Source organism: Vicia villosa, linkage group LG1 (genome assembly GCF_029867415.1).
Source record: "Vicia villosa cultivar HV-30 ecotype Madison, WI linkage group LG1, Vvil1.0, whole genome shotgun sequence".
Classification (NCBI taxonomy): Eukaryota; Viridiplantae; Streptophyta; class Magnoliopsida; order Fabales; family Fabaceae; genus Vicia; species Vicia villosa.
In genome coordinates, this window is record NC_081180.1 from 30745807 (window position 1) to 30817895 (window position 72089).

The 72089-nt window shown below is 36.4% G+C and overlaps 5 protein-coding genes across 5 annotated transcripts; 3 read left to right on the plus strand and 2 right to left on the minus strand.

Annotated features, from left to right (window-relative positions):
- Positions 1-21824: 21824 nt before the first annotated feature.
- On the minus strand, positions 21825-23648 carry LOC131605352 (uncharacterized). Its single transcript, XM_058877737.1, has 3 exons — positions 22741-23648; positions 21991-22629; positions 21825-21846 (listed from the first exon to the last, which is right to left on the minus strand). The coding sequence occupies exons 1-3, from the start codon at positions 23646-23648 to the stop codon at positions 21825-21827; spliced, it is 1569 nt and encodes a 522-aa protein (XP_058733720.1).
- A 6340-nt stretch (positions 23649-29988) lies between these two features.
- Positions 29989-33017, plus strand: LOC131605427 (uncharacterized). The gene is made up of 3 exons (XM_058877808.1): positions 29989-30116; positions 30164-31454; positions 31575-33017. Exons 1-3 carry the CDS (start codon positions 29989-29991, stop codon positions 33015-33017), a joined length of 2862 nt encoding a protein of 953 aa, XP_058733791.1.
- Positions 33018-37395: 4378 nt separating this feature from the next.
- Positions 37396-38934, plus strand: LOC131603769 (F-box/kelch-repeat protein At3g23880-like). Its single transcript, XM_058876198.1, has one exon. It carries the CDS (start codon positions 37477-37479, stop codon positions 38662-38664), a length of 1188 nt encoding a protein of 395 aa, XP_058732181.1. The 5' UTR covers positions 37396-37476; the 3' UTR covers positions 38665-38934.
- A 6319-nt stretch (positions 38935-45253) lies between these two features.
- On the minus strand, positions 45254-49992 carry LOC131605499 (uncharacterized). The gene is made up of 3 exons (XM_058877873.1): positions 49085-49992; positions 48335-48973; positions 45254-45269 (listed from the first exon to the last, which is right to left on the minus strand). The coding sequence occupies exons 1-3, from the start codon at positions 49990-49992 to the stop codon at positions 45254-45256; spliced, it is 1563 nt and encodes a 520-aa protein (XP_058733856.1).
- A 3297-nt stretch (positions 49993-53289) lies between these two features.
- LOC131605575 (F-box/kelch-repeat protein At3g23880-like) lies at positions 53290-54477 on the plus strand. The gene has a single exon (XM_058877938.1). The coding sequence runs from the start codon at positions 53290-53292 to the stop codon at positions 54475-54477; it is 1188 nt and encodes a 395-aa protein (XP_058733921.1).
- Positions 54478-72089: the final 17612 nt, after the last annotated feature.

A 72089-nucleotide genomic window follows, 5' to 3' on the forward strand; every position in this document is an offset into this window, starting at 1 on the left:
TATCAAAGGGCTTTATGAATAGTTTGTAATGAATAGCTGGTTTAATTAGTAGGTTAGAAAATTATCCTTTTGTAGTGTAAATTTTTTAGATGAAAGGATAAATTAGGTAGATTGGTCAATTGAATAATAATGGGTAGATAGTAGAACAAATAAAAATAAAGTTCTCTCTCCGTTTTTTATTATAAGTCGTTTTAGACTTTTCACACAGATTAAGAAAAATAATAATTGTTGTATGAAAACGAGGAATTATGAAGATTTTTACAAAATTATCCTTCATTAATGACATGTGGAAGATAAATTTATATAATTGAAAGGAGAAAGAATAACAAATATGTAACAACCCAAATTACACTAGAGAGATATTGACATATGAGTGGTAGAGGTCACTAAGCTATGCAACAAGAGGTGCAAATGACATAGATGGAATATACTCCCTCCGTCCCAAATTATAAGAGAAAAAAACAAAATCACGCTTATTAAGAAAAGTAAAAACACACTCATTTGACTTATAGTTTTCTTGAAATAAAGTGCTTTGGAAAATTTAAAAAAAATTCTAATTGGTTGTTGGTTATGGAAATGATGAGAGAGAATATAAATTAAATGCAATTTGCATTTAATTTTATCTTGAAAGAAATGAAAGATGATTTTTTCTCTTATATTTTGGGACAAGAAAAATGCATTTTTTTCTCTTATATTTTGGGACGGAGGGAGTATATTATAAGCATAACTAATAAGTTTAGTTAGAAGTGGACTAAATGGCAAGATGGTAAATACCATTTAGTTAAAGGGGTTTGTTGGTCCAAAAGGTAAGTATATCATCAAGAAAGGGCTTGTTAGACTTGTAGAAATCAGAATTTAGAGAAAGAAGAAAGAAAGGGGTGGAAACGTGAAAGGAAGAAGGAAGAGGAAGTGTGGACTCAAGCTCCACCAAAAGCATGCATGTGCAATTGGTAGAAGATTTTGAGGATTTTGGCTTCAAGAATCAAGCTTGGTTTGGTAATCAACATCATCTCCATTCTCAATCTACCAAATCATAATCTCCATCACCATTTTCACCAAGTTCAGAATTTGTTCTTGAGGTGAGTTCCATAGTTAGAACTTGGGTAAGAATTGGGGTTTTGTGATCAATTGCATGTTTGGGAACAAGGGTTAGAATGATCAATTGTTGTTGCATGCTTTATTAATGATGGAGTATGTGTTCTTGAAGTGATAATACATGTATTAATTGCTTTTACATGTTAGGGTTTGGATTGGAATGGATTAGAAAGTGTTAGAACTGATCTTATGTAGTAAAAATGTCATTTTTGGCTCTGGTTCAGTGAGCAATCGATTGCACACAAGTGCAAATCGATTGCACTGTGAAAAATTGGCATTCTGCGCTTCTGGTTCAGCAAGCAATCGATTGCACACTGGTGCAAATCGATTGCACCTGACAGAAAATTATTCCTTTATTGTTTCGACCATAACTTGAGTTCTACAACTCGAAACGAAGCCCGGTCGGAAGCCTTGGAAAGGTCTTTTAATGATCTTTATGCATATGCTTAGATATAATGCTTTTAATTGATTTAAAAGTTATGGCAAATGGATTTTTAGTTACATGATATTGGATTAACATTAATGGAATTAAGAAATGTATGTTTAATTCCCCGAGTGCGGTTCCGTTCCATGTCGGGAATCAGAAGCCTCTTTGTTATGAGACTAATGTGTGTCCATGTACGTTCTAAATAATTATATGGTCTGATTATGTTTCATATATTCCATGATTGAAACGTATTTAACTCACTTGTGACGAGTATGTACAAATGACATGATATTTATACGATGGACTTTGTCTAATATTATGTGCATATAATACAATGTAAATTGTTTTCCCGTCGTTCCGGTTGGACGTTCAGATGCTTGATTTTGTGAACTTGATTTGGTTGAATATGCGTGAATCGGAGTATAACCGTACTACTAGGATAGTAAACCCTGTTTACCCACTATGTGGATGCCCATTGGTAGCCGTGTGGCGTTTGTGATATGTATTATATACCATGGATGATTTGGCTTTTATGCCTGTTGTATATACGTGTCTATATCCGTATATTTTGCGTTACCTGAGCTACTATTGCGGTGGAAGCAAGTGAGGGTCTTTAATGGCGTTTCCCACTTGGTAACTCACCTGCGTGATTAGTATGGTAAGTGGGTGATGCCATATAGGCAATCACTGAATTACTTGCCTCTAGTAACGTCAATTAGACAATGTTACTAGGCTTTCCCCGGTGGGCTTGTACGTCGAAAAGGACATATTGCACCTGTTTACTCACCTGCGTACAGAGGATGAATACCATTGCAGTGGAAGCAAGACCGGGGTCTTTAATGGCGTTTCCCACTTGGTAACTCACTGGCGTGCTTGGTGATGAGGTTGTAAATGCCACGTAGGTAATGGTACAACTTAATTCATCTCGGGTGGAATTCCATATAGGAATGACCCGAATTCATCGTGCGGTGTGCTTGTGCAAGTCTTTCGACATATATGTACTTGGATACTCACCGAGGGTACGTGGCAGAGGTAGCCTAGTCAGATGGGTATAACTCCTTGATTCCTCACATAAGGATGTGAGTTTGCATATTGTGAATTGTTGTCTTATTGAACGCCTCCTTGGATAGTTAAGGGACTTCCAATGGTGGTGTATCCTTGTTTGTACTTGTACCTGACCGTGAGGAAACCTGGATTCTCGGTGAATCTGTTTGTTTGCATGCACCTTGTAGAACCGACCGAACCCGTAAGATAGGGGAACTCACTGAGATTTAGTAATCTCACCCCATTCCAATTATTATTTTTCAGGAACAGGTTAGAAGTAGATGGATTGCTTGATGGACTGCCTTGAAGACCGTGGACAAGTAATTGGCAGGAAGACCTAGTCAGACATTATTTTTCCGCTGTGCATTGTTGAAGACAAGCCAATCATATACGTTTTCAGTTGGATATTTGAATTGTATATGATTTTAATTTCTTTTCTTTATCGCTTATGTATGTTTCTTGTACCATTTATAGCATCACCGCATATTATTCTAGACATATATGTACGGGGTGTTACAGTTGGTATCAGAGCAGGTCGATTCTTGTCCCTGCCATGAGACATCACTAGCAATTCTCTTCTCCCTCACATGTGTGTTGCTCGCCCGATTCTTACTATCGTAGTATCCATTCATTGAGCTTGGCCAGCTCAGTGACTGTATATGCGATAGATGAGATCGTGGTGGAGCCACCACGAGGACGCGTAAGATCCAAAGTGACTTGAGCTGAAGTAGTTGACGACCTTGTCATGGTAGAGATCTAAGTCGTCGGGATTTTCTGAGATCCGATGGGGCGAAGTGAGACCTCATCTGGATCCAGATAGTATTGGAGTAAATTTCGTGAAGAACTTGAGTAGGATTATAATAAGGAATTCTAAGATGGAGTGAAGTCAGGGGCTATTAGAAAGTTGTTGTCCGATCGCGATGCTAGTGGCAAATATGTTTTGAGAACCTGTCAGATGTAAGACTTTTGGGAATTTTAGCAAAGTAGTCTAAATCTCCTGGTTACTATAATGTGGGCAGTACTTGGATGAACGTGATGTTTCACTCCAAGTCATTTCGGTAAGCCGAAAGTTGTGTGTGAATTACCCAATAAAGAATCGTTGGAAGAGTAAAGATGTCAGTCTCTAATTGGGAAAAAGTTGGATACTCGATTAGGGGAAGAGCTACTATACTCCCGTTTTTGCTAACCTGTGAATGAGTTCTAGAACTACGCTAGGCGACAGTTGAAGCAAGTGAAACCGAGATGTGTTGTAGCTAAGGTTCGTACTAGTTATGATTCGTCTAACCCCGAGAGATACCACAGAACTGCGCTTGGTATTGGGTATTTAGATGAATGGAAACTAGTGTCATTCCGAAGTATTCGTAGGATGATTGAAGTCGTATTGACTGTTTGAACCTTGGTATTCCTATGCGAAGAGCTATTCATAGAATTTCTTATGCATGCACTGTGCAAGTGGGTACGCGCATGACATAACAATTCGAACCGAAATCTTATCCATTATGATCTAGCTTACTGTTCCTAGTAAGTGAACCCTGAGCGCGAAGCACTCCTAGGTTTTAGCTTTCTAAGGAGTGTGGTTGGAAGGCTTTGAATAGCGATGACCTTAACAGATTCCTGTCCAAACATTGTTAACCGTGACTATAGGATATGAGTGAAAATCGTTATACGTTGTAGAGTAGGTTGCATGACTACATGGCTTCGGAGTGGGACCACCATGATTAGTACTACCAGACAGGTATAACGCCACAGTATTGCTATCGTACACGAGATCTGACAGATGTAGGACAGTGTTGACCCAGAGCTTAAGGCAAGTTTCTGATTGGTATTCGTAAGACGCAAACTCGAATTCTCTTAAGGTAGGCGTTACGAGGACCCATGTGTCGTACTAGGTAGTATTTAACTATCAGGCAATAGTAGGACATACCAAGTTGTAGTACTATGCTTATGGGGGTGCTAAGTGGTCGTAACTGCGTGGATGATGTTAGATGATCCCTTGTAGATGTTTCTTGTTTCGTAAAGTGGCGAGGGTGCATGAATTCCAATGGTGGGACTTATGTGAAGTAGTTATCTCTTGGCCGACGTATTGTTTGGATAGCATCTACCATTGGTGAGCAGTGTTGGAATGGATAGAGTGTATTCTGAGTTAGCCAACATGTGATGAGTCTAGGAGAGTACCTATAGACTCTCAGAGGCAACCATTGTCAGTATCAATAAGCAGAAGCGTGGAGTATGATTTATTGTATCATGGTCAAACTCAAGACATAAGAAACGTTGAATTTGGGAGCGCGATTGAGATAGTTTGTTGGAGAGCAGCTTCAGAAACAGTGAAGCACGACTATGAGGCAGTGTTGATCTGAAACTCGAGGTGGGATCCCGATTTGGCACTCGTGAGACACGGACCCGAAACTCTCATGAGGTTGGTGAGATAAGGATTCATATGTTGCACTCAATGATTCAGGGTTATGCGAGCGGGTGACCATGAGATGGATTGGATTCTAAATCTACGCCTATGAGGATACCTTGGGTAGTCTTGGTCACGTGAGAAATTTAGGTTCCGGCATCGTGGATGTTTTAAATCTGTCAGATTGGTAAACCTTTGTGCGTGAGTGTCCGAGATATGAGATGTGTGTGAATAGAGTATCCTGGACAACACAATGTGTGGTTATTATATAACCTTGGTGAACAATGTTGGAGTGGATAAAGCGTATTTTTGGATTAGCTCAATGTGGGATGTACCTAGAGGAGTATTAGTAGGTCCTCAGTAACGTAGAAATGCCGAACTTGGAAAAGTAGAGGCACATTAGTTTTGGGAGTGTCGTGGAATTTCGAAGGGAGATGTCCAAGGCACAGAGTATGATCTCTTGTTTTGTAACTACACCTTAGCAGTTAGAAATGTTGCATTAGGGAACAAAACCGAAGAAGTCATCTTTGTGTCAGATTCAGAGAAGAAAGGCATTGGAGGACTACGTGATTGAAGTACGACTAAGAAAGGATTATTACATTAGTCAAGTCGCGTGGGTTATTATAAGTATTATCACACCAACGGTATGAAGTCGCATGTTAAGGAAGAGTTATCGTGGCAGCTCTAAGATGTGGAAGTCGGTAAGATAAGGCAAACTTGTACTCAGAGAAAGCATTTGGATTTAGGAGTTCTTGAACTGAAACATGTGGACCAAGTTGTTTTCAAGTGGACTTAATCCAGAATGATGGAAAAGTTAGTGACTTGATTTTGGGGATTACTCAACCTCAGAGAGTAGTGGGAGATGAGTGTGTTAAAGGTTCTGGCACGTGTTGTATTTGGACAAATGCCGAGAAGGAACTGTTTCTACTGAAAGACTAAGTATGGTGTAGTAATGGAACTAAGTGAACCATGGACGAAGTGTGTTTCGGAGGATTCCAAGGAGTGTGTGACTGGTAGATATCAGAGTAGCGCAACGGATAGGCAGAATCAGATAAGTATGTAGAGGGTATGGATGGACTACCTGAAAGATTTCTTGTTGGAATAGAGATATCTTCCTAACAGAACTCCCTGGAGCGATGTTTCGTTTGTTCCTGTCTCTCAGTGATCCGCTAGAATCTTGAGAGGTAATGTTGGTGGACTAGTTTAGAGGAGGCTTCATGATTCACGTTTGATCAATATCCCCTGATAGACAGTCGAGTTTGTGAGTATAGTGACCATTGGAATGAGGAAGTCAAGTAAAGGATGCTTCTTAACAAAGACTCGTCGTGGATACGTCTTGTGCACTTGTGAGCGAGTGTGAACACTTGGATGATGATTGCAGGACCGCTGTAAGAGTTCATTCCTTTGTCTGGAGGACTTTGTGTGAAGTTATTGGATACCAAGGATTTTATTGCAGAATTATACATCTGCAGGTAGTAGTGGCAGATATTTTGTCTAAGGATGAAACAAGGATTGAAGTAAGAGTTTTGTTGTATGAAGACGTTAGGCTTGGAATAAGCCAATGTGAGCATCTGGGAATCAGAATTTCGGACTGAGGAATTTAACAGGCATCTGCATGACACCTTATGGATTCGTTTGGAAGTAAATCTAAAATGTCGTCATTAATAGGAGACGTCACAACAGAAATGTATGGATTAGAGATAATGAATGAAACTAAGGGAAGGATGTGGTAAGTTTGTGGCTTATGTTGAGTAGGGTTGAGCTTGGCAGACATTTCAGATGGGAATTGTATGACCAGAGTAGATTTCCCGAAATATTTAAGCTATGAAGATTCCGTGCGAAGAAGTAAGGCTATGAACCTCGGAGGGATCATTCCCAGGTATGTAAAGGTAGAGTATTAGAAGAGTTGTGTTGTGTAAAGTCTAAGATCCCAGTCAAGAATGTTCGTACGCAAGTGTAGGTGGGTGTGTTTCTTTGAAGGAACAACTTTTAACGAAGTCATGAGGTTTATCCGGAGACGGGATGTAAGGAACATTTATCCCCTCATTGGAAGAAGATGTTAGAAGCTTGTTTTCCTAATGATTGGAAAGAATTCGAGGACGAATTCTATTTTTAAGGGGGGGAGAATGTAACAACCCAAATTACACTAGAGAGATATTGACATATGAGTGGTAGAGGTCACTAAGCTATGCAACAAGAGGTGCAAATGACATAGATGAAATATATATTATAAGCATAACTAATAAGTTTAGTTAGAAGTGGACTAAATGGCAAGATGGTAAATACCATTTAGTTAAAGGGGCTTGTTGGTCCAAAAGGTAAGTATATCATCAAGAAAGGGCTTGTTAGACTTGTAGAAATCAGAATTTAGAGAAAGAAGAAAGAAAGGGGTGGAAACGTGAAACGAAGAAGGAAGAGGAAGTGTGGACTCAAGCTCCACCAAAAGCATGCATGTGCAATTGGTAGAAGATTTTGAGGATTTTGGCTTCAAGAATCAAGCTTGGTTTGGTAATCAACATCATCTCCATTCTCAATCTACCAAATCATAATCTCCATCACCATTTTCACCAAGTTCAGAATTTGTTCTTGAGGTGAGTTCCATAGTTAGAACTTGGGTAAGAATTGGGGTTTTGTGATCAATTGCATGTTTGGGAACAAGGGTTAGGATGATCAATTGTTGTTGCATGCTTTATTAATGATGGAGTATGTGTTCTTGAAGTGATAATACATGTATTAATTGCTTTTACATGTTAGGGTTCGGATTGGAATGGATTAGAAAGTGTTAGAACTGATCTTATGTAGTAAAAATGTCATTTTTGGCTCTGGTTCAGTGAGAAATCGATTGCACACAAGTGCAAATCGATTGCACTGTGAAAAATTGGCATTCTGCGCTTCTGGTTCAGCAAGCAATCGATTGCACACTGGTGCAAATCGATTGCACCTGACAGAAAATTATTCCTTTATTGTTTCGACCATAACTTGAGTTCTACAACTCGAAACGAAGCCCGGTCGGAAGCGTTGGAAAGGTCTTTTAATGATCTTTATGAATATGCTTAGATATAATGCTTTTAATTGATTTAAAAGTTATGGCAAATGGATTTTTAGTTACATGATATTGGATTAACATTAATGGAATTAAGAAATGTATGTTTAATTCCCCGAGTGCGGTTCCGTTCCATGTCGGGAATCAGAAGCCTCTTTGTTATGAGACTAATGTGTGTCCATGTACGTTCTAAATAATTATATGGTCCGATTATGTTTCATATATTCCATGATCGAAACGTATTTAACTCACATGTGACGAGTATGTACAAATGACATGATATTTATACGATGGACTTTGTCTAATATTATGTGCATATAATACAATGTAAATTGTTTTCCCGTCGTTCCGGTTGGACGTTCAGATGCTTGATTTTGTGAACTTGATTTGGTTGAATATGCGTGAATCGGAGTATAACCGTACTACTAGGATAGTAAACCCTATTTACCCACTATGTGGATGCCCATTGGTAGCCGTGTGGCGTTTGTGATATGTATTATATACCATGGATGATTTGGCTTTTATGCCTGCTGTATATACGTGTCTATATCCGTATATTTTGCGTTACCTGAGCTACTATTGCGGTGGAAGCAAGTGAGGGTCTTTAATGGCGTTTCCCACTTGGTAACTCACCTGCGTGATTAGTATGGTAAGTGGGTGATGCCATATAGGCAATCACTGAATTACTTGCCTCTAGTAACGTCAATTAGACAATGTTACTAGGCTTTCCCCGGTGGGCTTGTACGTCGAAAAGGACATATTGCACCTGTTTACTCACCTGCGTACAGAGGATGAATACCATTGCAGTGGAAGCAAGACCGGGGTCTTTAATGGCGTTTCCCACTTGGTAACTCACTGGCGTGCTTGGTGATGAGGTTGTAAATGCCACGTAGGTAATGGTACAACTTAATTCATCTCGGGTGGAATTCCATATAGGAATGACCCGAATTCATCGTGCGGTGTGCTTGTGCAAGTCTTTCGACATATATGTACTTGGATACTCACCGAGGGTACGTGGCAGAGGTAGCCTAGTCAGATGGGTATAACTCCTTGATTCCTCACATAAGGATGTGAGTTTGCATATTGTGAATTGTTGTCTTATTGAACGCCTCCTTGGATAGTTAAGGGACTTCCAATGGTGGTGTATCCTTGTTTGTACTTGTACCTGATGTCATACCCTAAAATTTGCCCGAACAGATCTGTATCTTTTAATTCATCAAGGGTCAAAATTAAGAGCCATGGGGTTTGACATTCCTATTGTCAAACCCGCCCTCTTATAAAATGTCCTGAGAAATAAATGAGGTACGATTAACAAGTGTTTTCGAGGGTTTCATCAATTGTTAATATTATTTTCCTTTTACTAACATTTGCGTTTTTTGGATTATTATTAGTAATTTTTATTACTTCTAACTATTAGTATTTAATATTGTTAATTTTATTATTAATATTAATATTAATATTAGGTGATTTTATTATTAATATTGTTTAGGGTTATTATAGAATTTGTAAATATTATTATTATTAGGATTCTTTTTTAGTTTTTTTTAATTATTAAGCTAATTGGGCACTAGGCCCATTAGTGGTAGAAAACCCTAGTTTTTACTAATATAAATAAAAACTTTTTTCAGTGAACAAGGGGAGGCCAATTTCTAAACACAAATTTTTCCATTCACCTACAAGCACGCCCGAAAATACACATGCTAACACACTGAAAAACACCTATGGGCTTCTACCTTCTTTTTCGGCAAAACCGATCCATACCCACCAGCTTCATCACTAACCATGCTGATCTTTTTCTTTTTATCCAATAATTAATAAATAGTCCTAAAAGTAATAATATTCATGTTTTACTAACCTGGTGTTTACTAATTCTTTTGTCATGTATGAATTTTACTATTTTATTTCATCTGATAGCTTTTTAATTATTCTAACCTTGCAATTCAACAATAGTTTTTTCTCCATTTTCTGTTTATATTAGTAAGAACAGGTTGAAAAAGAACAACAAAGAAAAAGGCGTTGCTGGGTTTGCCCACGTGAACACAATCAACCGCCGGAATCACAGCCACTCTCCGATACGCCGCAAAGCCATCACGCCAATATGAACAACACCGCCGTAAGAACATCCAACACTCATCCACAAGGTCATCGACCTCTCACAACCGACCCATATCGTAAACAGAGCAACGCGACGTACGATACTCCAACAACTCACAGCCGCAACGAGCAATCGAACCTTCGACGATCCATTCCACAACTCAAATCATTTTCAGAACAGTGGAAGAAATCAAGGAGAGGAAGCGATCAAGTATCTCAAAGTGCTGTTGGAATTCGCCGATTCGATCTGAAGCCCTCGCATTCTGTAAGGTATCACCTCTTCTCTTTTGTTTGTTGTGCGATTGTGTGTTATGCTTATGATTATGTTATGTTATAAAAATGAAAAAGAGAAGGTGTAAGATAAGAAAGAAAAGATGTGTTGTTGTTGTCCGCTGTATCATCCTGAGAGAGAAAAACAATTCTCTTCGTATGCCATCATAAATATGTGTTTTTGTTTTATTTTTTTTCTCTTAATTTTTACATGCCACATGTCACAATTTTAGTGGCACATAAGTTAATTTGAAAATCCAAAAAAAGAGTGATTAAAATTATTTCACATGGTTCATGAAAGGGTGGTGCGCTACTCCCTATATACAACTTATTTTTATTTTGTTTTTTTATTTTAATAATTGTTTCTTAGAAATAATATTATTTAATTAATTTATTTAATTAGGATTAAAATAATATAATTAGAATAAGGCTATAATTAAGATTTAGAATTATTTAAGGTTATCTCCCGATTATTTCGATTATGTCGATTTAATTCATTTCAATTTTTTTTTAATTGTTAAAAATCACAAAAAACCTATAAAGGTTATAAATATTAGAGTTTGCCCCAATCCCATTGCCATTTGGCAAAAGTATTAATTCAACTAATTCTCTCCTCGACCCGACTAAATCTATTAGTCGCATTAGACGAGAGATGAAAAATACATAAAATTAAAACACACTTAATTTGCTGCCCGCGACGATCAATCTATCGGTCTGAGTAACCAGCAATGCCTATTAATCTGTTAGCTATACTGATCAAATCTATTGATCACCGCATCTAACAGTGCCATAGCAAATCAGGGTTGTACGCCCAAATCTAAAACACACTAAACCACGACACTACGGATTTTCATCCTTTTCAATCAGGCAATTCAAAATGCCTTTCAAATCACAACTCTCAAAACTATGATAGGCCATTCAAAAAGCCTCAAACACCTCCATATCAAATTCTAAGGCGTACAACCCTGTGCCCGAACTACGTTGACTCTGATTCTCCATAAGGAGATACGTAGGCACTTGGCAACAAGGCGAGTCCCCTTCCCTAAAATCTCAATTTTCCCCTATTCAATTCTTTAGCTATTAAACCTCAGTATTTTAGCCATAAACCTTTACCTTAGATTCAAAGCCAATAGGAAAGGGTTGAGGGTGCCTAACACCTTCCCTCAACCTGATTATAATAACTTACCCCGAATCTCTAAACTGCGTAGGGTTTCCTATTCGCCCTTCAGAATAGGTGGCGACTCTAAAAGTCTAATTTTTAGGGCAGGTTGCTACAGCTGGCGACTCTGCTGGGGATAGTGATAACAAAATTGTAAATTATTATGCTCCTATAGGTTTGGCAGGGTTTAGGATTTTTGGCAAACTTTTTTAGGTTTTGGCGAACTTTTTAGGGTTTGGCTAATTCGCCAAGATTAGGGTTTGGATTAGGATTTAGGTTTTCATTTTTTTTATTTAAATATTTAATTTTTTTAATTATTTATTTATTTACAATTCCTGTTCACAATCATTATTTACAACAATTTAAATGAATATTTGTCTACGTTAATATTTATTGTTGTACGGCGTTTTTGGAGCTACAAATGGCGGATTTGGGGATCAGGTTCTTATAAATATTTAAATTTTATTTTATTTATTTATTTACGGTTTTTATTTACAGTAATTATTTATAGTAATTTAAATAAATGTTTATTTAAATGATTATTTGTTTTACTGTAAATTTTGGGGATATATAAATTGTTGTTAAACTTAAGCGTGGGAATTATAATAATGACCAGAGGGGAATTACATCGCCTACGAGTCTTATTATAATTCCACTCAGAGTGGGTTGAATATCCGGAAAGGTCTGATACGAGGCTTGACCTTGTTGAGGGCTGGACTTGGTATTTGGCTGATCTCTCTGGGAACCTACCCCTAAAACTCGAACCTCATGGATAAAATGAGTTGTTCTAAAATCCAAAGAGACAGAAAGTCTCGGCGGCTACGAACGACCCCATGAGACCTTCTAGAACATACCAATGGGAAGGGTAGGCACCCTAAGCCGCTACGTCGAACCTATGAACCTAGGGCTTATGTGCTTACATGCTTATTATATATGTGCAATTTATATACTGCGAATGCCTTGAATTTTAATTTTTGCAGGTATCCCTACGCGTTTCCTGGCCTGCAGGGACTCTATTTCCAAGACCATGTCCTTCCCACGAAGGGCATCTACATTTATGAACGTTGATTGGCCTCACGATGGCCATGAGACCTAGTGACTGTCATGAACGGTCACTCTACGCTTGTATCTACACACTCCCTAACCTGTGGGGAGTTTCCTTTTATATCTTTGTATTTTATAACTACGTGTCCTTCCCACGAAGGACATCTTCGTTTACGCACGTCGATTGGCCTCTCGATGGCCATGCGATCCAGTGACTACTTTGAACAGTCACCATGTGCTTACATATACGCGTTCCCTAGCCTGTAGGGATTATATTTCTAAAAACGCATCCTTCATACGAATGACACCTTTGTTAGCATACGTCAATTGGCCTCTCGATGGCCATGCGGTTCGGTGATCATCTTAAACGGTCACCCAGTGCTTACTCCTACGTATTCCCTAGCCTATAGGGATTTTCTTTTACATCCATGTGTTTTCACAACGACGCGTCCTTCCCCGAAGGACAACTTCATTAGCATGCGTTTGATTGGCCTCTCGATGGCTATGAGATCTAGTGACTATCCTGAACGGTCACTCCATGCTTGTTTCCACGCACCCTCTAACTTGTAGGGTTTCGATTTCCATCTATATATCTTTCATCCCTAGCCTGTAGGAACTTCACTTCATCCAATATCGTCCTTATATAGGTTGTGTTCCGCATAGAGAACCTCCCCACTAAGGACAACTTCACTGGTACACGTTGATTGGCCTCTCAATAGCCATGAGACTTGGTGACTGTCTTGAACGGTCACCAACCGCTACCTTCTGCATACTCCCTAATTTAAGGGATTTCCACTGGCGTGTCGTAACATCTATCTTGCCAGGATTTTGCTAGGGTCTAATGTCGCCTCTAAGGCTATCCCTCGGAGTATACGTCACACGTCTGCATTGCATACACGGAGTTATAATACAAGGAGTCTCGCATATCCATGCATTTGCATTGTCATACATTTGCATTTACATTTACATCTTCGCCCGCACCCATACTTACCATGCTAGCCGATTTCTCGAGACCCGTAAAGAAGACAATCAAAGGATCATAAACTATGGAGAAAGGAGGATAAAATATCGGGAATGATCTTAGTCTTGCTAAGGGAATAAGGATGCCTTTCACTATGCCAGCCGCATGTCCATGCCCTATCGTAACAGGATCATAAATACCGTAAAGGTTGTCATCGAGCAAGGATTAGTTCAACAAAGAAGTTCCCTCATAGATACACTCAAGATGTATCTAGCCATAAAGGGGTTCATCTTAGAACATATCAAACTTACAATGACGCTCTACGATGACCTGGGGACAAGGGTTTGTCCAACTAGGGCAATATTCTGAACAAAGAGGCATAACTACGATGGAGGGAATGCGACATAGGTTAATTCCTCACTAAGGGGCAAAAAAGGTCATAGGTGTTCCCTATCAATTTACAAACTCTGGAGGTTGCCAATGGTGTGATACTATCCTTAGGAAAAGCAAAAGAGGTTCAGTCAAAGGAAACTCGTGAAGTTCCGATACGACGAAAACCCACCGCTAATAGTTCATTCCCGACAGGTTTGACGTGCCCAAGGAGAATTCGAGGTTACCCTTTTACTTCTACAAGTCTAAGAACTAAGGAGTGAAACAAAGGTCAACGGACTTACAAAGGAGATTGTCCCTAGAACCAATAGGTGTTTACCATGTCAAAATTTCAACCCATACGATTGCTAAGTGTCGCTCAGGATAAAAGTTGTACCTTCGGATTAGCAACTCTAATAAGATGACCATGCAGGTTTTGGAGTCGATTCATTCGCTCACTACTACGACTTTCTAGTCGCACACTTCTATTTTTAGAATTATTAACAAACTTGAGGGAGAATGACGAATACAAATGACTAAGTCCAGCTAAACATATGCTTTCAAGGTAAGACCGAGCCGAGGATGTACAGGCATTGCTTCAATTCCTAAACAGTGGAGATATAAGGATGTTAATCCCTCGTTACCCCCGTCGAGCCAGGAGTTGGAGTTTGTTTATACTTTTCAAATAAACCTTGATTTTAACCAGGGGCAGGGTAGATTTCGATTAATTCAATGGTGTATTTTGGTTGTCAAGAGAATCAGTCAATCCAAGCAAGGATTCAAGCACAAGGGTCAAACAAAGGATCAAGCAAAGCAAAGGTTCAAGCACATCTTCTTCCTCGCATTCATCTAAGATTGAGGAAGCAATGGAGGTAACATTTACAACATATTTCTTCCTCAATACATCATTCAAGATCGAGGAAGTATCAAAATCGAAGGTTACAAATCAAAGTCAACATGGCAGTCATAATATTCAAAATCCAAAGATCAAAAGGAGCATTTAAAAAAAAAAAGAGGAAAACGCCCGCTAAGTCAAAATGAAAATTTCATAAAAGAAAACGAAAATGACTTAGGCAAAAATTAGGGCATCCCGATGAACCAAACTCAAAGAAATTGGTTCATGCAAAAATAAGGGGAAAACAAAGGAGAAATACAAAGGATAATCTTGGGACTGCTAAATCATCGAAGCTTCTCATAAACGCTTGGATCTTTACAACATTTTTTATCAGTGCTTGGATCTCTACTAGGGCTTCTGCTCAACATCAAAACCAAAGCGGTTCTCTTGCAAACAAAGCACATCCATTGGATTAAGCGAACTTTTAGGATTCGGAGAACATCAAGGAGAAAGGGGTGGGATAAATAAACTTTGAGCCTTATATCCATGGTTTCTTAAAACTGTGAACCAGGCCAAGTTACAACATTCAAAAGTCCTAATTGAGGCAAGGTTAACCATGAAAGCATATTAAGCAAGAGTTGTTATACTGACTCCTAAAGTTTGTTAAAACTATTTCTAACCACTACGCTTCTTCAAGCATTCACCCTGTCCTAATTCATAACGGACTTCGATTTCAAAACATGCATACACATCGCATTGGAGTTACTTCTCAAAGGGTACAACGCCATCTACGAATATACACTTAGCATCGAGGAAATCTCGAAATTGGTTTAATAAAAGGTGATCATTTATAATAAAGACCTTGGAGTAGGGGGAACCACATCTAAAGGGTTCTCCTAAACAGGGGCAAAATTTCAAAGATCACAGGGGCATGCAATCAAACATCCTATTCACTAGGGGCATTCTTCCTAAGGTTCAATCAACCTGGGGCACATCTCGAAGAAATAACAATCAGGGGCATGTCAAACAGGGGAAGAATTCAAATACAAAGGATAGAACACTAGGGATAGTCCTCCATATCCTGGAGATCAAGGGCACACCCTTCAACCTAAACGCGTGAGTACATTGGTACGACAAGGTTATTCCTCGGGGCATTCCCTTCATGGCTTGGAGATCATGGGGATCCTTTCTCCACTAAACATCGGGGTATTGGGTATCAAACCCATAAGGTATGGAGAATCTCCAAAGGTTAAAGGTGTGGAGAACCTCCAAAGGTTAAAGGCGTGGAGTATTTCACAAAATCAAACTGGGGCAAGGCGCACGACAAAAGGGAAAGGCGTTCTCGCACTTTACAACATCCGACAAATCTTTCTCCTAACTACGATCTTCAAAAACAGGTATCGGGGAATCGCGCTAGCATCACACCACCTTATCAAACAATCCTACAACTCCAGCGAGCTATATACGCTTTGGTTATTAATAACCTACCATTGGAGCATCATACAAATACATACAAATCATGCATTACATACATTGGTTGATGCATTACACCATAACTTTTTACGTAGTCTTCTTTAAGACAGATCTCACGATCCTTTCTAGGAGTTTCCTCAAGCAGTCTTATTCAAGACGAATTGTCATCCTTTTCAGGAATCTCTTCAGGTAGTCTTTTTCAAGACATTCTTTTCTAAAAACCTTTCTAGGTAGTCTTCTCTAAGACAGTCATCGTCATTTCCAAGAACCTTTTCAGGTAATCTTCTTCAAAACATTTCTTTTTCTAAGTTCATTTTCATGTAGTCTTCTTCAGGACATTCCTTTTCTAAGCACCTTTTGAGGTAGACTTCTTCGAGACATTCTTGTCCTAAGTACCTTTTGAGGTAGTCTCCTTCAAGACATTCTTTCTCTAACTACCTTTTAAGGTAGTCCTCTTCGAGACATTCTTGTTCTAAGTACCTTTTCAGGTAGTCTTTTTCAAAATGATTTGGCATCCTTTTCAGTCTTCTTTAAGACATTCTACGAACCTTTTTGGGTGGTCTTTTTAAAGACATTCCTCATTTCTTTGCTAAGAACCTTTTTAGATAGTCTTCTTTAAGACAAATATTCATATTTGTCTCGGAAAACCTTTTCAGGTAGTCTTATAGAAGACATTGCTTCAATCCACACATTACATCAATAAACATATGCATAAGCATAAGCATTATCCCATACATCCAAACATCCAATTTAAAACTCTGGTGCTAAGCTACATTGTCCACCTGCTTCCCGGTAACCTTACCGATGCTATTCTTCCCAATCACCTGATTGATGTTTCCGGTAACCTTACCGATGCCAGTAACCTTACTGAATGTTTATTCTCCAATCACCTGATTGACGCTTTCTGGTAACCTTACCGATGATAGCAACCGTGCTGTTCATTTCACTCATAAAACATATACATACGCATTAGCATATACATATCATATGGGGCATTCACACATTACATATCACAAAGGTCCAATTTTCATTAGCATTTCAAATCCTTACAAAGTCCAGTTCTCGTCCTGGCAAATCATTGCAAAGTCAGTTCTCGTCTGACCGTTACATTAAATCCAGTTCCCGTCTGGTAGTCAGTTCCCGTCTGACTGTTACATTAAATCCAGTTCCCGTCTGGTAGTCAGTTCCTGTCTGACCGTTACATTAAATCCAGTTCCCGTCTGGTAGTCAGTTCCCGTCTGACTGTTACATTAAATCCAGTTCCCGTCTGGTAGTCAGTTCCTGTCTGACTGTTACGTTAAATCCAGTTCTCGCCTGGTAGTCAGTTCCCGTCTGACTGTTAAATCATAATCCAGTTCCCGTCTGATAGTCAGTTCCCGTCGGACTGTTACATCATAATCCAAATCCCATTTCAAATCCAATTTCAATCTCAAACTAAATCGTAACCCTCGCGTTACGTCTTATCACGGCAGTGATAATGGCAATTTCAAACTAAATCGTAACCCTCGCGTTACGTCTTATCACGGCAGTGATAATGGCAATTTCAAACCAAATCGTAACCCTCGCGTTACGTCTTATCACGACAGTGATAATGGCAATTTCAAACCAAATCGTAACCCTCGCGTTACGTCTTATCACGGCAGTGATAATGGCAATTTCAAACCAAATCGTAACCCTCGCGTTACGTCTTATCACGGCAGTGATAATGGCAATTTCAAACTAAATCGTAACCCTCGCGTTACGTCTTATCACGGCAGTGATAATGGCAATTTCAAACCAAATCGTAACCTTCGCGTTACGTCTTATCACGGCAGTGATAATGGCAATTTCAATTTCAAACTAAATCGTAACCCTCGCGTTACGTCTTATCACGGCAGTGATAATGGCAATTTCAAACCAAATCGTAACCCTCGCGTTACGTCTTATCACGGCAGTGATAATGGCAATTTCAAACCAAATCGTAACCTTCGCGTTACGTCTTATCACGGCAGTGATAATGGCAATTTCAATTTCAAACTAAATCGTAACCCTCGCGTTACGTCTTATCACGTTAGTCCCTTGGCAGTGATAATGGCACCTTCAATTTCAACCTAAATCGTAACCATCGCGTTACGTCTTATCATGTTAGTCCGCTAGCAGTGATATGGCACCAAGCTCTTTGGTACGTTAGTAGCCAAGTATCAATTCAATTTCAATTCAAATCGTGACTTATTGCGTTAGTCCCTGAGCAGCAATAAGTCACGTCTTATCACATTAGTCCCCTGGAAGCGATACGAAGCTACGTCTCTTTGCAAATAGGGATTTATTTTCCCTGATCACAAGGCGTTCTTTTTCTACGTACCTTTTCAGGCAGTCTTCTTTAAGACGTATTCCATCCTTTCTAGGAGCTTTTCCAAGCAAACAGGGTTTTACAAAGGATTTTACAACAAAGATTTTCAAAAGGTTTCTCAATTGGGTTTATCACCTTAGTCCCTCGGCAGTGATATTCTCCAAAACATCATCAATAACAGTCAAAGGTGTTATCTTTCTTTTCAGAGCTACTAACATACTTTAACTGACAATCATGCATCATTCAACTAACATACCTCATTCATACATATTGCATATACATACACCGCTCTCATTTATTTTGAGAAGCTCACTGCATCATACATCGCATGCATCATAACATTGCATAAAATTCAGGTTGCCTTTCTAGGCCGTGCTACAATCGAAACACAGTGAATCCTTTTGAAAGCATCTGCTTCGCATTCGAAAGAGAGGGGTATTTACCTCGGGTGGCATCTGTAAGCCCATCTCCCATGGAATTTCTCCCCAACAAAGGCAAATTTCAGGGCATTTCAGTGTTCAATCATCTTCTACCTTTAGATTACGATGGGCAGACGTGCCTATCCGACTCTTCAGGTTTAAGAAGATTGAACAGGGGCAGCTGTCATACCCTAAAATTTGCCCGAACAGATCTGTATCTTTTAATTCATCAAGGGTCAAAATTAAGAGCCATGGGGTTTGACATTCCTATTGTCAAACCCGCCCTCTTATAAAATGTCCTGAGAAATAAATGAGGTACGATTAACAAGTGTTTTCGAGGGTTTCATCAATTGTTAATATTATTTTCCTTTTACTAACATTTGCGTTTTTTGGATTATTATTAGTAATTTTTATTACTTCTAACTATTAGTATTTAATATTGTTAATTTTATTATTAATATTAATATTAATATTAGGTGATTTTATTATTAATATTGTTTAGGGTTATTATAGAATTTGTAAATATTATTATTATTAGGATTCTTTTTTAGTTTTTTTTAATTATTAAGCTAATTGGGCACTAGGCCCATTAGTGGTAGAAAACCCTAGTTTTTACTAATATAAATAAAAACTTTTTTCAGTGAACAAGGGGAGGCCAATTTCTAAACACAAATTTTTCCATTCACCTACAAGCACGCCCGAAAATACACATGCTAACACACTGAAAAACACCTATGGGCTTCTACCTTCTTTTTCGGCAAAACCGATCCATACCCACCAGCTTCATCACTAACCATGCTGATCTTTTTCTTTTTATCCAATAATTAATAAATAGTCCTAAAAGTAATAATATTCATGTTTTACTAACCTGGTGTTTACTAATTCTTTTGTCATGTATGAATTTTACTATTTTATTTCATCTGATAGCTTTTTAATTATTCTAACCTTGCAATTCAACAATAGTTTTTTCTCCATTTTCTGTTTATATTAGTAAGAACAGGTTGAAAAAGAACAACAAAGAAAAAGGCGTTGCTGGGTTTGCCCACGTGAACACAATCAACCGCCGGAATCACAGCCACTCTCCGATACGCCGCAAAGCCATCACGCCAATATGAACAACACCGCCGTAAGAACATCCAACACTCATCCACAAGGTCATCGACCTCTCACAACCGACCCATATCGTAAACAGAGCAACGCGACGTACGATACTCCAACAACTCACAGCCGCAACGAGCAATCGAACCTTCGACGATCCATTCCACAACTCAAATCATTTTCAGAACAGTGGAAGAAATCAAGGAGAGGAAGCGATCAAGTATCTCAAAGTGCTGTTGGAATTCGCCGATTCGATCTGAAGCCCTCGCATTCTGTAAGGTATCACCTCTTCTCTTTTGTTTGTTGTGCGATTGTGTGTTATGCTTATGATTATGTTATGTTATAAAAATGAAAAAGAGAAGGTGTAAGATAAGAAAGAAAAGATGTGTTGTTGTTGTCCGCTGTATCATCCTGAGAGAGAAAAACAATTCTCTTCGTATGCCATCATAAATATGTGTTTTTGTTTTATTTTTTTTCTCTTAATTTTTACATGCCACATGTCACAATTTTAGTGGCACATAAGTTAATTTGAAAATCCAAAAAAAGAGTGATTAAAATTATTTCACATGGTTCATGAAAGGGTGGTGCGCTACTCCCTATATACAACTTATTTTTATTTTGTTTTTTTATTTTAATAATTGTTTCTTAGAAATAATATTATTTAATTAATTTATTTAATTAGGATTAAAATAATATAATTAGAATAAGGCTATAATTAAGATTTAGAATTATTTAAGGTTATCTCCCGATTATTTCGATTATGTCGATTTAATTCATTTCAATTTTTTTTTAATTGTTAAAAATCACAAAAAACCTATAAAGGTTATAAATATTAGAGTTTGCCCCAATCCCATTGCCATTTGGCAAAAGTATTAATTCAACTAATTCTCTCCTCGACCCGACTAAATCTATTAGTCGCATTAGACGAGAGATGAAAAATACATAAAATTAAAACACACTTAATTTGCTGCCCGCGACGATCAATCTATCGGTCTGAGTAACCAGCAATGCCTATTAATCTGTTAGCTATACTGATCAAATCTATTGATCACCGCATCTAACAGTGCCATAGCAAATCAGGGTTGTACGCCCAAATCTAAAACACACTAAACCACGACACTACGGATTTTCATCCTTTTCAATCAGGCAATTCAAAATGCCTTTCAAATCACAACTCTCAAAACTATGATAGGCCATTCAAAAAGCCTCAAACACCTCCATATCAAATTCTAAGGCGTACAACCCTGTGCCCGAACTACGTTGACTCTGATTCTCCATAAGGAGATACGTAGGCACTTGGCAACAAGGCGAGTCCCCTTCCCTAAAATCTCAATTTTCCCCTATTCAATTCTTTAGCTATTAAACCTCAGTATTTTAGCCATAAACCTTTACCTTAGATTCAAAGCCAATAGGAAAGGGTTGAGGGTGCCTAACACCTTCCCTCAACCTGATTATAATAACTTACCCCGAATCTCTAAACTGCGTAGGGTTTCCTATTCGCCCTTCAGAATAGGTGGCGACTCTAAAAGTTTTATTTTTAGGGCAGGTTGCTACACCTGACCGTGAGGAAACCTGGATTCTCGGTGAATCTGTTTGTTTGCATGCACCTTGTAGAACCGAGCGAACCCGTAAGATAGGGGAACTCACTGAGATTTAGTAATCTCACCCCATTCCAATTATTATTTTTCAGGAACAGGTTAGAAGTAGATGGATTGCTTGATGGACTGCCTTGAAGACCGTGGACAAGTAATTGGCAGGAAGACCTAGTCAGACATTATTTTTCCGCTGTGCATTGTTGAAGACAAGCCAATCATATACGTTTTCAGTTGGATATTTGAATTGTATATGATTTTAATTTCTTTTCTTTATCGCTTATGTATGTTTCTTGTACCATTTATAGCATCACCGCATATTATTCTAGACATATACTTTAACATAAACTTCAAAATGAAAGCAAATTTAAAGCTCTCCATTTTTTCTATCAAACCCGCCGCTTGGGATGGTCCACGTCCATCTTCATCAACAATACTAAGCACCTCTAACACGGAGGACCACATCTGATCCAAACGAATCAAGGTAGTATAATGTGAACCCCATCTAGTATCTCCGGGTCTAGCAAGACTAGATGATTGGTGCAAGCCCTTTCCTTGAGATATCTCACCACTCTCAAGTCTATTCAAAATTTCTCGGTGTTGTGCCTCCTTCAAAGCATCATTTCTCTTGCAAGATGCACTTGTTGTGGTTACAATCAAGGAGATGTACTCAAAGAAATCATGAATAGATGAGCAACTACTAGCAACGGACACAACCACCAATTGCAAACGGTGAGCATAACAATGGACATAGAAAGCATAAGGGTTTTCATCTAGAATCTTTCTTTGTAAACCATTAAACTCACCTCTCATATTTGAAGCCCCATCATATCCTTGCCCTCGTATCCTTGAAATAGATAACGTGTGGCGATCGAGAATACCATAAAGAGCATCCTTTAGTGCCTCAGATGTAGTATATTTGACATGATGTAGAGCAATAAATCGTTCCACAACTTTCCCTTTGTCGTTCAAGAACCTAGAAAGATAAATAAAAATTCAAATGTATTCATCTATGTTATATTTGAATGAAATAAAAAGTTTAAGTTAATAATTGTAATAGTTTCAATAACAAGCTCATTGTACTAACCTCAACATCACCGCCATTTGTTCTTTGACAGATATATCACGTGACTCATCAATAAGCACAGAGAATTGTCTATCACCAAGCTCTTCCATAATCACCTTGGTGACTTCATGTGCACAACACATTGCAAGCTCCTTTTGAATGTCACCGGAAGTCATTGTGCAATTTTTTGGACCACGATCAAAAGCATCTCTTACTTTTTCATCATTAGATTTTACCCAATCCACCATCTCTCTAAAATTTCCCTTGTTTAGAGAAGTAGAGCTTTCATCATGGCCACGGAAAGCAATGCCTTGTGCTATGAGATATCTAGTACAATCTAAAGAACAAGTCAAACGGATCTTATACAATTCTTCTGATTCCCTAGTTGCTCTAGCAAAGATACTTGTCACACTTTGTCTTTGATTATTATAATCATCATAGTGCTTCATACATGAGTTGTGCTTACTATCATGACTACCAATATGATCTTTAAAGGCTTTATATGCATGCTTCCAATCTTTAAATCCGTCTTTGTTGAAGACTTCATAACCAAAGTGTTCGGCCCTCCCGGGAGGCTTAAAGAGAAAGCAATAGAAACAATAAGTTGCATCCTTTGACTCACTGTATTCAATCCATGTATAACTCTTATACCAAGCTTTACAAAATGCTCTTGAAGACTTCCCAAATTGAGTACGAGGAAATCTTGCTAAATCTGGTTGCGTTGGACCCTTCAATATATATGCCCTCCTCACTTGGTCTTGAATATCAGGAGCATACTCGTGAATTTGTTTCCTACATCCTGGATCACGCACAATCTCATTTGGATTAAACTCGTTGGCCACATTATGGGGTGTTTCTTCTACTTCGGTTTCCGATTGCTTAACATTCACTTTCTCAATACTTGTTCTAGGAACCAAAAACCTCCTCATCTCTGAAATTTAATGATTCAGTGAAAAGAATTTTTAGATAAATAATTTGTAACACACAAATAGACAAGACCGACTAATTAAATAAAATAAATAGATCTTTACAAAAAAATTACAAGAGAATTTTACTATTATGAATGACCTATTAAATTAACCAAAACCTTTGAAAGAATTAAAATATAAGTATTAGATTCTAAAAAAGAATTAAACTATTTTACTATGATATAAAAAATATATAATAAGTTAATAATAATTTAAAATTGTCTTATGAGTTCAATGAACAAACAATTTAAAAATAATAAAAATTTAAACTTATAATTCATTTGCAATACATCTAAAGAACATCCTATACTGCAATTGCAATTATAATTTGCGGTACGGTGTAACTATCTAAAGAACCTATATTGCAATTGCACAATCTCCTGTGCGTAACTATCTAAAGAACCTATATTGCAATTGCCAATTGGAACAATCTACTGCGTGTAAGTCTAACTATCTAAAGAACAAAAATTTAATAAAGTATGAATAACCTATATAATATATATAATATAATAATAGAATTATTATAATAAGAAAAAAATAACAGAAAGACATTACTTGTTCTTGTTCCTGCTAGTTGCTGCAAACCAACGTGCTCCTACTTGCTGTTTGAATTGAAAGTTGAAACGGTGAAGTGACAGTAGAGGGGGAGAAAGAAATATGAATAGTCACATAAAGAGAGGAGCAGACTGTACGGAATAGTTTTTTTTTTAATTTTTATTCTAAGTCATAAATAATTGATTGGGTTGGATCTGTTTGGCCCATTGGGTATTCATATGTTTTAATTTTTACACCCTTATTTTTACTAATTTTGCCCTTGGTTCCATTTAAAAATTGGTTATTAAATTAGAGAACATACAAAGAAAATAGGGGTTGAGCCCGGGCACGTGCCGGGCTCGCCGGGCTATAGAACCGCCCCTGTCTATGTGATAATAAGGAGATTAATTTCACTTACAACGATGCTGATATTGAAGACACAGTAAGCGAAATTGTTCCATGGCTTTGGGGTTACTATAAACTGCAAAATATAGGCATGGAGGTGAGTGGGACGATTTCATCACAGTTTCCAAATCGGCCATTGCAGAAGAATCTTGCTTGGTATCAAGAATATGGAAATTGGAGAAGAATCTTGCTTGGAATCAAGAATGTGGAAGTTGTGTTGTGTGCTGATGTTAGGATGATGTTTAACGATTACTAGTTGTTTTATATCAAATCAACTACCCATTAGCGCGCGGGAGTAGTATATATTTTGCACTTATATTGCAATTAGTCATGTATTTGTGAAAAATAAATTAATTAATTACTGCTGTCATTTATTAATATATATAGAAATTTTAGACATGAACTTTTATCCGTCTTCAATTTTAATTTATTTTTAGTAAGGAATATTGTCAATCTTATGAAATGTTTAAATTACTTCCATTATTATCTATTCTCAACCTCATATACAAATATGATATCCTTTTATGTGGAAATCCGAGTAATCATGTGTTGTTCTGTTTAGGCATAAAAAATGATTTGTGATAGTGAGATGAGATTTTAAATCGGCAGACCAAGTTTGCGATGCGGTGAGTTAGCACTGTAACGTTCAAGTTAGTGAGAGAATAACAAATAATATGAGAGTGAGAATGAATGTTAATATCGAAAATTATGTGCTTTCTTCCTTATATAATGTGAACGATTAAAACCTTCTTTATGATAAGAGACACATTTTACAGGTGACCGTTAGATTTAATCAGACGATGATCGACACGTCTAAAGGGTAGAATAATCTACCCATGGTGGAAGGAGGGACCATCTACTCAATGCGCTATTTGCTTAGTGTCGCTCTTGGGCCTTTTCTATGGGCCTTGCTAACGGCCCCAAAACAGTAGCCCCAAAGCCCTTGTCTCTTGCTTGTAGAATGAGGTTTTGCTGCATACACTCAGAGGCCTACTGTTGTAGGAGCGAGTGAAGAGTCTTGATGGAACATCACATTCGTTGAGAATATGCATATTAAATATCTTTCATGTAATGGGAAGCTTTTTGTAGGAAGGTTTTCATGTATGTCCTTGTACTAGTCAGTAATGATGTCTCTTTATCTTAGGATACTCGAGTTCCTCAAACAATTCATACAGACATCTTTCCCATTGATTGCGTGCATATACATAGTTTTTTAAAGTATTGTGATTCCCCTTTTTCATCATGTGCAAACTATGGAAACTCTTTCTCTTTTGCATCATCAACTTCTCTCTTTCTTGTGAGCTCCTTGCACTTATTTTCTGATTAGGTTCATATGTGATCTTTTTTTCTGTGGTACTTATGACACGTAGGTGACCAAATGTATTTCCTTAAGATAATATTTGTATTTTCCTAAGATCTAAATAAATATTTATTTTAAGCTGAGAGGTATCACCATCATATAAAGGTCAGATCTTCGACACACGCTTTAGTTATTTCCTGGATTTAGAAAATACTAAGTCTTTAGGTTTATGAGTTGTGTCGAAATGGTTCATGAGTTGTGTCAAAATGATTTATAAGTTATGTTGAAATGATTTATAAGTTGTGTCAGGTTTATGAGTTGTGTCGAAAAGGTTTATAGGTCGTGTCAAAAATATTTATAAGTTGTGTCAAAATGGTTTATAAGTTGTGTCAAAATGATTTATAAGTTGTTTCGAAATGGTTTATGAATTGTGATGATGATATGACGTTGATGAGTATGTTGAGTATGAATGGTGTACTATGCATGTACGAGTTAATATTTCAGTTGAGAGGAACTATTTAACACTTGAGTTGCATTGATATTATATTTTTGATATACATATCTGATAGTCGTTGTATGGTTATCCATATTGGGGATTACGAGAGTTTATTAACACATTATGTTTAGATCTGAGAGGGATCTTAACGCACCGTATTGACGAGTATGATCATGCATCATTTGAGTTGTGTCAAGAAGCGTGTTCGCTAGTTTATAGAGGGAACTAGTGGCTTGTTCCAAGCTCAAAGAGGGGGGGGGGGGTCATGGGCTATAGAGCATGCATGTCTTGCTACAACGGCTAGTCGAGAATAATGGATATGGCATTATAGGCTTGGACATCTCAACTTTAGAGATCTTAATGCCTTGCAAAATAACGGAATGGTAATGGGGCTACCATTGATCAATATACCAACTGAAATTTGCTAAAAATATGTAAGGAAATCAACATAAGGGTAAATTCAGCAAGGATGCAAGTTGTAGAACCAAACATCACCTTGATTTGGTGTATTCTGATGTATATGGACCGATGCAAGTTGATTCTATTGGGTTCAATAGATATTTTGTCACATTCATCGATGATCATAGTAGAAATCTATGGACATACCTAACTAAGAGAAAGGATGAGGTATTCGAAGTGTTTAAGAAGTTCAAGTCCATGGTTGAGAGGCAAAGCAGTCACAAGCTCAAAGTGCTCAAAATGGATGTAGGAGGCGAATATGTCTCAAATGACTTTGGGAGGTTTTATGATCAAGAAGGGATAATACATGTGTCATACCCTAAATTTACCCGCTTTATTTTTATAAATTCAAAATTATTTCAAAACTTGGATTTTATAAATTCTTTGGTTTATTCACTGACATCTTGGATTTTATAAATATTTGTTTTCAAATCTATTTAAAAATATAATAGTTTACTTTTAAATTATTTATATTTTAACAAAAATAACAAATGCTTGTTCACTCTTTTATACTTTAAATTTTCTTTTTTGGCGTTTTAACCTAATTTCCAACTTTATAAATAACACTCTATTTTCAAGGTTGAGGGACATCTACAACATCAACAATTATCAACTTTTCGCACATTTTTTATCAAACACTTCTACATTTCTTTTCAAAACCTTATTTTTGCCAATAGTTTTTATATGAAGCCTCCCTAATTTTAATTTGCTTGTTTTTCAACCAAATAATGATGCTCTGATGGTGTTTTTTTAACTAAGAATTTCATACTTATTTTCCCACACAATACACGTCACATAATTAGATATCTTAGTTAACTTTTTTAGTCACCTTATAGTAACAGATGAAATATGTGGAGAGGAATCGTTCCAACGTACTCTCGCGGGGAGGCTTTGGACAAATAGTAGCTTTAACTCAAGGGCTTTCTTGAGTACTATGGTAGGAGCGTGGAAGCTGAAAAACCCAGTAGACACTCAAGAGCTGAGCAAGAACCTTTTCCTCTTTCGGTTTTCATCGAAAAGAGATCTGGAGAACGTCTTGCGTAATGGGCCATGGAGTTTTGATAGAAACATTCTCGTTCTGTCGCGCATTTCACGCGAAGAGCAACCTTCAGAGTTAAAAATGCATTATGGTGTTTTTTGGGTGAGAATCTACGAACTTCCACTCATGCTCCGCTCGGAGGCAATGGCGAGGAAGTTAGGCGCAATTTTGGGAGGTTACGTAGAAATAGATCCGAAGGATGCGAACCGCAACGAGATATTTCTCAGAGTGAAAGTTTCGATTGATCTCAAACAACCATTGAAGAGAGGTACTGTAGTTCGTTTCAAAGAGAAGCAACTGAGGGTGCATTTCAAGTATGAAAGGCTCCCAATTTTCTGCTTCGTATGCGGGAGGCTAGGACATCAAATGAAAGACTGTGAAGCGGTGGTGGACCTTAGTGAGGAGGGATTCGAAGATCTAGAGGAACAAGATCTGTCTTTTGGGCCGTGGTTGCGGGCTTCACCACTACCCAGGTCTCAAGAAGAACAGATTAAGAGAGAATCAACATTTAGCTCTTGTTCGAAGAGCCTCTTCAATATCTCGTCAGGACAAAGCAAGTGTGAAACAAAAGGTAAAGAGAAGGAAGGGGAAGTGGAAGTTGAGCAAAGTGGGGCTGGAGGGAGTGGCAAGGAAGGGTTGGAAATGATTCAAAACAAGAAGAAAGCGGGAACAGCAAATACCCTGGAGATTGAGGCAGTGGCGGAATCGCTAGGGGCTATGGATCTATCTAACAGGGGTGGAGAGAAAGGCGGTCCCAAGAAGGGAGCAGAGGGCAGGAAGAAAAAATGGACAAGGAAACCATACGTGAGGAAAGCGGATAGAGGCCAAGGGGAGAAACTAGGACTGGACATGGGGAAGAGACAACTTATTGATGTTATGATAGTGGATGGCACGGTGGAGGAGGGAGGAAGTGGAGAAAAAAAAAGGAGAAACAATATTGAAGTGGAGGATAATCAAAATATGCAACCAGGGGGGGTGTTGGAAATCCAACACCGCCCAACCCAATGAAAATCTTAAGCTGGAATTGCAGGGGGTTGGGGAGTCCCCGTGCAATTCGAGCCTTGTTAAGGCTCACCCGGTTAGAAAATCCCAATGTGTTCTTTATTATGGAATCTAGACTTAAGGAGGAGGAGGTTCTACAGTTACAATTTAAAAGCGGTTTTGTGGGGTCTCATGTAGTGGCTTGTCAAGGGGTAGGGAAGGATCGGGCGGGGGGACTGGTGCTGTTTTGGAAGGAGTGTGTGCAGTTAAACATCATAACCTTCTCTCTTAACCATATTAGAGGAGAGGTTACGGATGATGAGGACAATTCTTCCTAGAGCTTTCTTGGTGTTTACGGTTTTCCGGAGGAGTCTAATAAAGTTCAGACTTGGAGGTTAATTGAGAAGGAGGTTAGGAGCAGTGGTGAGAAATTGGTGTGTGTCGGGGATCTCAATGACATTCTGTTTGATCATGAGAAACAAGGGGGAATGGAAGGTCGTTATCGCAACTCTCTAGGGGCAGGCAGGCTTTAAATAACTGCGGGCTGTCGGATTTGGGTTTTGAGGGGCATCCGTTTACTTGGACAAATGGTAGACAGAGGAGTGACAACTTCCAATGCCGGCTGGATAGAAGTATTGCTTCTTTGAGTTTCGTTAACAGATTTTCTCCTATAAGAGTTAGCCACCTTTCGCGCCATGGATCGGATCATGCGGTTCTCAGAATTTTATTGGAAGATAATTCTAGGGGTGAGAAAGAGCACAGGGGTTATGTCTTAAGATTTGAGGAAGTGTGGAGTAGAGATCCGAGATGTGGGGAGTTTGTTGCAAAACTCTGGAACAGCCAGAACTTACAAGGGCAGAATAAGTTTCTTGCGATGCAGTCTCTTAGTGACATGTTTAAAGAATACAGGGCTGGCTCTATAGGCAAGGAACTAAGGAGATGTGAAGAGCTTCTTGCGCAGGGGGGGTGCTGGGATGTTGATGCGGAGGGTTATAAGGCTCAACAGTCCTTGGAGAAACAGAGGAACAATTTATTGCACATGGAGGAATTATTTGGAGACAAAGAAGTAGGGCATTATGGTTGAAACATGGGGACAAGAATACAAAATTCTTTCATGGCAAGGCGAATCAAAGGCGACAAAACAATTCGATCCGGAAACTTAAAGATGAGAATGGCTATTGGTGGAGAGGTTTCGAGCACTGTGAAAGAAATCTGGTAAGCTACTTTTTAGAGATCTTTTCCTCTTCGTCTCCTCCCAACAGCGAGGAGTTTTGTTCGGTGGTGCGTGGCAAACTCAATTCTGAGAATGTGTTGTGGTGCTCTGAGAGATTCAGCAAGGAGGAAGTCAAGGCGGCTCTGGATCAAATGAATCCCCTCAAAGCTCCGGGCCCCGGCGGTTTGCCAGCTCTTTTCTATCAGAAATACTGGAACATTGTGGGGAGTGATGTTAGCAACCTTGTTCTGGATATTCTGAATGCCAACAAAAGCCCAGCTTTGATCAACAGTACTCAGATTGTGTTAATTCCCAAGTGCAAGAGACCGTCGGGCCCTAAAGATTTTAGGCCGATCAGCCTGTGCAATGTGGTTATGAAACTCGTAACTAAGGTTATTGCCAATAGACTCAAATGTATTCTGCCTGAAATTGTGGACGAGGAACAAAGTGCCTTCGTAAAAGGGCGGCTCATCACGGACAATGTGCTTGTGGCCATGGAGTGCTTCCATTGGATGAAGAAAAAGAAGAAAGGAAAGAAGGGGGTTATGGCGTTGAAACTCGATATGTCAAAAGCTTATGACCGGGTGGAGTGGAGTTTTGTCATACAGGTCCTCGTTTCTATGGGATTCCCAGATCATTTGGTCAATCTGATTAAGAGCTGCATTTCGACGGTGTCCTATAAAGTGCTTATAAATGGACAACCGAGTATGAGTTTTCTGCCGGAGAGGGGGCTCCGTCAAGGGGACCCTCTGTCTCCTTATCTGTTCATTTTATGCACCAACGTCCTATCAGGGTGGCTGAAGCGCGAAGTGCAGGGCAAGAAGATTCATGGTATCAAGGTTGCTCGTACAGCTCCGATTATTTCTCACTTGTTTTTTGCAGATGACTGCTTGCTGTTTGCTAGGGCAAATACTAGTGAGGCTGCGAAGGTTTTGTCAATCCTTGTTGATTATGAAGCGGCGTCGGGGCAGGTTGTGAATTTGGATAAGTCAGAGGTTTCTTTCAGCCGTAACATCAAGGAAGAAGATAAGGCGGCGATTCAGACTAGACTGAATATGAATTCAGTTGGAGGGCATGGTAAGTATCTGGGGATTCCGGTAGTGCTAGGAAGATCCAAGAGGGAGGTTTTTTCACTTGTCGTCGAGCGAGTTTGGAAGAAAATGAAGGGGTGGAAGGAGAGATTCTTGTCTAGGGCGGGAAAGGAGGTTCTGATCAAGGCTGTCGCGCAGGCTATTCCATCTTACATCATGAGTTGTTATAAACTCCCGGAGAATGTGTGTAACGAACTCGAGTCGATGTTGGCCAATTTTTGGTGGGGTTCCAAAGAAGGGAAAAGGAAGGTTCACTAGCTGAATTGGGGAAAGCTATCTCGGGCTAAGGAGGAAGGAGGTTTGAGCTTTAGAGGGATTAGGGAGTTTAATGTCAGCCTTTTGGGTAAGCATTACTGGAGGTTGCTGAAGGGGGAGGAGTCTCTGGTGGGGAGAGTTTTCAAGAGCAGATATTTTCCTAATTGTTCTCTTGCGGACAGTTCGGTTGGCTTCTGCCCAAGTTATGCCTGGAGAAGCATTATTAGTGCTAGAGAATTGGTTCAACGCGGTACGCGGTGGAGGATAGGGAATGGTGACAGTGTGAAGGTGTTGAGTGATAATTGGTTGCCTAACTCTTCGGGTTTTCGGGTGTTGGGGAATGCTAGAGGGGTGGATCAGCACACTAAGGTTGGGGATTTTATAGACAGGGATCTTGGCTGCTGGGATAGGGATCTTGTTTACAGCAGTTTCGATCCGGACGTTGCTCTTCAGATCATAAGTATTCCTCTTGCTCAAAGGGAAACACAGGATAAACAGATTTGGCACTTCGATAAGTCGGGGGATTTCACCGTTAAGTCGGCTTATCATTGTTGTACCAAGAGGAATTGGGCTGCGAAACTGGGTTCGTCTAGTAGTCTGCACAGTAGGCTTTGGAAAGAAACTTGGAAGGCGCCGGTTCATTCAAGGACCCGGAATTTCATTTGGAGATTGGCCAAGGATATTTTACCTGTTAAGACAAATCTCTCTAAAAAAGGTATTTCCCTTGACACCTCTTGCTCTTTGTGTAATTCAGCTCCTGAGACAGCTCATCACGTTTTCATGGAGTGCCCGTTCGCGAAACAAGTTTTTTTCTCTTCATCCCTGGGCTACCGTGTTCCTGAGAATACCGATACTTGTGTGTGGATTGAATCGATTCTGAAGTGTGGTGATGTGCTCAGTTCACAAATCTTATGTACCTCGTTACAGAAAATATGGCAGGCCAGGAACGTTTTATTGTACGAGCGCAAGACTTCTTCTCCGGTGAAAATATATAGGGATGCTTTTGATAGCGTGATGGAGTTTAACCGCGAGAACCTGGTGGCTGGCGAAAAAGCGAGGCTGAAGGTGCAGCAGCCTTTCCCTAGTGAACCTGATAAGCTGACAGTGGTGCAGTGTGATGCGGGTGTCTTTCCGGATAATACTGTAGCCTTTGGGTGTGTCTTTAAGGATAGAGATTTGGAGTGCCAGTTTGCTGCCAGCAGGAAAGAGGTCATGGCTGTTCCGCCGGACTTAGCTGAGGTTCTTGCGTTGCGGTGGAGCTTGAACTTAGCGTTATCTCTTGGATTTGATTTTGTGCTCTTGCAGTCGGATGCCCAAACGGTGGTGGACTGTGTCAATTCCTCCGTGGAGAATGCGGTCATCGAGCCAATAGCGGCGGATTGTAGGATGCTTCTTAGTAGGTTCAAATTAGGTTCTGTTATGTTTATTAGTAGAACTCTTAATTTAGATTCCCACAACATTGTTGGTTTGGGTCATGCTTTTGGTTCCAGGACCTGGATTGGAGGGTTACCTGATAGGAACCCTGTTGTAATGCTTCCTCTTTCTTCTGCTGTTTAATATAAAGCAAGTTTCATATAAAAAAAAAAATAGTAACAGATTGCTTAGAGACATTCACATAGCTATTCTTCCACTCTCCAAATTTCTTACATATCAAAAAAAACTTTTTTTTTTTAAATCTCTATCACCAACGTACATAATTCCTTATATTTTACACCAAAAGCCAACAAAGTTTTCATCGTCTTTAGTCACACATATTGATGTGGTTAAATATAAAAAAATTATAAATTTAGATATATTACAAAAAAATTAAATTAGTATATTTATAATGAAAATTGTTCATAAATATATAAATATAAAAGATTAACAAATATAAAAGTGAAAGAGAAGCTTGAGAAGAGGTGATAGTGTTTAAAAAATTGAACTGTATCGATTAACTAAATCACGAATGGGAAGGGGTCATCGGTCTGATATTATTGCTGGCCATAATCGACAAAAACTAGTGAAATCCAGTTAATCGATAATTTTGAAAAATCAATAAGAGTCAGCCATAACCGACAAAAACTAGTGAAAACTAGTGAACCGACAATTTTGAAAAATCGACGGATAAGCTATAAAATTAAAATATAAGTAGAGTTTGTTCATACGTTATTTGAAACAACTTTTTCTCCTTGAAGTTAAATTTATTAGACAATGCACTTATTTTGTTATTTAGTTTATAGTTTATGCAAATTATAAATTAAATATATTAAAAAAATTAAATTAATACATTTATAATGAAAATTGTTTATAAACATAAAAGATTAACAAGTATAAAAATGAGAGAGAAGTTTAAGAGGAGGTGAGAGTGTGTCAAAAATTGAACTGTATCGACTAATTAAATCAGGAATTGGAATGGGTCATCAGTCTGATTTTATTGTTGGCCATAACCGACAAAAACTAGTGAAAACCAGTGAACCGGCAATATTGGAAAATCGACGGATAAGCTATAAAATTAAAATTTAAGTAGAGTTTGTTTATAACTTATTTGGAACAACTTTTCCTCCTTGAAGTTAAATTTATTAGACAATGTACTTATTTTGTTATTTAGTTTATGTTCAAATTAGAATTTGTTCAAAATTATTTTGATTTGTATTTTGTATTATTTTGGTATGTCTGATGATTATGTCTAGAATTTGAATTTAAAGAATGAATTTATAGAGTTATGATATTTTAAAATTTTAAGATTTGTTAGGTGTCGTGATTTTTGTAGATATTGAGTTATCTAGTTTGATTGATTTAATAACTATATAGTTTTGCTATACAGACTGATTTATTCAATTTATTCAATTGAATTATTCGTTTTAATATGATTTAATCATGAAGATCAACCAGTATTCTAATAATTCAACATTAAAAACTATTGTACGACTTGCATCTCACAAAACATTTCATCAAGTATTGTGAAACAAGCAAGGCATGTCTGTCACGAAGTCTCCTTTACCATGAAACAAGCAACTTCCACTAGTACAAAAATATTAATTTACACCCGTTTTTAATTAAATTTACATCCATTTTTTATAAATAAAAATCGGGTGTATCTTCACTTGGTGAGAAATATCTAACGAATTTACACCCGTTTAAAAACGGGTGTAAATAAATGCTATGTTACACCATTTTTTTAGAAAAAATGGGTGTAAATACATTCTACGTTACACCCTTTTTAAATAAAAATTGGGTGTAAATACGTTCTACGTTACACTCTATTTAAATAAAAATTCGGTGTAAAAACATTCTTAATTAAACTCTATTTTATTAAAAATCAATTGTATATATGTTCTTAGTTACTCCCTATTGTAATAAAAATCAGGTATAAATATGATCTTAATTACACCTTATTTTAATAAAAATTGGGTGTAAATCTGTTCTTAGTTACACATTTAATTTTTTAAATATAATTTACACCTTTTATGTAATATCCCGATTATCCGACAGTGGTATTTTCATTTAAAATTTGTTAAATGATAATCAGAGGGAACAATTAGCCTTACCACTTACTACATTCTTGTTATATTAAATCCATGACCCAAAGGAATTAGTTGGAATAAGAAGGAGATGGTTGGAATGGAACCAAATGACATATTGGTAAATATGAAATAATTGAAAGACAAAGTGGTACTTTCACCCAAGAAGCTTAGTTATGTGTTTAGTTCCTCTAACCTTGCATTTCCATCATATTATCATGGAAGAATAAAAATTTGGGGGAGAGAAGTGGAGAGGAGGCGTGAGAGAGAGAGAGAGAGGAAGGGAGGAAAAAGGAGAAAGTCCATTTTGAACTCAATCTCCATCATCTCATCTTGCATGCTACAAGAACAACTTCAATCCCTTGATTCATCATTTTCTAATTCTGTTATGGGCAGCTTCTTCCATCATCAAGTCAAAATCTTCTTAACTATCTTCATCAAGTTCAGTTTTTTAGGTGAGTTCCATAGATAGGAACTTGGGTAGGAATTGGGAGAACTTTCATGATGTGGGGGGTTTAGATTAAGATTAATCCCTTGCATGTTTGACTAATTAAAGAAAATTGTGTTCAATAATGTTATTGTACGTGTTTGATTGTAAACTTGTTGATTTTGTGTTGCATGTGATTGTGAAGTATGAACTTCTATTGATCATTAATTCATGAACATGCTTATTGAACCATATGATTGTATGCATTATATGAACTTGAAAATTGTGTTGATTGTATTTCATGTTGAGTTTCTATGTTATTTTACTTGTAAATTCATGTTAATAATGATCATGCCATGCTTGGGGTAAGTTTGGATGCAAATGGAATGAATTGGAACTGGTATAATGCAAGAAAAATGGTATTTTTGGCTCTGGTTCAATGAGCAATCGATTGCACTACAGTGTAAATCGATTGCATTGCTCAAAATGTGTGATTTTTGCTTCTGGTTTAGTGAGCAATCGATTGCACCATAGTGTAAATCGATTGCACCTGACAGAAATTTACCCTTTTACTATTTTGACCATAATTGGAGTTCTGTAAATGAGAATTAGGCGTCGTAGAAGGCATTGGAAAGCTAATGGAAAAGGCTATGAGATGCCTAAGCTTCCATAACTTTAAAAAACTCTTAAGTTTTAAAAATAATCTATGTGTATATTCTTGTATCTTGATTAATAAAGATAAAGACTTAGAAAGATGAACCGTAGGAAGCCTAGGTAAGAGTAATGGTTGGAAGTTGTCCGCTTTTCCCTTTTCCCTTTAAGCGGTTACTTCCAAGATTCTACAATATAATGGTGTAGTAAGTATGGGACGAGGGGTTAGAGAACAGACAAAAGGATAGTAATTGCTCATTGATCCTATTGATCTGGGAGTGAGGCATGTTACACATATATGTTGGCTACTTCTTGCGAGGTGATTCCAAGGATGCCTCAGTGCCATATATATGCAGGTTATTTCTCGGGCATGAGTCTCGGGAATGGATTGTGCTTTGTAGTTCAGGAGCTATTCTTCAAGGATGAACTCTCGAAGATGTGGACCACCACCTTTCCTTTGTCTCCTCCCATTACGGGTGAACATCGTTTACGACTCAGGCCCTGGGATATTAGAGGAGTTGAATTGTAGTGGCGATTCAATGTCAATTCCACGGTTCTCTATAGTACATATGAGTTACTTACCATGTAGATTTAAACTGTATGATTTGGGTCTTGTTTTCTGAGAGCAGATGGGTAGGTAAACCCGGAAGACCATACCTTGAGGGTAGCTCCCGACAGAAGGTTGGAAGGTAAATCCAAAAGACCTATTCAGGAGGAAACATATACCTAATATCTGAATGTGTGATGTGAAATTAGAGTATCCAATTGGGTGGCTATTGGACACTCAATCGTGGTGTTGCGAGTTGATAAGTTTTCCTATACTAGATAGTGAGGAAACCTTAGGATCAATGAGGGATCCGTAGAAGATGCATGTGCCCTGTAGAGCCGAGAGGACCCATAAGATAGGGGAACTCACAGAGATTTAGTAATCTCACTCTATTCATCTTATTATTTTTCAAGTACCGTGCAAGATCGAGTTTTGCTAGATGCTTGGATCAAGAGCTTACGATCGGATGTCGTGAAGATCGTACCTGATATTTTCTTTCGCTCTGGATTATTACTATTGTGTAGACATACCTGACATTTATTGAAGACAAGTGGAACGAATTGTAGTGAAAAAATAATGGAACACGACCGGAAGTGAATAAGAAGAAGAATGGGAAGATGACCTGGAGTGATGATGAGAAGAATGAAATAATTAAAGAAGAAAACGTTTGTGCAATTAGGGTTATGAACTTCACATAAATACCAAAAATAATTAAATAAAAAAATCCATGTCACAGAAAAAACCCATTTGGATCTCCTCGCAGCATATTTAACCCTAACTTATAAGTAGCAATATAGATGGATCGTTTTTCTCAGTAAAATGAGAGCACTTTATATATAAACACAACTTTGCCGGTGGCTGCGTAGGGTTCAACTCAAATAGAATAAAGCTATGCCGCTTCGGCTTCTGAGTCAGACCAACTTAGCATCTTCGGCAGTTGTCCTTCCCGACGAGCTGATGGCGGAAATAGTGTCCTGGCTGTCCGTGAAACATCTTATACAATTGAGGTGCGTCAACAAGTTTTTCCAAACTCTCATCTCTGATCCTTACTTTGTTCAAATGCATCTCATGAAATCAACACGAACACCTAATCTCGCACATATCTGGCTAGACAGCTGGGAAGATGATGATTCCCATTTCGTTAGTCAATCCATTCCTCCTTTTAACTCCCTTCACAATCATCCTTCCTATCGATTGATCGATTTTGTCAGTGTAGACCGAGTTGTTGGTTCATGCAATGGATTGATATGCTTGATTAGTAGTTCATATCTTTCTCAAGATGAATGGCTTTGTTTCTGGAACCCTGCAACGGAAACAAAATCAGAAAATTTTAGACTATTTTCCGATCTTTATTCTCTACGCCAAGATTTTAAGTTCTCTTTTGGTTATGATATTTCGAATGAAACTTATAAGGTGGTAGGGTTCATGGTGGAGATAGAGCTGGGTGGTAATCTAAAAAATGTGGTGAAAGTTTTCAGCTTGGGGGATAATTCATGGAGAGATATTCAATGTTTACCTGTGATTCCACTTTATTGGTTTGATGGTTGTAACAACAAAGATGTGTATTTGAATGGTACTATTAATTGGCTGTCCAATTGCAATCATGATTTTTATTTGATGGGTGTTATTGAAAATTATGTAATTCTTTCGCTAGATCTCTCTACCGAATCGTACACTCAGATGATGTTGCCTCGTGGTTTTGACAAGGGACCGAAAGTTCAGGCAAATATTGCGGTTTTGATGAATTTTCTTTGTTTCTGTCGTGATTTTGAGAGAAACCATTTTGTTATATGGCAGATGAAAGATTTTGGAGTTCAAGAGTCTTGGGTTCAGTTATTTAAAATTAGTTATCAGAATTTCTATTCAATCAACGGTAATTTATTTGATATTCAGCGGTTGGAATTGTTGCCGATACACCTTTCTGAGAATGGTTATACTTTGATATTGGCAAATATGCACAAGGCACCAGCATTTATCTGTGACTGCAGAGACGATACAATAGAGCGAATAAGGATTACTAATATGAATCAGTGGTTGTGGGCTAAGGATCACATTGAAAGTTTGGTTCCGACTCGTTGAAAGTGAGTTTTTATTCATGTTTGTTTTGTGCTTATTACAAGATAGAAAATGATGTTTTCTAAAAGTAACTTGTAGTTAGATTTCTGATATATATCAGTAAGTTCCTGTGAGTAGTTTCAGATGACTATTAGTGATTGAGTATTGACTAGTATTTCTAACTTAATGAGAAGAACATAATGAATTTTAAGAGTGACTAGTGTAAAATAATGAGAAGAACATAATGAATTTTAATTTTATGATCTTATATGAATCTCACATAGCACACAAACATTTGCAGATATTACCTGAGCATGATTTTTCAATCAATTAGAATGTGCTATGTGCCATCTCTGCTCTTGTTTTTGGAGCAAATCACTAAAATAGTCCATTACTATTTTGTAGGGTACTAGAGAATATGAGTCTTTTAATTTGATCTTGACTATTGTCGTCTTGCAAAATTTGGTGCTTGGCCAATTAACTATATGAGATCAATTGATTAATTGTTTGCTTGATTGATGTATTTATATCTTTTTGCTGAGTTGTGTGTCCCATAAAACTTTTGATCAATTGATTAATTGTTTGCTAGCAGTTGGACTCTAACCAAAAAACTTTTCTTTTTCTTGCTCTTTTTGATGAATAACACATTGTAATTGTTGAATTGATCTTCGGAAAAATCTATGGTAAAGTCATTAAAATGACTTTTTTGAAGAAGACATATTCTTTTTTTACTTGTCACCACCGGTTTAGTCCGGTTCGGGGGTGAGTTCTGGTATGAAGTGGTTCTATTCTAACCAATCAGAATTATGCTTTAAGCTCTAAAATCCCACATAGGACTATATCATTTATGTCTCTTATTGTAGTAACTTTTTAAGAACACAAACCTTAAACCCAAATAATTTTTTGCTCTTGCAATCTATCGTAGAGAATTCTTCATGACAAACACTCTTGCAAACCTTAAAGTGGAGGATATTTTCAAGCGCTTCATGATGTTTCATTATTAGTTTTTAATATTCATAATACTTTTGGAAGTTAATTATGTTTTACACATATCACTAATGGCAGTGTCTTGAGTATAGATAGTCATAAAATGGACGGTGGAGATTTGATTAAGGACAGTGATAAATATCCTCAATTTTAACGCTGAATTATCCCCTCCGATTTTAGGAAAGGTGCAAAATCTTTTTTTTTTAACGTTACATTATTTACACAGAATATTAAAACACAATATTGCAACAAATTCAAATTCTTAGCTGTGAGGAGTTATCTATTCCAAACATTGAAAAATATTATATGGAGTGAATGCATCCAACTTCTAAAGGAGATATTTGTTTCAACCACTAGAAAATATTTTTATGCACTTGCAATCCATGATAAAGTACTTTTCAAGCTTCTTAAAGGAAATGATAAGCATCTATCCCAAAGAATGATGCGTACGAGTTAGGATTAGGGTAAAATTTATTTAAAGAGTTCTTTATAGTAAAATATGACTTTCTTATCCCTTGGTTATTATGATAACCGACAAGTTATATCATTTAATTTACAAATAAAAAATATAATAAAAAGAGAGGTTCCGCTTTTGTTTTAATTTTCCCCTCGATTATGCAAAAATCTGAGGTAATATGTTGTAAAAAGAGAGGTTACAATTTTGTTTTCCCATCAGTTATGCGAAAATTGGAGATAATATGTTGTTTTAAAAAGTATTTAAAACATGGCGCCAATTTATTGGAATCATATAACTTGAATATCAATGATCATTTATATACATGTCGTAAAATCTCTTTTGGGGTTTCAATGAGGCTTTTGAGCTATTTAAACGTCCCATTTCCAACTTTTAGTGTCTTCAAACCTTGTTTCAAAGTTTTTTAATATTTTCAACGTCTCATTTCAAACTCTCTATGTTTGTTTCCTTGTTTTGAGATCTTTTTTATTCAAAAATAGAAATAATATTTTGTTCGTTATCAATGAAAAGTTTGTTGATTTTAATAATTTCGATCGTTTTGAACTAAGGAAAATTGTTAACAAACAAAAGTTAAATGATTACTTTCACATTCTACATGGCCCCATGTACACTAATCTCATAAAAGAGTTATAGATAAATGCGTCATTGTGCCAACTTGTCCGGTCCTATGGCAATGGTTATCATCTCTTCATTACTTCATCAGTGATTGCTATGATAATTAACTCTTAAGAAACAAATAGTTCTGTTAAACATCATCAATTAAACAATATCTACTAAACTCGCCTTCACTGAATTTATGCCAACCAAGATAAGCCCACCAGTCCTGCTTCTCTAAGAGAGAAATAACTGGAAACGCTTACTTGGTATGACAAACATCTCTCGTACTTCCTCACCTACAATGTCAGAGTTAATGTTCCTCTTACCATTTTAAACTTCTTGAAGTAATGATAAGCATTTCTAGGGAGGAAACAAATTTCCTTATACCATATGAAAGAGTTCTTTATGAACTTTTCTCTAAGTTAGGGTTAGTTAGGAATAATGTTGGAAGTTGATTGGACTAAGAAGTTTGAATACGTGGAATAGTTTTCTCTATTGTCTTGTTTTTTTATTATTAATGAAATATTTCTTTTTTCTATTATTGCCAATTCTTATTTATTTATAACAAAGATTTTGAGAATCACTAATTAACAAAGAAATACATGGATCTGGAAAAGATGCCAAGTGAAAAATCGTTGAATTTTTTTAAATGCGGTAACGGAGATTTGAAACGAGATACCTTATAGCTATATTACCTCGGTTCTCCAAAAAACCGAGAGAATAGGTTTATCACTCACTTATAGCTTTGTTACCACGGTTTTTTTATGACACAACGAGGTAAAATATTGTTTATTTTATTAAAAAAAATCAAACATGGCATCCCAAGACATGTACCATCAGTTTTTAGCATGTTCTAGATGAAAGTTTTGTCATAAAAAGTGTTGTTCGATGTAGTGTAAGTGGATCATAAGGCACTTGAAGGGTACAACTGATCATGATATCATATTTAACATGGAGCAAGATGTTCCATCAGTTGTGGGATATGTGGAATTTAGACTATACAAGTGATATGGACGATATGAGTTCTACAATATGATATGTCTTTACTCTTGCGGGGGTCTATATGTTGGAAATCATCAATACAATCCATGGTAACTAAGTATACAACTAAGGCAGAATACATGGCAGTAGCTAAAGCTGCCAAGGAAGCATTGTGGCTTACAAGGTTAGTGAAATAGTAGGAATTTTTTTGCAAGTTGAAGTTCAGTTGCATAGTGATAGTCAGAGTGATATTTATTTGATGAGAAATCAGGTGTATCATGTTAGGACCAAGTATATTAATGTGAGGTTCCACAATATCAAGGAGTTGTTGGCGTCCAGACAGATATTATTTTAGAATTTATAGACTTTAGAGAATGCAACTGATATGTTGACCAAGCCAGTCACTAGTGACAAGTTCAAACATTGTTTAGACTTGTCACATGTTTCTCAATGTTAAGCAGGAGGTGTACCTCCTCTGTTTCTAGGATGAATTCTTATACAGGAAATCTTCATAGATGTTTGATATTTGGCAAAGTGGAGATTATTGAGTATGACTCCAATTGTTGAAATAATTATGTATTGTTGAGATAACTATAGGTTATTGAGAGTATAACTCATATTTATGAGATGATTATGTATATGGGTGTTCATTGGTTCGGGTAAATCCGAACCAAACCGAAATCTAAACTAAACCATGGTGTTTGATTTTGGCATTCTTTAGTTTGGGAAAAAACCGAACCAATAAAATCCAATGTTAATTATTTCGGATAATGGATTTTCAAACTTCTACCCGTAAACCCGTCTACATAGGGGTGTAATCGGATCGGTTTAGACCGGTTTTTGGTCAAAAAAAGGTCTGAATCAATGATATTTATATCGGTTTAGTTTGGTTTGGTTTGTTATAGTTTTTAATATTTTTCAAAAATTAAACCGAACAAAACTAACCGACTTGGTTCGGTTTGGTTTAGTTTGATTGATTGGTTTATAATATTTTTTTCAAACATTATATTCATCAGCATATTTCTCAAATACTGTGTTTTTTTTGTGTATTTATGCTATTGTTTTTAAAATGATATATTTCATGTAATTTATTTCATGCTCTATATTTCAAACAAATTACAAGTTGCTCTTAATCTATATGAAACAGCGGCTTGATTTCCATTGCATCATAAAATAAATTCACTATGAAATGTAAAAGTTAACACTTGGCATCAAAATATTTAAAAGAGATTTGAAAGCTTAAGAAATAGAACACAATAAAATAAAAATCAAGTAACATGTTTCACACCTAAAACACACATCAAAACTATTTTGTAATAAGACTAAAATGAATTTTGTTAAAGAAGAAGAAACAACAAATGTTTAAAAACTGAAAATTAACGAAGAGAAGTTGGACATGACGAAGGAGACCATAACATATCATAATGACTATAGTTAGATTACCAATAGTGGCATACAGCGAAAGTAGCAATTCAGTGAAAACAAGTTTTACGTGACTTATGGTTTATACTTTCTATGTTTTAGAGTTTGGTTCTAGACGTGTGTTCTGTTAAAATGACGAAAGTGTAAACAAAGATGGAGAATGGTAGGATAGATAATTTTTTTTTGGCTTAATGATAGGTGGAATAAAAGATTTAGAACGTAATTATTTCCATTACTTCAGTTCATTGATTTGACGGTTCCTAAAAACTAAAATTGAGAACCAAACCAAACTACATCTGTTTTTATTGATTTGGTTTGGTTTTAGAACTGAACAAAAAATAATCGGTTTTACTTCGGGTTTGTGTGATTTGGATTGTCGGTTTAGTTGGATTTTTTTTATCCGCTTACACCCATATATCTACCCGAACCAACCATATTAATTCATATAATTTATATCATCATTATTATAGATGCTAGTATAAGATATTCAACTTTAAGAAAAAAATAAAATGATGAACGATTCGAGTGTTAAGATTGTGAATTAAGAACTTACATAAACATCACAATCCACCACACATTGAATTACCTTCAATTTGATCATTATCACCAAGTGTTTGTATATTTGTTTCTATCACTCTTACTGCATTGCAAACATTGTCCATCATACAAGAAGTTAATCTGATTTTCAATAAGAACAACGCTTTGATTCTGCAACGTATACTCTTATCACTTACCTCAAGTCTTTGACTGGTTTTTAAACACATATATAATCGTTTCGATAGTGGTTCGGAATAGACGCGAGTCGATTCAGAATCACTTCCGCTGAAAAGTCGTTTAACTCCGTAAAACTGTGAACGATCTATTCACCCCCCCTCTAGATCCCAAGGCCAGCGTCTAACAAAATCGGTATGAGAACACCACTAATTATGAATAGAAATAATTGTTTGTCGAGAGAAATTAAGGACTATGGTTTTAAATAAACTTCGAGTAACATATATAGGGTAATGATATATAGCACGAGAGTAGAGTTAGTTGAAATCACACGAATGAGTTACAACATATTGTTTCTGTTTCAACAATAAAAAGTTAGAATAGAATCTCTTATGTTTTTCTGCCAACAAACACTTTTATTGGTTGGGCAATAATTCGTTAACACTATAAGTAAATTAATTCATTAGATATATATAGTTGCATCATTGGCCGAGATGTCTGAAAAAAACTTTTGTGTATTTTTCTCTGCCCTGACGCGCTATCATTATAAGTTAAAGATATATGAATGATTAAAAGAAATATTTTGATTGAGAGATAATATTTTGTTTAAAACTAGAGACTCGTGTTGTTGCACGGGTACATGTTTATTTGATGTAGTATATTTTAAATGATATGAAAGTCAATGTTAAATGCCACTATGAGCAATTTTATTAATTATTATGTAAATTAATTAGATATGAAAAAATTATAAATTTTGATAGAATATTTACATCATAATATTATAAGAAATATAAGTGTAAAATTTAAAATATAAATAAAAAATAAAAATTATTTACTTAGTTGTAAGTTGAACAATAATCATACAGATTTAAGTGTATTTGAAAATAGTAATTTTGTCTTTAAATAAAGGTAATAATTTGATAGTGACCCGTAACATAAAAAGTTAGTTGTGAGAATGATTATATACTAATATTCAATGAGATAACATACAATTTTAAAAGCACCTATATCATTATATCATTAGAAATATTTGAATTTTATTATAACCACTTCTATGGGCACGTACACATAATTGATAGTGATATACAAACATAGTAAAACTTTATACAGTTGTAGTGCTTGAAAATCATACTATTCTTAATTTTAAATATATATATATATATATATATATATATATATATATATATATATATATATATATATATATATATATATATATATATATATACTTAAATCTAACTGTTAGTGTCCCGTGTTATTTCACAAAGTATTTCAATAACATTTGTAAAATAAAGGAAAGATTATTTAAATATTATATATAAATAGGTGAAAATAAATTTAAATATGATTAATAAATTTAATAACATTTTAAATCTCATATATAAAAAAATTATGAAATATTGGTGTTCTCTATAAAAATGAGAATAAATATGAAGAGATTCAAAAATTAAGAAAACTGAAAAATGAAGAATACAAATAGTTAAAAACTGTATTATTAAAATAGATGAGCAAAACTTTAATATTTTAAAAGTAAGAGTTAAAAATATATTTCAACATAATTAATATAAACGTATATAATCACAACTCTTTTTAATTGATTTAAAAATAAAAAGATAGGAAGGTTGACATAAGGGAGAGAAAGAAAGTTGAAAATTAAAATGGTTTTAAATAAACCAGTCAATGAAATGAGAACACATGGCAGTAGAGAAGTGGGAAAGGTAAAATATTGTAGTTTATCAAAGGGCTTTATGAATAGTTTGTAATGAATAGCTGGTTTAATTAGTAGGTTAGAAAATTATCCTTTTGTAGTGTAAATTTTTTAGATGAAAGGATAAATTAGGTAGATTGGTCAATTGAATAATAATGGGTAGATAGTAGAACAAATAAAAACAAAGTTCTCTCTCCGTTTTTTATTATAAGTCGTTTTAGACTTTTCACACAGATTAAGAAAAATAATAATTGTTGTATGAAAACGAGGAATTATGAAGATTTTTACAAAATTATCCTTCATTAATGACATGTGGAAGATAAATTTATATAATTGAAAGGAGAAAGAATAACAAATATGTAACAACCCAAATTACACTAGAGAGATATTGACATATGAGTGGTAGAGGTCACTAAGCTATGCAACAAGAGGTGCAAATGACATAGATGGAATATATATTATAAGCATAACTAATAAGTTTAGTTAGAAGTGGACTAAATGGCAAGATGGTAAATACCATTTAGTTAAAGGGGTTTGTTGGTCCAAAAGGTAAGTATATCATCAAGAAAGGGCTTGTTAGACTTGTAGAAATCAGAATTTAGAGAAAGAAGAAAGAAAGGGGTGGAAACGTGAAAGGAAGAAGGAAGAGGAAGTGTGGACTCAAGCTCCACCAAAAGCATGCATGTGCAATTGGTAGAAGATTTTGAGGATTTTGGCTTCAAGAATCAAGCTTGGTTTGGTAATCAACATCATCTCCATTCTCAATCTACCAAATCATAATCTCCATCACCATTTTCACCAAGTTCAGAATTTGTTCTTGAGGTGAGTTCCATAGTTAGAACTTGGGTAAGAATTGGGGTTTTGTGATCAATTGCATGTTTGGGAACAAGGGTTAGAATGATCAATTGTTGTTGCATGCTTTATTAATGATGGAGTATGTGTTCTTGAAGTGATAATACATGTATTAATTGCTTTTACATGTTAGGGTTCGGATTGGAATGGATTAGAAAGTGTTAGAACTGATCTTATGTAGTAAAAATGTCATTTTTGGCTCTGGTTCAGTGAGAAATTGATTGCACACAAGTGCAAATCGATTGCACTGTGAAAAATTGGCATTCTGCGCTTCTGGTTCAGCAAGCAATCGATTGCACACTGGTGCAAATCGATTGCACCTGACAGAAAATTATTCCTTTATTGTTTCGACCATAACTTGAGTTCTACAACTCGAAACGAAGCCCGGTCGGAAGCGTTGGAAAGGTCTTTTAATGATCTTTATGAATATGCTCAGATATAATGCTTTTAATTGATTTAAAAGTTATGGCAAATGGATTTTTAGTTACATGATATTGGATTAACATTAATGGAATTAAGAAATGTATGTTTAATTCCCCGAGTGCGGTTCCGTTCCATGTCGGGAATCAGAAGCCTCTTTGTTATGAGACTAATGTGTGTCCATGTACGTTCTAAATAATTATATGGTCTGATTATGTTTCATATATTCCATGATCGAAACGTATTTAACTCACATGTGACGAGTATGTACAAATGACATGATATTTATACGATGGACTTTGTCTAATATTATGTGCATATAATACAATGTAAATTGTTTTCCCGTCGTTCCGGTTGGACGTTCGGATGCTTGATTTTGTGAACTTGATTTGGTTGAATATGCGTGAATCGGAGTATAACCGTACTACTAGGATAGTAAACCCTGTTTACCCACTATGTGGATGCCCATTGGTAGCCGTGTGGCGTTTGTGATATGTATTATATACCATGGATGATTTGGCTTTTATGCCTGTTGTATATACGTGTCTATATCCGTATATTTTGCGTTACCTGAGCTACTATTGCGGTGGAAGCAAGTGAGGGTCTTTAATGGCGTTTCCCACTTGGTAACTCACCTGCGTGATTAGTATGGTAAGTGGGTGATGCCATATAGGCAATCACTGAATTACTTGCCTCTAGTAACGTCAATTAGACAATGTTACTAGGCTTTCGCCCGGTGGGCTTGTACGTCGAAAAGGACATATTGCACCTGTTTACTCACCTGCGTACAGAGGATGAATACCATTGCAGTGGAAGCAAGACCGGGGTCTTTAATGGCGTTTCCCACTTGGTAACTCACTGGCGTGCTTGGTGATGAGGTTGTAAATGCCACGTAGGTAATGGTACAACTTAATTCATCTCGGGTGGAATTCCATATAGGAATGACCCGAATTCATCGTGCGGTGTGCTTGTGCAAGTCTTTCGACATATATGTACTTGGATACTCACCGAGGGTACGTGGCAGAGGTAGCCTAGTCAGATGGGTATAACTCCTTGATTCCTCATATAAGGATGTGAGTTTGCATATTGTGAATTGTTGTCTTATTGAACGCCTCCTTGGATAGTTAAGGGACTTCCAATGGTGGTGTATCCTTGTTTGTACTTGTACCTGACCGTGAGGAAACTTGGATTCTCGGTGAATCTGTTTGTTTGCATGCACCTTGTAGAACCGAGCGAACCCGTAAGATAGGGGAACTCACTGAGATTTAGTAATCTCACCCCATTCCAATTATTATTTTTCAGGAACAGGTTAGAAGTAGATGGATTGCTTGATGGACTGCCTTGAAGACCGTGGACAAGTAATTGGCAGGAAGACCTAGTCAGACATTATTTTTCCGCTGTGCATTGTTGAAGACAAGCCAATCATATACGTTTTCAGTTGGATATTTGAATTGTATATGATTTTAATTTCTTTTCTTTATCGCTTATGTATGTTTCTTGTACCATTTATAGCATCACCGCATATTATTCTAGACATATACTTTAACATAAACTTCAAAATGAAAGCAAATTTAAAGCTCTCCATTTTTTCTATCAAACCCGCCGCTTGGGATGGTCCACGTCCATCTTCATCAACAATAATAAGCACCTCTAACACGGAGGACCACATCTGATCCAAACGAATCAAGGTAGTATAATGTGAACCCCATCTAGTATCTCCGGGTCTAGCAAGACTAGATGATTGGTGCAAGCCCTTTCCTTGAGATATCTCACCACTCTCAAGTCTATTCAAAATTTCTCGGTGTTGTGCCTCCTTCAAAGCATAATTTCTCTTGCAAGATGCACTTGTTGTGGTTACAATCAAGGAGATGTACTCAAAGAAATCATGAATAGATGAGCAACTACTAGCAACGGACACAACCACCAATTGCAAACGGTGAGCATAACAATGGACATAGAAAGCATAAGGGTTTTCATCTAGAATCTTTCTTTGTAAACCATTAAACTCACCTCTCATATTTGAAGCCCCATCATATCCTTGCCCTCGTATCCTTGAAATAGATAACGTGTGGCGATCAAGAATACCATAAAGAGCATCCTTTAGTGCCTCAGATGTAGTATATTTGACATGATGTAGAGCAATAAATTGTTCCACAACTTTCCCTTTGTCGTTCAAGAACCTAAAAAGATAAATAAAAATTCAAATGTATTCATCTATGTTATATTTGAATGAAATAAAAAGTTTAAGTTAATAATTGTAATAGTTTCAATAACAAGCTCATTGTACTAACCTCAACATCACCGCCATTTGTTCTTTGACAGATATATCACGTGACTCATCAATAAGCACAGAGAATTGTCTATCACCAAGCTCTTCCATAATCACCTTGGTGACTTCATGTGCACAACACATTGCAAGCTCCTTTTGAATGTCACGGGAAGTCATTGTGCAATTTTTTGGACCACGATCAAAAGCATCTCTTACTTTTTCATCATTAAATTTTACCCAATCCACCATCTCTCTAAAATTTCCCTTGTTTAGAGAAGTAGAGCTTTCATCATGGCCACGGAAAGCAATGCCTTGTGCTATGAGATATCTAGTACAATCTAAAGAACAAGTCAAACGGATCTTATACAATTCTTCTGATTCCCTAGTTGCTCTAGCAAAGATACTTGTCACACTTTGTCTTTGATTATTATAATCATCATAGTGCTTCATACATGAGTTGTGCTTACTATCATGACTACCAATATGATCTTTAAAGGCTTTAGATGCATGCTTCCAATCTTTAAATCCGTCTTTGTTGAAGACTTCATAACCAAAGTGTTCGGCCCTCCCGGGAGGCTTAAAGAGAAAGCAATAGAAACAATAAGTTGCATCCTTTGACTCACTGTATTCAATCCATGTATAACTCTTATACCAAGCTTTACAAAATGCTCTTGAAGACTTCCCAAATTGAGTACGAGGAAATCTTGCTAAATCTGGTTGCGTTGGACCCTTAAATATATATGCCCTCCTCACTTGGTCTTGAATATCAGGAGCATACTCGTGAATTTGTTTCCTACATCCTGGATCACGCACAATCTCATTTGGATTAAACTCGTTGGCCACATTAGGGGGTGTTTCTTCTACTTCGGCTTCCGATTGCTTAACATTCACTTTCTCAATACTTGTTCTAGGAACCAAAAACCTCCTCATCACTGAAATTTAATGATTCAGTGAAAAGAATTTTTAGATAAATAATTTGTAACACACAAATAGACAAGACCGACTAATTAAATAAAATAAATAGATCTTTACAAAAAAATTACAAGAGAATTTTACTATTATGAATGACCTATTAAATTAACCAAAACCTTTGAAAGAATTAAAATATAAGTATTAGATTCTAAAAAAGAATTAAACTATTTTACTATGATATAAAAAATATATAATAAGTTAATAATAATTTAAAATTGTCTTATGAGTTCAATGAACAAACAATTTAAAAATAATAAAAATTTAAACTTATAATTCATTTGCAATACATCTAAAGAACATCCTATACTGCAATTGCAATTATAATTTGCGGTACGGTGTAACTATCTAAAGAACCTATATTGCAATTGCACAATCTCCTGTGCGTAACTATCTAAAGAACCTATATTGCAATTGCCAATTGGAACAATCTACTGCGTGTAAGTCTAACTATCTAAAGAACAAAAATTTAATAAAGTATGAATAACCTATATAATATATATAATATAATAATAGAATTATTATAATAAGAAAAAAATAATAGAAAGACATTACTTGTTCTTGTTCCTGCTAGTTGCTGCAAACCAACGTGCTCCTACTTGCTGTTTGAATTGAAAGTTGAAACGTTGAAGTGACAGTAGAGGGGGAGAAAGAAATATGAATAGTCACATAAAGAGAGGAGCAGACTGTACGGAATAGTTTTTTTTTTAATTTTTATTCTAAGTCATAAATAATTGATTGGGTTGAATCTGTTTGGCCCATTGGGTATTCATATGTTTTAATTTTTACACCCTTATTTTTATTAATTTTCCCCTTGGTTCCATTTAAAAATTGGTTATTAAATTAGGGAAAATACAAAGAAAATAGGGGTTGAGCCCGGGCGCGTGCCCGGGATCGCCGGGCTATAGAACCGCCCCTGTCTATGTGATAATAAGGAGATTAATTTCACTTACAACGATGCTGATATTGAAGACACAGTAAGCGAAATTGTTCCATGGCTTTGGGGTTACTATAAACTGCAAAATATAGGCATGGAGGTGAGTGGGACGATTTCATCACAGTTTCCAAATCGGCCATTGCAGAAGAATCTTGCTTGGAATCAAGAATATGGAAATTGGAGAAGAATCTTGCTTGGAATCAAGAATGTGGAAGTTGTGTTGTGTGCTGATGTTAGGATGATGTTTAACGATTACTAGTTGTTTTATATCAAATCAACTACCCATTAGCGCGCGGGAGTAGTATATATTTTGCACTTATATTGCAATTAGTCATGTATTTGTGAAAAATAAATTAATTAATTACTCCTGTCATTTATTAATATATATAGAAATTTTAGTCCGTCTTTCATATAATTAATTAGTGAAACATATTTATAATTTTTATAAATAATTCAAATTTCATTTATTATATCTATTTTAAAATTTAGTCAGTTTTGAATCTCTTTAAAATAAAATACATATTTTAGACATGAACTTTTATCCGTCTTCAATTTTAATTTATTTTTAGTAAGGAATATTGTCAATCTTATGAAATGTTTAAATTACTTCCATTATTATCTATTCTCAACCTCATATACAAATATGATATCCTTTTATGTGGAAATCCGAGTAATCATGTGTTGTTCTGTTTAGGCATAAAAAATGATTTGTGATAGTGAGATGAGATTTTAAATCGGCAGACCAAGTTTGCGATGCGGTGAGTTAGCACTGTAACGTTCAAGTTAGTGAGAGAATAACAAATAATATGAGAGTGAGAATGAATGTTAATATCGAAAATTATGTGCTTTCTTCCTTATATAATGTGAACGATTAAAACCTTCTTTATGATAAGAGACACATTTTACAGGTGACCGTTAGATTTAATCAGACGATGATCGACACGTCTAAAGGGTAGAATAATCTACCCATGGTGGAAGGAGGGACCATCTACTCAATGCGCTATTTGCTTAGTGTCGCTCTTGGGCCTTTTCTATGGGCCTTGCTAACGGCCCCAAAACAGTAGCCCCAAAGCCCTTGTCTCTTGCTTGTAGAATGAGGTTTTGCTGCATATACTCAGAGGCCTACTGTTGTAGGAGCGAGTGAAGAGTCTTGATGGAACATCATATTCGTTGAGAATATGCATATTAAATATCTTTCATGTAATGGGAAGCTTTTTGTAGGAAGGTTTTCATGTATGTCCTTGTACTAGTCAGTAATGATGTCTGTCTTGATCTTCATGTGCAATTTTTTATTCTTCTTCAATAAAGATTCATACAACTCCTTCAACATTTCAACTGCTTGCATCTCCATCTTACGCTCCAATATTCATCTTCAATTCCATAAGCTTCATTTTCTTGTGTCATATCTTCATCCCATATAAATAAATTACAAGTTTCTTCTGTTTGTCAAAATCGACACCTCTTGAAAAGTCTCCTTTGATTATGTCCGTTGTTGCAGTGATATGATATCATACAAACATTACACTCACAAGTCACACCTTCTCCCTTAATGGTTGCTAACACTTGTGAAATGATAAGAAATTGGTTTGCTTCGTCTTGATGAAGATTACATTTATTGAAGACAAGTGGAACCAATTGTAGTGAAAAAATAATGGAACACGACCGGAAGTGAATAAGAAGAAGAATGGGAAGATGACCTGGAGTGATGATGAGAAGAATGAAATAATTAAAGAAGAAAACGTTTGTGCAATTAGGGTTATGAACTTCACATAAATACCAAAAATAATTAAATAAAAAAATCCATGTCACAGAAAAAACCCATTTGGATCTCCACGTATGCAACTGTTAAGTAAATTTGATGGAAGGGACAAATGTTATGAATGGAAAAATTTATACCGACTCCCTCCCAGCATATTTAACCGGGTATGTTTGGATATCCCGAAATGAACGGAGTGGAATGGAATGGAGCGGAGTGGATGGAGCGGAGTGGAACGGAGCGGAACGAATGTACCATTCCATTGTTTGGAAATTTTAGAACGGAATAAGACAAATTAATCATTCCGCCCAAATCGGAGGGGAAGGAATATGGTGGTAAGTGATGGAATGGAATGGAATCCATACCACTCCTTTCCGCTCCGCTCCATCCGTTTTTAAATTATCCAAACAACGGAATATCATTTTATTCCATTCCATTCCGCTCCGCTCCATCCGATTCCATCATTTTATAGATGGATCGTTTTTCTCAGTAAAATGAGACCACTTTATATATAAACACAACTTTGCCGGTGGCTGCGTAGGTTTAATTCAAATAGAATAAAGTTATGCCGCTTCGGCTTCTGCGTCAGACCAATTTAGCATCTTCGGCAGTTGTCCTTCCCGACGAGCTGATGGCGGAAATAGTGTCCTGGCTGTCCGTGAAACATCTTATACAATTGAGGTGCGTCAACAAGTTTTTCCAAACTCTCATCTCTGATCCTTACTTTGTTCAAATGCATCTCATGAAATCAGCACGAACACCTAATCTCGCACATATCTGGCTAGACAGCTGGGAAGATGATGATTCCCATATTGTTAGTCAATCCATTCCTCCTTTTAACTCCCTTCACAATCATCCTTCCTATCGATTGATCGATTTTGTCAGTGTAGACCGAGTTGTTGGTTCATGCAATGGATTGATATGCTTGATTAGTAGTTCATATCTTTCTCAAGATGAATGGCTTTGTTTCTGGAACCCTGCAACGAGAACAAAATCAGAAAATTTTAGAATATTTTCCGATCTTTATTCTCTCCGCCAAGATTTTAAGTTCTCTTTTGGTTATGATATTTTGAATGAAACTTATAAGGTGGTAGGGTTCATGGCGGAGATAGAGCTTGGTGGTAATCTAAAAAATGTGGTGAAAGTTTTCAGCTTGGGGGATAATTCATGGAGAGATATTCAATGTTTACCTGTGATTCCACTTTATTGGTTTGATGGTTGTAACAACAAAGATGTGTATTTGAATGGTACTATTAATTGGCTGTCCAATTGCAATCATGATTTTTATTTGATGGGTGTTATTGAAAATTATGTAATTCTTTCGCTAGATCTCTCTACCGAATCGTACACTCAGATGATGTTGCCTCGTGGTTTTGACAAGGGACCGAAAGTTCAGGCAAATATTGCGGTTTTGATGAATTTTCTTTGTTTCTGTCGTGATTTTGAGAGAAACCATTTCGTTATATGGCAGATGAAAGATTTTGGAGTTCAAGAGTCTTGGGTTCAGTTATTTAAAATTAGTTATCAGAATTTCTATTCAATCAACGGTAATTTATTTGATATTCAGCGGTTGAAATTGTTGCCGATACACCTTTCTGAGAATGGTTATACTTTGATATTGGCGAATATTCACAAGGCACCAGCATTTATCTGTGACTGCAGAGACGATACAATAGAGCGAATAAGGATTACTAATATGAATCAGTGGTTGTGGGCTAAGGATCACATTGAAAGTTTGGTTCCAACTCGTTGAAAGTGAGTTTTTATTCATGTTTGTTTTGTGCTTATGACAATACAAGTTAGAAAATGATGTTTTATAAAAGTAACTTGTAGTTAGATTTCTGATATCAGTAAGTTCCTGTGACCAGTTTAAGATGACTATTAGTGATTGTGTATTGACTAGTATTTCTAAAACTGACTAGTGTAAAATATATGGAAAGAGAAGCACTGAAAAGGGTTGATGCAAATTGACGATGTTGAAGCATCACGCCAAAGCATGATTTTCAATCAATTAGAATGTGCTATTGTCATTGTCGCTCAAATATTTGAATTGCTTTTTAGTTTACTTAAATAATGCAGAATCACTCAACTCTTTAATTTTTTCCAATTGTATTTAGAATTGATTTTTTATTCAATATAATATATAATGTTTTACATGCCATCTCTGCCCTTGTTTTGGAGCAAATAGCTAAAATAGTCCATTAGTTTGTAGGGTACTTGAGAATATGAGTATTTTAGTTTGACCTTGACTATTGTCGTCTTGCCAAATTTGGTGCTTGGCCAATTAACTATGAGATCAATTGATTAATTGTTTGCTTTATTGGTATATTTATATCTTTTTGCTGAGTTATGTGTCACATAAAACTTTGAGGGATGCTATATTTACACCCAAAAAGCATACACCGTAGCTTACACCATTCCATATTATATATGATTTTGTAATGTTTGTATAAAAAAATTGAAAAGTTTAATTACTATAGGAAAAATAAAACCGTAGCTTTATACGGTGTAAATGTAACAAAAGGTGTAAGAATAGAAAATTTCTTTATAGACCTCCCAACCTTCTAGTCCACCTCTGGTGAAAAACCCAAACTACCCCTGACTTCGGAAATGCATTTTCGAAATGCAAGAATAAGGTGTTTTCGGAGATACATCTCCGAAAGCGCATTTTTTTTTTGAAAAATTGTCTTATTTCGGAAATGCACTTCCGAAAAAAACAATTCGGAAGTTCATTTCCGAAAAATTGCGCATTTTGTAGATTAAGCAAAACAGCCCCCCTCCCCCATTCATTTTACCCTAAATCTTCTTCAAACTTCCTCTCTTCAAAAATTTCTGCAAAAGCAAGTGTGCAAAAGCAAGTGTGCATTCCAAAAGCTTCCCAAACTCAACCTAAGTCATCCTAATCTCTTCAATTGGTAAGTTTTTGAATTTTTTCAATTTTTAGATCTATTAATAAAATCTCTATTAGGGTGTTTAGAAATTGCAAAAACCACATTGGGGTAGGTTGTTACTGATATTTAGGGTGTTTAGAAATTGCAAAAGTAGTTTTGTAGTTTGGTTTTGGGGTCTGCCATTGTAGGTTGCAGAGAAGCTCTGCGCAGGGGAGTTTCGGAAGTTCATTTCCGAAAACACCTCCATCCCAGTTTTCGGAAACGAACTTCCGAACTTTATCAGAAGTGCATTTTTTTTTGTTTTTTATTTTGTCTCGCATATTAATCGATTTCGATTGTTTACAGGAACATGTCAGGCAACCAACCAGCACGCATCAGACAAGGTAGGGAGACCCAGACTGCGTCGACTAGACGCGAGCGGGCGGCGGCGCAGCTGGCGTCGATACAGGGACGGGGGCGGGGCCGGGGACGCCGTGTGCGAGTACCCGAGGACGTGGGAGAGGGTACCTCTTCATCTGGATCTAGGAGTCGGCTGGCTCGGGTATCTTCTTCCCGCCAGCGAGAGGAGGAGGAGGAGGAGGAGGAGGTGCCAGTGCCATACCACGAGGCGGAGGAGATACCGGATGTTGACCCTCCAGCCGGGGAGGAGGATGAGCAGGAGGATGGCTATCCGGGAGGGCCCTTTGACACTTCCGTGCTGATTCATTACCACGATCACGTCGCTCGGCGGATCTGGGAGGGAGAGGTATTTTTTAATTTAACTGTTTATTTGTCACCATTTTTTATAATCTAACCGTTTATTTGTCGCTTATTTAATATATGTCCGCTTATTTAATATATGTCGCTTATTTGTTTTTTTTTGTAACAGGAGAGAGAGCCGCTGAAAATGGTCAACCACTCCCGCAAGATTTTCGGTCTGTTTAAACCAGCAGCTGAGTGGTTTAACGACCATGTGCGAGGTTCAGGGCTCAGCGGGCTCTGCATGACGGGGTACACCACGATCAGCACCGACATGCAGGGGGCATTTGTGGAGCGCTGGCACAAGGAGACGTCCTCTTTCCACTTGCCGGTTGGGGAGATGACGATCACCTTGCACGACGTGCAGTGTCTTCTCCACCTGCCGATTAGGGGGCCGCTGTTGACCCACTCCAAGATCCATAGGGTGGAGGCCATTGAGTGGATGACGCTCTACTTGGGCATGGAGCACGAGGTTGCTCACTATGAGTGCGCCACGACTTCTGGGCCTCATGTCCGGTTCACCATACTGAGCACTTATTTTGAGCATCATCTGGACGCGGCTGCCGAGGCTAAGGGTGCGGATAACGAGCTGTTCACAAAGTATCACCGCGGCTGCGCTCTCCGGTGCTGGTACATGCATGTGGTAGGCGTTGCATTCTTTGTGGACAAGAGTGACAGGTACGTCGACGTGACCTACCTCCGCTACTTCATGAACCTTGATACCGTTCACCAGTGGAACTGAGGGGCATCTACTCTGGCATACCTCTACCAAAAGCTGAATGAGGCCTCCAACTGGAGGACGAGGCAGTTGGTCGGATCCTGCACACTGCTTACGGTACGTTTTATTTTAATCATTATCGTTTTTATTTATTTATTTATGTTTTGTATTTATTTTTAATACATTATCGTGTTTCTGTTTCAGAGCTGGATCATCTCCTATTTCTCCCGCATCCACGGCTTTCACATCGATCCTGCGTACGTGGACGCCATGCCCAGGGCCGCCAGATACGCTCTCCAAAGGGGGAACGATGCGGTGGGACCATACCGTTTGTACTTGGACCGCACGATGCACGATGATGTCACCTGGAGGCCGTTCGCCGACTACGCTCAGATTGTCCCCTTTGACAGCATTGCTCTATATTCAGGCTGGTTGGCATGCGGGACCGGCATCATGGTCCGGTATCTCCCTAAGCGGTGCATGCGTCAGTTCGGATTCGTGCAGCGGATACCCAGGTCACCCTTTGAGGCTGCTCCCGATACAGTGACCCGAGTGCAGCTCACTGCCATATGGGAGGACTGGCAGCATCATGTGGTACCGCAGGAGTACCGTCTCACTCGGGTCACACAGGACTGGCACAGTGAGGAGGGGTACGTCACATGGTTCTACCGGGTATCCCATCCTCTGATGAGACCCGACGTTCCCGGCGCTCCTAGGCCAGCACATGAGGATTTTATTTATCGCATTAGTATTTTCTGTTTATATGTCGCTTATTTCATTTGGCGTTTGCGTTTAATTAAAATGCGAGACTGTTTAAGAAAAAACATAAAAAAAAACACAGTTTCTGCATAATTCGGAAGTTCATTTCCGAATTCACCCCCCATGAGGTGTTTTCGGAAGTTCATCTCCGAAGACACCCCCCATGAGGTGTTTTCGGAGATGCACTTCCGAATTGTGGAAATTTTTAAAAAAAAAAAAAAAACGCTTCGGAAGTTCATTTCCGAAGCAGGGGTATTTTGGAATTTTCGCTGGGGGTGACCCCCCCATAGGGAGGTGGCTAAAGAAATTTTCGTAAGAATAATGTTTCTCTAAAACTTTTGATCAATTGATTAATTGTTTGTTAGCAGTTGGACTCCAACCCTAAAACTTTTCTTTTTCTTGCTCTTTTTGATGAATAACATTGTACTTATTGAATTGATCTTCTGACCTCTTATTCAGATCCTTCTACGGGATTTTGTGGGTCCTGAATTTCATTGTATTTGTTGAATTGAATTTCTAGTATTTCACTAGAATTTTAAAAAAAATTAAGAGGAACATTTGGTTAAATTATTTACAACTAACAATGTAATTTTTTGGAAGCAAGGAAAATCCATGCCATTCAGCTGGTGAGGAAAGCACCTTTCATCATATACCTCCTATTTGTTTTTTTTTCTGTAAGCAAGGATTTATAGATACTAGAACACAAGTTCTACAAAAGGATACAAATGAGCTTAACAAAAGTTAAAGGGGAAAATTAAAAACCTATTGTATTCTACGATAAATAAAATAAAGGGCTTTTGTTTAACTCGTGGAAATTACAATTTGGATGATTAATTTTACCTATATAAGTCCACTTCCATACTAGCGCTTTAATCTCGCAAACGATGTCAGAGATATTCCAAGTATCGCTCCTAAACACAATCTCATTTCTTGTCTTCCAAATAGTCCAAGCCGCAGCCAACCAAACTACTCCTTCCTTCCCTTTCTTGACTTTACATCCCCTACAATGCCAAAACCATTTTAAGAAGCTCTCCTTGAAGGATTTAAAGGTCAAATATTCCATCCCTATCTAAGAAGCAATTTTCTTCCGCACCAAATTCACATTATAGCACAATAAGAGACTATGCACGGATGTTTCTTCCTCCCTGTTACAAAAAACGCAACCAGCTATATAGGAGATGAAATAAAGCCTCTCGAATCTAGAATATCGCGTGTTGGCAAAATGTTGTAGAAACATTTCCACCCAAAAATGCTAATCTTAATAGAAACTCCCGCACTCCACACTAACTTGAAAGCATTGTCGAAACATTCGGGAGGGCCGAAAGGGACATTCTGAGCGTTAATGAGTCGATCATAGGTTGCAATCGTAAGGCCAGCAACCTCATCTAATCTCCATCTAACTGCATCAAGCGCTGCCAAGCTGTCTTGTGGATCGAGAGACTGCTGCAATACCTATCGCAGCTGCAGCATTTGAGCTGCTACTTCTGGCTGTTGCAAACGACTTCGCATTACCCCGATATCCCCCACTGCCATCCATTTTCTCCCCATCCGCCCATCGCTGCAACTGATACGCCCTGCAGAAGAGACTCAGAAAAAAGTAAAGGAAAAGCCTATTTAAATATGCCGAATTCCGTTCAAGCCGAATGCCAAAACAAAGTGGCGTAACTGTTTCCCAGTTCGAAAAGACAGCCCCGGGAAAAAATCTCCTCCGATAAATTGCTTTCGATAGTAATTAAATCCGCCCACCACGAGGAAATAGACTCCAATTTATTTTATGATTCCTTCCACCATTAACCACCCGACACTTTAAATCACCGTATCTCGCTCTCAATTTGGTGATAGTTTGATTTTTGCTCGGGCTTCAACTATGGAAGCAGACAATATTATGGCGACTCTCAAAATGTACCAGGATTGATTAGGGCAGATGGCCATCCTTGAGAAATCAAAAGCATAGTTTGGTCTAAACATGGAAGAAAATGTACCATGATTGATTAGGGCAGATGGTCATCCTTGAGAAATCAAAAGCATCATTTAGTCTAAACATGGAAGAAGAAGCTAGAGAAATAATTCGGAACTGGATGAGAGTAGAGGACCGTGGTGGCTCATTCAAGGTAGTCAAACAAGTGTTTATAGGAATGAAGCATCCGACAAAGACTTAAGTTTATGAATGTAAGTTTAAGAGTGCGCCTAAGAGGGGGGTGAATTTAGGATTTTGAAAATTTATCTGGTTTTAGAGAATACTTGTACTTATTTTTGGTTAAGTGTTTGAAGGTTTCTGAATGGTTATTTTCTTTTCTTGGTAATGGTGATGAAAGCGATAAAATGCGGAAAAGTAAAGAACACAATGATGTATACTGGTTCCCCTCACAATCCGAGAGTACTCCAGTCCCCTTTCAACATGAAAGAGATTTTACTATTGTTAGATCTTTGTACAAGCATATACCAAGACTCCTCCTACAATCTTCTAACAAAACCACCAAGAACAATCCTCTTGGATTTTCACTAAGTACATTAAGAGAACAATCCTCCCCTAATGACTTTCTTGCTTCCAACAATCCTGGACAACAAGAACAACCAACCAAGTAGAACAAGAAAACAATCCTTTCCTTTCTACTAACTTGTTTCCAACAATCATGGACAACAAGAATTTACAAACCAAATCTGGAAAATATTTGAGTAATAAAGTTGATGAACATATATCAATCTATAAGATTGATCTTCTCTTTCAAGCAAGACAATTTACAATGATATAATAGTGCTCAAGTGTTTATGTATGAATGAGAAACTTTTCTAACAATGTGTAGAAAAAGTTTCAATGAAAGTTCAAGTATGAAACACTTGTATGAAAATATATGATCAAAAATGTGGTAAATTATAATGAAAGAGGTGAGATTTAAATATGAAGTTTATGGTATTTATATAGGTATTTACACCCTTTAGAAAGAGTATAAAATAATCAAACAATGCAATGTTTAAGGTTTGAAAAGATATTCACGTTTGAACATAAAGCAAAATGAAACAAGGCAATGTTTCAGCAGGTAATCGGTTACCAAAAGCAGGGTAATCGGTTACCCACTCCAACGTTCATATTTTTTGAAAATTTCAACACAGTAACCGATTACTGAAACAAGGGTAATCGGTTACCCATACAAAAAACAGTGGGAAAAGTTTCAGTAACCGGTTACTGAAACCAGGGTAACCGGTTACCTCAGCATAAAAGGTGAAAAAGCATGTTTTTCAAGGTTGGAAACTTATGCCATGCATATATAAGTTTGGGCATGCATATGTATGAAAGTTTATATGATTTTTGAGCACTAAGGAATATCAATGTAAAAGGATTTAGCTTGTACCATTATGACATGAAGATCAATCAAACAAAGCTAATCTCCATGAAAGTTGCAATCTTGATCCATAGCTAATTTGATCTTTTTGCTCATCCTTTATTGATGTATACTCATGATAGTTGTCTTCATCAAAACATAATGTTGTAGAGGCTTGCCTTCACATTCTCCCCCTTTTTGATGATGACAACCTTTAAAATATGAAGTTCAATGTTCTTATGTGAATGCTCCCCCTAAATTTGATAACTCCCCCTTGATCAAAGGTCTCCCTTGATTTAGAGAGAATTTTACTTCTTTGTGGCTGCAAATGTTAGAGACAAGCAAGCATACACATATACACAAATATCTTCTCCCCCTTTGTCATTATCAAAAAGGATGGGAAAAAGATAAATTATTATAAAATATGAACAAAAATTACTTCTTTACCTATGAGTTTTACCTCATGAGTGACTTCATCAAACATTCATCTTTTGTGAATACGATTTTGAAGCCTTTGTCACAAAGTTGACTTTTGCTTTAGAAGATTTTGCTTTAGTTTTGCAACATAAAGTACATCTTCAATGGATAAGAAAGTTAGTGCTCCAACTTTGTCAAATCCAAGAGTTCTTCCTTTAAGATATTCTCCATATGTGAAATCACCCTTGGACTTTATAACTAGATTTGAAAGTTAGTTTAAGTCTTTCATCAAATGCTTAGAACCACCACTTGACAAAACATCATAGATTTTAAGTGGTCCTCAAGCAAACCTAAAAAACAAATTAAGTTTGATTTGGTACCCAATGTGCTTTGGGTCCATCATAGTTAGTTCCTTTCTTAGCCCACACATAATAACCACTTGCCACACTGAAATTTCTTACATAGCAAGCATTAGGTGTATGACCAACAATACCACAATAAAAACAAGTAGGAACAAAATTACTTTTATATCTAGGAACATATGGTTTCTTTTTAGGAAACCTTTTAGGATGATGATGAACCTTTTGTGCTTTATCCAATTTGTTGAATTGTTCACTTGCCTTCACAAAGATAGTTTTCCTAGTACTTGGTTTGTTAGACTTTGCATATCCAAGACCACTTCTATCATTAGGGAATCTTTGTTTCCCAAGGACAACTTCCAACCCAATTTGTCCTTTTTCATACCTTTCAAGGACTCTCTTTAGTTGAACAATTTGAAAAGAGGGTGATTCACAATTCTTGCATGACACATCCTCCTTTTGAACATTAATAATTTTCTCTTTTTCATCCTTATGTTCTTCTTCAATTATTTTAAACTTTTCTTCTAAAGATGATATTATTATCTTTTGAGATGAAATAGTTTTATAGAGAATTTTGCATTCTTTTAATAGTTCATCTATTGCACCTTGTGCATCAATATCATAAAGAGAAATTTCATTACTAACCTCATTGTCTTCATTATCGGAATGGTGTGTTGCTACCAATGTAAGATTCACATGTTCTTCATCTGAAGATGAACTTATTTCATTTTCATCCCATGCTACATATGCTTTCTTTGATTTTTTATCCTTATTTTTCTTGAGGTATTTGTTCTTCTTTTCAAGTTTAGGGCATTCACCTTTTACAAGTCCTCTTTCTCCACATTCAAAGCATTTAATCTTCCTTGTTGGTGCTTCCTCTTTAATGATCTCCTTTTTCCTTTCTTTTCTTAGAAATTTTTCAAACTTTTTGATAAACTCATTATCTTCTTCACTAGTGGATTCATCCTCTTGATTGCTATCATGATGCTTGACTCTTGTCTTCAAGGTAATATCTTTTGAATCTTTTATTTGAATTTCACGCGTTTCAAGTCTTCCGAGTTCTGTTTCATATTCTTGAAGTTTACCGAACAAGGTTGCAGAAGTCATCTTTGATAGATTCTTTTTCTCGGATATCGCCGTTACTTTCGGTTGCCATTCTCTTGTTAAAGATCTAAGCACTTTTAGATTTAGTTCTTCGGTAGTGAGGGTCTTACCAAGTGCCTTCAAGTGATTTGTCAAATGAACGAATCGTTTTGCCAATTCAAGAATAGTTTCTCTGGGCTTCATTCTAAACAGTTCATATTCTTGACTTAAGGTATTCAATCTTGATCTTTTAACTTCGGTGGTACCTTCATGAGTTTCTACAAGAGTATCCCATATTTCCTTTGCTGTTGTACATGCCGATACTCGGAAAAATTCATCCATACTAAGAGCACCTTGAAGAAGATTGACCGCCTTTTTGTCAGCAAGAACCCTTTTTCTATCATTATCATCCCATGACGCTTTAGGTTTCTCCGATCCAACACCATTAACGACCGTTATATGGACATGAGGACCTTGTAGGACAGCCTCCCAAACTTCTTCTCCTTGTGCTTCTAAATGAGCCTTCATTCGGATTTTCCAAAAGTCAAAATATTCACCACAAAACAATGGAGGCTTGTTGTTACTACCACCATCTCTAAAAACTGGATTTTGATTTGCGGAAGCCATTCTGGATCTTTAGGAACAAGTTACCTATACCTTGCTCTGATGCCAATTGTAAGTTTAAGAGTGCGCCTAAGAGGGGGGTGAATTTAGGATTTTGAAAATTTATCCGGTTTTAGAGAATACTTGTACTTATTTTTGGTTAAGTGTTTGAAGGTTTTTGAATGGTTATTTTCTTTTCTTGGTAATGGTGATGAAAGCGATAAAATGCGGAAAAGTAAAGAACACAATGATGTATACTGGTTCCCCTCACAATCCGAGAGTACTCCAGTCCCCTTTCAACATGAAAGAGATTTTACTATTGTTAGATCTTTGTACAAGCCTATACCAAGACTCCTCCTACAATCTTCTAACAAAACCACCAAGAACAATCCTCTTGGATTTTCACTAAGTACATTAAGAGAACAATCCTCCCCTAATGACTTTCTTGCTTCCAACAATCCTGGACAACAAGAACAACCAACCAAGTAGAACAAGAAAACAATCCTTTCCTTTCTACTAACTTGTTTCCAACAATCATGGACAACAAGAATTTACAAACCAAATCTGGAAAATATTTGAGTAATAAAGTTGATGAACATATATCAATCTATAAGATTGATCTTCTCTTTCAAGCAAGACAATTTACAATGATATAATAGTGCTCAAGTGTTTATGTATGAATGAGAAACTTTTCTAACAATGTGTAGAAAAAGTTTCAATGAAAGTTCAAGTATGGAACACTTGTATGAAAATATATGATGAAAATATATGATCAAAAATATGGTAAATTGTAATGAAAGAGGTGAGATTTAAATATGAAGTTTATGGTATTTATATAGGTATTTACACCCTTTAGAAAGAGTATAAAATAATCAAACAATGCAATGTTTAAGGTTTGAAAAGATATTCACGTTTGAACATAAAGCAAAATGAAACAAGGCAATGTTTCAGCAGGTAATCGGTTACCAAAAGCAGGGTAATCGGTTACCCACTCCAACGTTCATATTTTTTGAAAATTTCAACACAGTAACCGATTACTGAAACAAGGGTAATCGGTTACCCATACAAAAAACAGTGGGAAAAGTTTCAGTAACCGGTTACTGAAACCAGGGTAACCGGTTACCTCAGCATAAAAGGTGAAAAAGCATGTTTTTCAAGGTTGGAAACTTATGCCATGCATATATAAGTTTGGGCATGCATATGTATGAAAGTTTATATGATTTTTGAGCACTAAGGAATATCAATGTAAAAGGATTTAGCTTGTACCATTATGACATGAAGATCAATCAAACAAAGCTAATCTCCATGAAAGTTGCAATCTTGATCCATAGCTAATTTGATCTTTTTGCTCATCCTTTATTGATGTATACTCATGATAGTTGTCTTCATCAAAACATAATGTTGTAGAGGCTTGCCTTCACATTCTCCCCCTTTTTGATGATGACAACCTTTAAAATATGAAGTTCAATGTTCTTATGTGAATGCTCCCCCTAAATTTGATAACTCCCCCTTGATCAAAGGTCTCCCTTGATTTAGAGAGAATTTTACTTCTTTGTGGCTGCAAATGTTAGAGACAAGCAAGCATACACATATACACAAATATCTTCTCCCCCTTTGTCATTATCAAAAAGGATGGGAAAAAGATAAATTATTATAAAATATGAACAAAAATTACTTCTTTACCTATGAGTTTTACCTCATGAGTGACTTCATCAAACATTCATCTTTTGTGAATACGATTTTGAAGCCTTTGTCACAAAGTTGACTTTTGCTTTAGAAGATTTTGCTTTAGTTTTGCAACATAAAGTACATCTTCAATGGATAAGAAAGTTAGTGCTCCAACTTTGTCAAATCCAAGAGTTCTTCCTTTAAGATATTCTCCATATGTGAAATCACCCTTGGACTTTATAACTAGATTTGAAAGTTAGTTTAAGTCTTTCATCAAATGCTTAGAACCACCACTTGACAAAACATCATAGATTTTAAGTGGTCCTCAAGCAAACCTAAAAAACAAATTAAGTTTGATTTGGTACCCAATGTGCTTTGGGTCCATCATAGTTAGTTCCTTTCTTAGCCCACACATAATAACCACTTGCCACACTGAAATTTCTTACATAGCAAGCATTAGGTGTATGACCAACAATACCACAATAAAAACAAGTAGGAACAAAATTACTTTTATATCTAGGAACATATGGTTTCTTTTTAGGAAACCTTTTAGGATGATGATGAACCTTTTGTGCTTTATCCAATTTGTTGAATTGTTCACTTGCCTTCACAAAGATAGTTTTCCTAGTACTTGGTTTGTTAGACTTTGCATATCCAAGACCACTTCTATCATTAGGGAATCTTTGTTTCCCAAGGACAACTTCCAACCCAATTTGTCCTTTTTCATACCTTTCAAGGACTCTCTTTAGTTGAACAATTTGAAAAGAGGGTGATTCACAATTCTTGCATGACACATCCTCCTTTTGAACATTAATAATTTTCTCTTTTTCATCCTTATGTTCTTCTTCAATTATTTTAAACTTTTCTTCTAAAGATGATATTATTATCTTTTGAGATGAAATAGTTTTATAGAGAATTTTGCATTCTTTTAATAGTTCATCTATTGCACCTTGTGCATCAATATCATAAAGAGAAATTTCATTACTAACCTCATTGTCTTCATTATCGGAATGGTGTGTTGCTACCAATGTAAGATTCACATGTTCTTCATCTGAAGATGAACTTATTTCATTTTCATCCCATGCTACATATGCTTTCTTTGATTTTTTATCCTTATTTTTCTTGAGGTATTTGTTCTTCTTTTCAAGTTTAGGGCATTCACCTTTTACAAGTCCTCTTTCTCCACATTCAAAGCATTTAATCTTCCTTGTTGGTGCTTCCTCTTTAATGATCTCCTTTTTCCTTTCTTTTCTTAGAAATTTTTCAAACTTTTTGATAAACTCATTATCTTCTTCACTAGTGGATTCATCCTCTTGATTGCTATCATGATGCTTGACTCTTGTCTTCAAGGTAATATCTTTTGAATCTTTTATTTGAATTTCACGCGTTTCAAGTCTTCCGAGTTCTGTTTCATATTCTTGAAGTTTACCGAACAAGGTTGCAGAAGTCATCTTTGATAGATTCTTTTTCTCGGATATCGCCGTTACTTTCGGTTGCCATTCTCTTGTTAAAGATCTAAGCACTTTTAGATTTAGTTCTTCGGTAGTGAGGGTCTTACCAAGTGCCTTCAAGTGATTTGTCAAATGAACGAATCGTTTTTGCAATTCAAGAATAGTTTCTCTGGGCTTCATTCTAAACAGTTCATATTCTTGACTTAAGGTATTCAATCTTGATCTTTTAACTTCGGTGGTACCTTCATGAGTTTCTACAAGAGTATCCCATATTTCCTTTGCTGTTGTACATGCCGATACTCGGAAAAATTCATCCATACTAAGAGCACCTTGAAGAAGATTGACCGCCTTTTTGTCAGCAAGAACCCTTTTTCTATCATTATCATCCCATGACGCTTTAGGTTTCTCCGATCCAACACCATTAACGACCGTTATATGGACATGAGGACCTTGTAGGACAGCCTCCCAAACTTCTTCTCCTTGTGCTTCTAAATGAGCCTTCATTCGGATTTTCCAAAAGTCAAAATATTCACCACAAAACAATGGAGGCTTGTTGTTACTACCACCATCTCTAAAAACTGGATTTTGATTTGCGGAAGCCATTCTGGATCTTTAGGAACAAGTTACCTATACCTTGCTCTGATGCCAATTGTAAGTTTAAGAGTGCGCCTAAGAGGGGGGTGAATTTAGGATTTTGAAAATTTATCCGGTTTTAGAGAATACTTGTACTTATTTTTGGTTAAGTGTTTGAAGGTTTTTGAATGGTTATTTTCTTTTCTTGGTAATGGTGATGAAAGCGATAAAATGCGGAAAAGTAAAGAACACAATGATGTATACTGGTTCCCCTCACAATCCGAGAGTACTCCAGTCCCCTTTCAACATGAAAGAGATTTTACTATTGTTAGATCTTTGTACAAGCCTATACCAAGACTCCTCCTACAATCTCCTAACAAAACCACCAAGAACAATCCTCTTGGATTTTCACTAAGTACATTAAGAGAACAATCCTCCCCTAATGACTTTCTTGCTTCCAACAATCCTGGACAACAAGAACAACCAACCAAGTAGAACAAGAAAACAATCCTTTCCTTTCTACTAACTTGTTTCCAACAATCATGGACAACAAGAATTTACAAACCAAATCTGGAAAATATTTGAGTAATAAAGTTGATGAACATATATCAATCTATAAGATTGATCTTCTCTTTCAAGCAAGACAATTTACAATGATATAATAGTGCTCAAGTGTTTATGTATGAATGAGAAACTTTTCTAACAATGTGTAGAAAAAGTTTCAATGAAAGTTCAAGTATGGAACACTTGTATGAAAATATATGATGAAAATATATGATCAAAAATATGGTAAATTGTAATGAAAGAGGTGAGATTTAAATATGAAGTTTATGGTATTTATATAGGTATTTACACCCTTTAGAAAGAGTATAAAATAATCAAACAATGCAATGTTTAAGGTTTGAAAAGATATTCACGTTTGAACATAAAGCAAAATGAAACAAGGCAATGTTTCAGCAGGTAATCGGTTACCAAAAGCAGGGTAATCGGTTACCCACTCCAACGTTCATATTTTTTGAAAATTTCAACACAGTAACCGATTACTCAAACAAGGGTAATCGGTTACCCATACAAAAAACAGTTGGAAAAGTTTCAGTAACCGGTTACTGAAACCAGGGTAACCGGTTACCTCAGCATAAAAGGTGAAAAAGCATGTTTTTCAAGGTTGGAAACTTATGCCATGCATATATAAGTTTGGGCATGCATATGTATGAAAGTTTATATGATTTTTGAGCACTAAGGAATATCAATGTAAAAGGATTTAGCTTGTACCATTATGACATGAAGATCAATCAAACAAAGCTAATCTCTATGAAAGTTGCAATCTTGATCCATAGCTAATTTGATCTTTTTGCTCATCCTTTATTGATGTATACTCATGATAGTTCTCTTCATCAAAACATAATGTTGTAGAGGCTTGCCTTCACAATGAAAGCTAGCAATTCTTGCATGGACACGACCCTATATTTACATTCTTAGGCACAACCAATAAGAAAGAATATTTTTTAAATTTATTTTAATTTTAATTTTGGTTTTAATTGGATTCATGTGGTGGTTGAGATTACGAAGGAGAGAGAAAAATCAGTATTTATTTTTTTAATTAATTAAAATTCTGTGATTGGTTGTGTGTAAAATAATTTCTTAGGTATGTGTCCACCTAAGAATTTTCCTATGAAAGCCTGCATCAACGCATCTTAGTGCACACATTGTAAAGCATAAGGGCATTCTCGTAAAAGTACAATGCAAAATCATACACACATAAAATTGTTTTCAAACCTATTTTTTTCAAGAAAACATTTTTGAAAAGGTGAATTCTTATCTAACCAACTCAAAAAGTTGGGTAAAGTTACATTCAGTGTAAAATCTCTTGGAAACAACAAAAAATTGTATTATCTTAGAATTGATTAAATATGTTAAAATGAAATGGGATCTTGTGATTGGTTGAAGGTACACTACCCAACTTTTTGTGATGGGTAGAGAAGTTGTCCCCTTTTGAAAAACACCTTGAAGTCTCGCGAGATGAATTAGGAGCTGTCAGAATAGCTTTGGGCAAAGTTTGGTATTTGCCAATCGATTGGCACATTAACCTAATTGGTTAGCTCAATTCAAAATTGAGCCCTAAGTGATTATGACATCATCTTAATGATGGTTAACGGTGCTTACTGTAAAATTTGGTAAACAAGCGCTAGTGTGCCAAATAGGTTACTTACACGATCGACTAGATTGATCCTAGTACACATGTGCTAAGAGTTTGTTGAATTGTTATGTAGTTTTATGTGCAAATGACAACAATTTCGACTAGGTCGAAATTCCTATGATAACTAAGGATTTGAAAGTAAATGCAAGGCAGAAAAGTAAAAGGTTTCGGACAGAAAAATAAAGGATATAAGTAAACTTAATGACAAATACTTTTGTATAAATTTAAAAGTGGTGTTTGAGTACGTACATTGCACTCTATTACTCGTTTCTCACTTTGCTCAGATACTTTGAGTGTTTGAGTATCTTGTAGTAATTGCAACACTTGAAATCCTACTCTAAAAACTCATATTTATACTAGAATAAAAACAACTATCGCGAACGGTCTTTTCTTTAGAGAGTGACACGTTCTCGTCTGCATGCGTTTTGCCGATCATCTGGATTCCACGCGTCTTTTAAGAATGGATAAGGTTGAAAAACAGTTATTCTTCCTTGTTTCAAAAAACCTTATTATCGAAAAAGGTAGGAAATCCCTTCCTGAAGCTTGTGTCCTAATCCATTGTTCTTGTATATATAGTTTTTGAGGTATCATTCTATAGTTAATGAGAATGTTGTATGAACATATTTTCACCCTCAATTAATATTTCTAATTCTCTCTTTGTACTCTCTCCATCTCCATACTCAATTACTCCATTTTCACCAACTTTGTGATTCCAAGTTCTAATAGGAATTAGCAACAACACCGCTATTTCCTAAATATTTAAGAGATCTTAAATATATTTCTATATTACAATTCATCTCAGAGGATGATGTTTACGAACTTGAGCGACAAAAAATGAGTAAGGATAGGCCAAAACTTAATGAACGGATGCCAAAATTGAATAATTTTTCATCTCAGTTGGTAGATTAACCGAAACAATAAACGGTTTACTATTTAAAAATGGTAGATTAACCGAACATATATTATTGTTTCGGTTGGTAGATTAATTATAGGAATGGTACTTTATCTCTATTGTCATAAAATATAGAGATAAACGGTTTACTATTTAAAAATGGTAGATTAACCGAACAAAAATGGTAGTTAATAACTTTAAAGAAATGAGGACCCGTTTCTTTTGGCTTTTTTTTTAAAAAAAAAATTATAGTGTTACATAATTTTGTATAAAAATAATTTACAAAGATTTTTTTTCTAAAGGTTTCAAATGAAAATTTAGTTTGAATAATTATTCTTAAAATGTTATTTTAGGTATTTCATGTATTTATTGAAATAAAATTGGATATCAAAATTTCAAAAAGTCACTTAATTTTGAAGCTATTTCAAATAGATTTTCATAAAAATCATTTTTGAAATACAATTTTTTATAAAAATTGCGATTTTGACTAAATTTTAGTCTTCAATAATATATGTTTATGTTATAATATGTCAAAATTAGTGTTTCATTTTAGAAAAAACTAATATAAATAACTTGTTTGAAAAACGATTTTGTAAAATCTATTTTCAAAAATACAAAAAAAAATCTCATTACATTCATATAGGGTGAAAAACACCTCTCAAAACCCAAAATAACCTTCATATATGCATATCTGAAGACACCCTTTTCACATTTTAAGATGTTTCGGATATACATATCCGAAGACACCCTAAAACAGTTTCAAATATGCATATCCAAAAACACCCTAAAACAGTTTCGGATATGCACATGTGAAATGTGCTTTGTGTATTTTATTTTTAAAAAAAACTACAAAACTACATTGTTATAATTGTAGTAACTAAATTTAATACCTTTTTATCAGATAAAATATAATGGAAAGATAAAGTACGTAAGTTAAAATAAAATATCAAAATATAGTAATTGATGTTCTGATAAGTACAAAATGTAGAAATATTACAACACAAAAAAAAAAGTCATAAAACATAGGCTACTACTACTATAACTGAGTATGCCTAATCTTAACCCCCTTCCGTAACATCTGAGGCCAGAGAAGGGTAATTACACCAAGCTGATCTAATTAAATACTAATAGTTTTCGTAATATCTTGGAGAGCTTATTAAAATAAGTTGTGAACAACTTATTGGCATGTCATTAGCTGTTTTAATAAGTTCTTCCAAACAGTCTCATAACTCATAAGTACCATGTCAGTAGATAAACTCGAATAAGTTTAACCAAATAGTCTCTTGTGTGTTTAATTAATTTGATTCCTGTGTCTTTATTTATGCTAACTTCTTTTTGGGGTGATCCAATATTAGGCAGTGATCATGGAATTAAAGCTCAAAGAGATGGGTGGTTATTAACGGTTGCCTTGCTTGAAGGAAGCAATTTAGCTTCTGCGGAGTCTGGTGGATTCTCTGACCCATATGTAGTGTTTACTTGCAATGGGAAAGTAAGAACCAGTTCAATCAAGTTCCATAAATCTAATCCTTTATGGAACGGTGAATATCATGACTTGATTTTGTACTTTCTGCCTTATAACTTGATACTTGAATATATGTAACATAATCTGTATTATTATATGATCAATTATTTCTGTTAAGAGCATTCTCTATCTTTATAGAAGTATTTGAGTTTGATGCGATGGATGATCCTCCTT

What these genes read in the sequence shown, in the direction of transcription:
- LOC131605352 (XM_058877737.1), bottom strand. Translation starts at nt 23,648, where the DNA reads ATGAGGAGGTTTTTGGTTCCTAGAACAAGTATTGAGAAAGTGAATGTT. An exon ending in CAAATGGCGGTGATGTTGAG is followed by an intron (nt 22,630 to 22,740) that starts GTTAGTACAATG and finishes TTATCTTTCTAG; the next exon opens with GTTCTTGAACGACAAAGGGA. An exon ending in ATTTTGAAGTTTATGTTAAA is followed by an intron (nt 21,847 to 21,990) that starts GTATATGTCTAG and finishes AACAATGCACAG; the next exon opens with CGGAAAAATAATGTCTGACT.
- LOC131605427 (XM_058877808.1), top strand. Translation starts at nt 29,989, where the DNA reads ATGGGGACAAGAATACAAAATTCTTTCATGGCAAGGCGAATCAAAGGC. An exon ending in AGCACTGTGAAAGAAATCTG is followed by an intron (nt 30,117 to 30,163) that starts GTAAGCTACTTT and finishes TCCTCCCAACAG; the next exon opens with CGAGGAGTTTTGTTCGGTGG. An exon ending in CCAAAGAAGGGAAAAGGAAG is followed by an intron (nt 31,455 to 31,574) that starts GTTCACTAGCTG and finishes AGGTTGCTGAAG; the next exon opens with GGGGAGGAGTCTCTGGTGGG.
- LOC131603769 (XM_058876198.1), top strand. Translation starts at nt 37,477, where the DNA reads ATGCCGCTTCGGCTTCTGAGTCAGACCAACTTAGCATCTTCGGCAGTT.
- LOC131605499 (XM_058877873.1), bottom strand. Translation starts at nt 49,992, where the DNA reads ATGAGGAGGTTTTTGGTTCCTAGAACAAGTATTGAGAAAGTGAATGTT. An exon ending in CAAATGGCGGTGATGTTGAG is followed by an intron (nt 48,974 to 49,084) that starts GTTAGTACAATG and finishes TTATCTTTTTAG; the next exon opens with GTTCTTGAACGACAAAGGGA.
- LOC131605575 (XM_058877938.1), top strand. Translation starts at nt 53,290, where the DNA reads ATGCCGCTTCGGCTTCTGCGTCAGACCAATTTAGCATCTTCGGCAGTT.